General features: G+C 37.5%; 4 protein-coding genes across 5 annotated transcripts; 2 read left to right on the top strand and 2 right to left on the bottom strand.

Moving 5' to 3' along the window:
* The first annotated feature begins 15,135 nt into the window (after window positions 1-15,135).
* On the top strand, window positions 15,136-21,092 carry LOC126785418 (uncharacterized). Of its 2 annotated transcripts, none has more exons than XM_050511105.1 (5): window positions 15,136-15,219; window positions 19,486-19,615; window positions 19,761-19,875; window positions 19,965-20,117; window positions 20,764-21,092. In XM_050511105.1, exons 2-5 carry the CDS (start codon window positions 19,608-19,610, stop codon window positions 20,923-20,925), a joined length of 438 nt encoding a protein of 145 aa, XP_050367062.1. In that variant the 5' UTR covers window positions 15,136-15,219; window positions 19,486-19,607; the 3' UTR covers window positions 20,926-21,092. The 2 variants fall into 2 exon arrangements, with proteins under 2 accessions (XP_050367062.1, XP_050367063.1); XM_050511106.1 differs by having other exon boundaries at window positions 15,145-15,215; window positions 19,542-19,615.
* Window positions 21,093-29,783: 8,691 nt separating this feature from the next.
* Window positions 29,784-30,538, top strand: LOC126785416 (embryogenesis-like protein). Its single transcript, XM_050511104.1, has one exon. It carries the CDS (start codon window positions 29,793-29,795, stop codon window positions 30,243-30,245), a length of 453 nt encoding a protein of 150 aa, XP_050367061.1. The 5' UTR covers window positions 29,784-29,792; the 3' UTR covers window positions 30,246-30,538.
* Window positions 30,539-35,887: 5,349 nt separating this feature from the next.
* LOC126785397 (protein PIGMENT DEFECTIVE 338, chloroplastic) lies at window positions 35,888-41,535 on the bottom strand. Its single transcript, XM_050511076.1, has 8 exons — window positions 40,593-41,535; window positions 40,352-40,426; window positions 40,206-40,277; window positions 39,214-39,294; window positions 38,993-39,090; window positions 37,999-38,124; window positions 36,571-36,619; window positions 35,888-36,493 (listed from the first exon to the last, which is right to left on the bottom strand). Exons 1-8 carry the CDS (start codon window positions 41,442-41,444, stop codon window positions 36,335-36,337), a joined length of 1,512 nt encoding a protein of 503 aa, XP_050367033.1. The 5' UTR covers window positions 41,445-41,535; the 3' UTR covers window positions 35,888-36,334.
* Window positions 41,536-66,346: 24,811 nt separating this feature from the next.
* On the bottom strand, window positions 66,347-67,843 carry LOC126783957 (3-ketoacyl-CoA synthase 1-like). The gene has a single exon (XM_050509480.1). It carries the CDS (start codon window positions 67,841-67,843, stop codon window positions 66,461-66,463), a length of 1,383 nt encoding a protein of 460 aa, XP_050365437.1. The 3' UTR covers window positions 66,347-66,460.
* Window positions 67,844-72,089: the final 4,246 nt, after the last annotated feature.

Consider the following 72,089-nt stretch of genomic DNA (forward strand, 5'->3'; position numbering starts at 1 on the left):
TTCGTCAATTCATTATTTATGTATTTATTTAAGAAAAACTCCAATTCAGAATAATAAATTGAATAAGATAATTTAATTAGTTTCATTTTTTATTGTTAAAAATATAATAAATAACATTATTAATCTTCATGTATTAATTGAAAAGCTACATAGAATTTTTGATAAAACGTCAGTGAGAACCTGAGAGAAAACATTGTTCAATAGTGCTGTGTTTGGATGGAGTAATCTTACTTTGATGGAATTTCATTTTCATGGGAATTCTAAGAATTGAGAATTCTTTAATTTGGTTACTATTCCCTAGAATTTAAAAAATAGTTTGAATTGTACGGTAAAGATTGAGAATTGAAGAATGACATCTTTTTTTTTCATGGAAAATAAACAGGGAAAACATGCTTCAAATTCCCTTTATTTTTTCCTATAGAATATGTACTTTTCTAGAAATTTCACCCAAACATGATAAGAACTATTAAATTTCTGAAATTTAATTAAATTCCTCCTTATTTTTCTCTATCCAAACACAACATAGATGTTAGAAATTTTTCGTCTTCATTTTACTATTTGGTGAGTTTCAAATCAATTAACGAAAAAATGATATTATTAATTATGAATTTATGAGTAAATGAGAAAATTAATTTGAGAAGATGAATTATGTAATTATTAAGAATTGTTTGAGTTTTTTATAATAATTGAATAAGAGTAGAAATTGAAATATATTAATGGATAGTATATTGATTTGATATCTAATAATGTTATATTGATTATTAGCATTTTCTGAAAAGTATGGAGGTCTAAATAGCATTTTAAGTATTTGTAAAAGTAAAAGAGAGATCTACTAAGTGAGAAGGTTCAAATATTATTTTAGCGGTATGAATAGAACTCTTATAATAAAAACCCATTTTTACAAAAGAAAAAAAAAGGAAAGAAGAAAAAAAAACATTAGCTACCGCCTAACGTTAAAACTGTTTGATTTATAACAATTTACTATATATTAGACGCGTTATAGGTGGTACTGTTCTTAGGGAAATGGGTCGGGTTTTGCAATTGGTCGGGCTGCCCGGTGTTGGGTATTTGTTTGTTGACTGCCAACTGTTGAGTTATGTGGCTGTGCCTTTTCTTCCTTTCCTTTTCTTTTGAATCAGTACACAGTACATAGAGAGGAAAGGGATAACAAAATTTTGGCCGATCGGCCTGGCATCTGAGATGAAGGCATCTTTTCCCACCAAAATTAGTTTCTATTATAATTAGCTCCAGGCATTGGGTCTGCAAGAGATGAAGGAGTTCGGTCTGCAAGAGAAGAGAAGAGGAGAGAGATCGTTCGGCAAAGAACTGCTGGTTTTTGGTTGTGTCGCCTTCCTTCTTCTTTGCCAATACATAAAGGTAATTAGGTTTAGTTTTGTGATCTCTGGGTTTGGTTCAAATCGCAATTTCAGCTGGGGTGGGTTTTTGTGGAAGATTGTTCATTGGTTTTTTCTGAATCTGAATTTGCTATGGATTTGGTTTCCATTCCTTAATTGGTTTCTTCTGGCTTCGTAGGAGATAGATAACAAAATATTGTTGGAGTTCATGATTGGGAGTGATACGGAGCTACGATACTAATGTTGGAGAGGAGAGATCTCACATCTAAGAAGTGACAAAGAAAATAAAGCTTATAAGTGAGTGGATAATAACCAATTGTACCGAGGCCTTTTGTGATTAAAACCCAACACCTGTGAGGTGGCTAAGTTGGGACAATATCGGTACAGTTGGTCCATGGGCCACGTTTGTCGCTGTTTAACATGGTATCAGAGCGGGTCCCTCTCCAGTCGCGCCTCCAATATTTCGTGGGCCCGAGTTGGGTGCCACTTTGTCATGCCATCGGAGGATTTCCGATTGGATGGCCACTAAGTGTCGTTGGTTACTGGACCTTAGTTTCTTTCATCCCAGTATGTGGGTGTTAATCTATCACGTGCAGACCTAAAAAATTAGGTTGCACGTGAGGGGGCGTGTTGGAGAGGAGAGATCTCACATCTAAGAAGTGACAAAGAAAATAAAGCTTATAAGTGAGTGGATAATAACCAATTGTACCGAGGCCTTTTGTGATTAAAATCCAACACCTGTGAGGTGGCTAAGTTGGGACAATATCGGTACAGTTGGTCCACGGGCCACGCTTGTCGCTGTTTAACAACTAATTGGTAATTCTGTTTAATTATCAGGGGGTTCATCAAGCCGGCGAGACTGTTGTGAAAATAGCTGAATTTTAAAGCAGAGAGAGAGAGAAACATAAGTGATAGAGGGGAGAGTTTGGTCTGCAATCAAAGATAAGAGATGAGCAATTCTAATGATTTCGTTGGTGATCTCATAGGGCAAGAGAACAAGTGAGGTGTGCTTACTTTTGTTAAGTTTCTGATTTGATATCATGGGACTAACTATTTTTCTTTATTATAAACCTCTGCCGCCTGCTTAGTCTGCTCCATTGCAACACGAAGTAGCGCTTCAGCAGCAGCAACTCGGCGCTGGATCTCAGAGCTTCAACAGTAACATGTCTAAAGAGGATGAGGAGATGTCTAGGTCAGCTCTCTTTACTTTCAAGGCCAAGGAGGAAGAGATCCAGTGGAAGAAGTTAGAGGTGAGAGAGAAGGTTCGGACTCAGTTGTGTCATGTTGAAGAAGAGACCAAGCACTTGGCTACCATTCGTGAGGTTTGTCTTTCCTCATTTGTCTTCTACTTCAACAATAACAGGTCCTACCACTTTGAACTGACATAGATATATATATATATATATATATATACCATATCCAGAGTGAAGCTTCACTCTGAAATTACAGAGTGAAGTTTCAATTTTGACACACTTTTCGGTCAAAATTTTTCACTATAAGCGATTCAATATTTAGGTATGGTATTCAAGATCATCTTTACAAAGTTTCATCCAATTTGACAATGGTTTGAGCTTTTAAAATTGAGATTTACATGAATGGTTCACGTTGAACAGTTTTAATTCATTCATTGATTTAATCTAATTTCAATACCTTAACAATGTCCGAATTAGATGAAATTTTGTAGAGATGATCTTGAATAGCATACCTCAATATTGAATCGCTTATGGTGAAAAATTTTGACCGAAAAGTGTGTTAAAATTGGAACTTCACTCTGTAATTTCAGAGTGAAGCTTCACTCTGGATATGGACTGTATATATATATATATATATATACATAAGGCTTTTCACATAAGGAAGTCCTTATCTTAGCTTAAGATACGGATTTTCATTTTAGCCCAACTGTCCGATGTAGTTTTCACATCTCCACCGTCCAATATCTAGGTTATAACGTATAGATCATCTCCACAAAATTTCAGCCGATTTCATGATTGTTAAGGTATTGAACTAATCAAAAACAATGGACGTATTGAATTTGCCGAACCTGAAACGTTCATATTTTGAGTGGAAAATTTAAGTTATGAGTACCTTAGAGGTTATGAAATCGGCTGAAATTTTGTGGAGATGATCTATACGTTATTACCTAGATATGTAACGGTGGAGATGTGAAAACTCTATCGAAAAGTTGGTCAAAAATGAAAATCCGTACCTTAAGCTAAGATAAAGATCTCCTTATTTGAAAAGCCATATATATATATATATATATATATATATATATATATATTAGGTTTCAAGTGTTTGAGCTTAGATTTTGAGGTTTTTGTAAACAGAGCTAAACACTTGACTGTCACTATTTTCTTGGCAATTTTCTTGATAAATTTCTAGAACTTTTTGGTTAACAATCTTTCATGAAAAAACCAGACCTCGAATGTTTTATCCAATTAAGTCACCTTTTTGTTATTTCCGTTTTCAAATCAAGGTCAAAGATTAACTATGGTATGAAGAAATATTGTAGAACACTCTGATTCTTGGGTATTAATTTATGTTACAATTTTTATTCTCTACCATTTTTATTCTTGGTTGTTGATAATTGGTTAGCTTCCTCTGAAAATGATATTTATTTTTCCTGTTTGAAAGTTAATTATATCTTTCATCTATATTTTACTCAGTGTGTGCCTTCTTGACAGATTGGTAGCACCAGATACATGGAGTATAGTAGCTAGAAAAAGCCAACATGACAAAGACTTGGAAGCTCATTGAGATTATTGAAACTGATTGGACTTTGGTCTTTTAGGGTGTTTGCATGCTAGGAACGAAATTTTTAAGGTTAGATTTATGTTTTGCACGCATTAGGAACACATAATAACTCATCATCCATATCACACAAGAATACATTGATGTTGTACCACTTCATATAAATGGTATCCATGTGTCTAAAAAATTAATATAGAGGTCAATCTTTTTTTCCACCTCCACTGTACAAGTGTCATAAAAGTAAACAAATTTTCTTGCCTCAACCGACTTCTTTCATTGGTTTGCCAGATTTCCCTTTATAATTACACTTCTGGTTCAAAACATTGTCTAAAGTGGTCATTGTTTGTTTCATCAAGATTTAAAATTTCTACTCTAAGGTGCATATCATTCCATGAGTTAGGCATTATCGAGTTTGATGTTCAAATGGTCGTTTATTGTATTTTCTATGATGTGTCTGCAACTTCAATCATTTTATCTTGCATCTGTTAAACGATCATTCATTTTAATCTTATTTTACTCTTATTAACTCATAATCACATAGACGATTCTCCGATCTCATACTTGGGCATTTCATTCACTCAATTGTAAATTCCCTGCAAGCACAAGAATTATGTTTCATTCAGGTGAGGCGGATTTTATAGTTTCAGTATCTATATGTGTATGTGCCTATGTGGGTATAGATATAATTAATTGAGGTTCTAATCAAGCAGAGGTTGGATATCGTTTTGTTTGGTTATAATCTGAACCCTGTGGCGCAGTTTTCTTTTTTCCCTTTTATTTATTTTATTTTTCTACTAGAATGGTTGTTGTGTTGTTGTTTCAATGTTTCATTTACAATTCGTACTCTTGATTGGCCATAATGACAGTACATCATTGTAATCCATGTAGATTATAGGTTTGTCCCAGAGCCCTGTAAATCTTCATTAAAACACGCATAGTCGAACTCATACATGAATGTATGCATGATAGGAGCTAACTTAGTTAGTATTATTCTTTGTGAAAAAATATGAACATTAGATATTATGGAGGAGTTTAAGACGAATAGCTCTGGTGAAAATGCTAGGGTAGATACCACATATTTCACTATATCATAGTCAAAGTTAATCTTATGAGGCTAGCAGCCCCGGTATTTTTTTTTTTTAAAAAGCAATCATATATCAATATTCATGTAACTGCATTGACATCTAATTCTCAGCCTCATGCCAACTAAAAAATTTATCACCTACTCGATTCATCCTTAATAATTTTTACACCACCGACAATAGCAATCATATGTAGTTATAGATAACGTTTTTTATTTGTTTTCACCTAAAAAAAAACATAGATCAATGCGAAATATGCCTCTATATTCTGGAACCATTTTCACTCTTCTTTTTATGTTTCTCTGTGAAACTTATATTAAGTTGGGACTTGCTATTTTATCAAATGTTGCTATTACAGCACACAACAAAGAAGTCGACTGGACAGTTACAAGCAGACCGGACAGCCCTGTTATATTACAAATGAATTAAATTGAAGATGTAAATGATTTTGTTAACCTAGAATGAATCAAATAATCAGTGTAAATAGCCAAGCTTGGCTCTTATATACCTGTTTTTTTTTTTTTGAATTCTGAATGATTAATAATCATTTAAGAGCCCATATAAGAAGTTAAGAACGATAGATACAAAGAAGTAATTTTTTACCATGATCAAAGTACACAGACCCGCAACAATGCACGGACCATCTATCGGTGGATCGTATTAATGTTAATTCTTAATTTATCAATATAAAACATAACATTTAGATTAAAGAAAATAACAACTCAAATCCAAAAACTACCGTCTTTCGTAGCACTCATGGGCGCAAAGCCAGTAGCCAAATGTACCACTAAATTTTGAACTTGTCGAAAATACTTTTCATATTAAATAAAAATAATTTGAAACGATTTCTTATAGGTTAGAAGTATGATTTGTTGTAAGAGAACTATCTCTGTAATCTTCGAATGTATCTTGTCCTAATTAGTATATGTTAGTCTAGATAAAGAACAATATATAATCTCTTATTCAACGAGATACTCAATATAATGCATATATATAAAACATCCTTATCAATGAATAAAAATGATGGTTCTCCCTATTTTGATGTGTATTACATTCTTCAGTAACACGTTATCAGCACATAGTTCTAGCCATGTGCTTGATAGCCAATACCCTAATTTCTGAGAAACAATTACTTCTGTCATGAAAATAATTCGACGGAAGATGACAAAAAATTCCTTCTGCCATAAAAAAAATTCGGCAAAGGATGACTGAAAAAAAAATTATTCTTTCATGAAAAAAAATTCTGCCAAAAACAAATTACAGAAATCAATTTTGACTTCGGGCACCCAGAATTTTGCTATGGGCACCCTCGTCTTCTCCGATCCGCATCGGCGCTGTTCTCCAGCCCAGGCGATGACCCAGCGATGCCTCTAAGCAGCCAGACGACGCTGTCGTGCACCCATGAAGGTCGAATCTGATCTGGGCAACGAAAGAAAGCACCGCCACCGTGCACCCAGCAAGCCGGAGCTCCTCTTGGAAATCTCGAAGCCGAAATTGGAATCTCCGAGCACTGCGCCACAGTCCTATCCCCGCGGTCTTGCGATTCAGAACAACAACACATCTCAACGACCAAACCGTCGAGCCTCCGGCGCTGATGCGCATGCTCGACCCGGATCTGCTAGGATCTTCTCCGATCTAACCCGACCCGGTTTGAGATGAATTTTCACCTCTGAGTAAATGGTAAAATGGTAATAAGGGCATGGTAATTTTGCACAAGGTAAAATGTTTTTTTACCAGTCACAGTAATTTTCAATTCAATTTTACTGATTTTGTAATGTGATGAATTTAAACTAACCATATGTATTTATTTTGGTGAAATTTAGTACATTAAGATACAAAATCGAATGGTAAGAGTCACTTCGCGACACATTCGTGGATTCAAGTATAACTGTGGAATTAAGCAAAATGAACTATTATGCTGTTTATTTAGCAAACAAACAAGTATGTTTTAATTAACATTGCCGCTTTTATGCAAATTTAAATTCCTCTTAATTTTATCTTTTATCGGGGACTTTCAACCTCCCTATCTTTTTCAACCCGATTCTTTAATTTCTCGGGTGGTATACAGGGATATGATTCCCCTAGTACCGAGTTTTTGGAGCGGCTGGGAGTGCCACTGTTACCATTCGTAGCCGTTGTGTGTAGCGACAATGTTAAAAAAAAAAAGGACAAACATCGGTTTGCAACAGAAATTATCGCTTATACCATTGGTTTATGACGGAATTGTCACTTATACCATTGTGACGGAATTTGTCACGGTTTATTGAATTGAGTTACCATACTTGGAAGTTGGAAGTTGTATCATATTGATACTAATGAATCTTCCCTCTTGTTGACCGCAACATGCACCTTAAATTTATCATTTTAATATTGGATGTGTTTATGCACCTAGTCCGGATTAATTTCCTTTGATGCAACATTGTTTCATTGACATAAACATTATGGTCAAAATATACAAGAGTTAGATTTGAGAAGTTCTTGAAACAAGACACTCATTACATGGAAGAACATGAGAATATCTTCTCACAATTACAGATTTTTAAAGCAATTATACATTGTGGTTATAAAATGAAAATAATGAAGCATAAATACTTTGCTAATAGTCTGAATGACTATATATCCGTATATTTTCCCAAGTTTTTGTGAATGCATTCACCGCACAAGTGTAAATATAATTACTTAGTCATTACACTTTGAGTTGATTTCATGGTCAAGATCTCAATATAATTGTTGGCTATAAAATTCTCATGTAGTTCAGGTAAACGAACATACGAGAATGTCTCGATGTTTTTGTGGTTTCATTACCAAAAAAAACATGTTAATGCAATGTAACGCATTACATACTACATGACACTACCTACATAAGTCTACGATTTTAACTGTGGCATAAGTCAGGCTTACACGAACTTTGTGTGGCGCAATGCACACTTATATGATCTCTGATGTTGTTATTATACATTTGTTTTGGTTCTCCATAATCTTTGGCAGATTAGGTCATCATCTATTTGATTTTGATCAACATTTTGCAAATTGGCATTGCAAAACGCCAAAGGACTCCGTGCCATGAGCGTTTGCTCTCGGCTTTATTTTGAATCGACAATGCTTGTTGTAGCATGTTGACTCAAAGGTCACCTTCACGTATAAGGGTCAAGTTATAGTGTAGTGGGATTGTGAGTAGGGGATTCGTACCCAAGGAATTGGAAAAACCCTCTCTAGCTAGGAGAAACTAAGGGATGCTAGAAGAATATATAAATGTACAAGTCACAAATCAAGGCTCACAAGTGAACTCAAATTCATAGTGGATATATGCAAAATGGTGCAATGATTTAAATTTGTTTCGGATGTGGAATTACTTTTAAAAACTAAATCACTACATAAAATGTAAATTAGGCTATACTAAACTAGATGATGAAATTGATAGAAGTTAGAACTTAAGGTTTCCACCTCTAGTTTCTCTTGTGAACAATGATGCTACTAAATTGAATGATGCCACTCTAAATAGCAAATTTCTCTCCTTGTATACCTCTCGAGTATGACAAGGGACAATCACCTTTGTTGGTATCAAGCAATCCCTCTCGGGTGTAGTACTTAACTACTCAAGTCATGCATATGAATCCAGTTAAGTATCAAATACATTACCCTAAGTGCATAAAGTTTGGAGATGAAGAAATCATGCAAACCAACCATGCTTATCTCTAAGTGATTGTAGTTCATAACTCTAACATGCACATATGATATGCTATCATGCTTCAAACAACTAAGAGTAATCAAGCCTTAATCATTCATTATGTCATGGCAAACAATCATACACAAATTGATTAAGTTTAAGCATAAATATTCAACTTTTGAACTAGCATATTAGAGTGCTAATGAAAAGTGCATCAAACAAAATATTTATATCAATGTCATACAAGATTGGCTAGGGCTTTCACCCTAGCCCCAACAAATTAACTACTCACTCATAACCAAATACACAAGCTTCAACATGTTTATGAATATCAAAGTAAAAAAAGAGTAGAGAGGTGACTAGTGAATCTCAAGTTGAGGATGATGTGGATGAACTCATAGAGATCTTGACATGGTGGTGATGGAGATCCTCAAATGATGCTAGACTCCTCTTCTTCCTCTTTGCTTGATGATGTTGTATGAAAAATAGTGTATGATGAGGTGATGAAAACTTGGCGTTTGGGTAGATAGAAATGTTCTCTTCCTCTCTTTCTCTTGCTTTTGGTGGTGGAAATGGTGTGTTTGGAGATGGTGGTGATGGATGTTTTTATAGAGGAGAATGGTGGTAGAAAAAATAGAAAAAGTGAGAGATAATGGTGTAGTGAGTGGGGTGATAAAGAAAGAAGTGGGTGATCATGGAGGAAGTAGGTGATCATGGAAGGAACATGGAAGAAGTGGGTAATAAAGGAAGGAAGTGGATGATAAAGAAGTAGGTGATCATGGATGGAAGTGTGTGATAAAGGAAGAAACATGGAAGAAGTGGGTAATAAAGGAAGAAAGTGATTGATAAAGAAGTGAGTAATCATGGAAGGAACATGGAAGAAGTTAGTGATAAAGGAAGGAAGTGGATGATAAAGAAGTGAGTAATCATGGAAGAAGTAAGTGGATGGCTAGGTAATGATGGACTTAGAGGTGATGATTATATCCATAATTAAATCAGATTTTTGCATGTAATATATGTGTGGATTTTTGGACAATGGGGAACCATGATTTTTGTGAGAAAGAGAGAAAAGTGGTGTAGTTAAATCCCAACTAAAAAGATGAGATCTAGTTGAGATAGAATAATGTGTTGCTCCTCCATAAAATTAGCTGGAAAATGCATGACACCACCAAAAGTAGTGGTGCTCCGCCATAATAGTGCCGCTAAAAATGGTGGTGCTCGAAAAATTGCCGGGACTTGTCGTTTTTCTCTTCTTGTCAATATATTTTTACAAAAACTTGGAAATGAATTAGTCTAAATTAAATTAAGCACATAGAATAAGTAAATTTTATGTTTTAGGGCATTAGAATATATGAGAAGCATAACATATTTATGCCTCATTGGCATGACGAAGCCTTGATTGATGTCTTGTTACGACATGTTTCCACCTTATTTTTGGTGATGATTTGTAGTGTTACACGCCATGTAATGCACTTTATATCCCACCGTTTCAAAATATGGTAATGTTTTTCACAAAGTTCGAATTGAACTAACACTCGTACAAGATTAAGGGAGTGGAACACTATAACAAGTTCGCGAGTTACGTCCTTTGCAGTATCGCCAAGATGTTATCCGCCGCCAAATTTTACCCCTAATGGCATCAAAAATTGGTCGAGCTCTTGGCTCGACCCCTAGGTCATTGGCAGCCCCCTCGACAGCTCCCCCCTGCTAAGACTCCTACCGCCCCCTAGCGAGGCCCCCCGTAGGTCCCTGCACGCCCCCCGCAGCACCCCGCATGGCCTTTACAGCCCATCGCACGACCTCCTCATGAACTCTTAGCCTTTTTGGCTCTATTTTGTTTACGCTGGCAACCATTTTTTGGTATGCCTAAGCAACACCAATCTTTGTATTTGAATCTATGGTGTATATGCATGATATTTGCATGTCAAAATCACTCTTAAATGACGTTTGAGGGTCTAAAACCCTTAAGTAACGTTACACGGCCATTTTGGGATTATATCAATGCACTTGCTGAGCTTTATTTTGTGATATTTATGTCTTAACATAAGACTACTTATCTCTATATTCTTGTTTATGAATATGTTCAAGAGACTTTGAGTGCATAGCTAGAAGAAATTAAATATATTAATGAATTTAGTTTTTAATCTATTGTGACTAGATGACTACTTCATCATAAAAGAATCAAAGAGTGGTTTAGTGCTCAAGTTTAAATGCCTTATGACATTATGATTCAAGTCACATGCTTTTATGAATCAAGAGAGCAATTGAACCTATGAAATGGTTTTTGTCATAGTAGTTGTATACGTTGATGAATTCACAATGATACCATACATAAAAATTGGTGAGACGATAAGCTACTTGAAGGCAATCCTTGTGCCAACACTATTTATCACCTACAAACTCATTATGAAAAAGTTCTTATGTATCGCTTCTAATGACGGAGCACATCTCGAGAGTCGATATAGTGTGAATTGTATTCTTTCACGATACTATGATTCAGAATAATGAATCGATGACTCGTTTAGCCTATTCTTTTGAGCAACGAAGTTAAACGGATTAATAAAATTCTCTAAAGTAATGAAGGTGTAATCTATGTGTTAATAAGTGCATAAATCCCTTATATGATCCTTCATTGAATATGCTCAATCTCAATGCCTATTCTTTAGTAAAATTTAGGAGTGACATACACCCTCCTACGCTAAAGAGAATGTGGCATAAGATGGAAGCTAAAATTGGCTTATCATGATTTACTTTGAGAATAAAATATATTATGGTGATACATATATCATGATTAAACTCAAACCATAATACTTAGATGTTATGGAGCACCCAAAACAATGACAAAAGTTGAAAAAGCCTAATATATCAGGATTTACATATTGCAGACTTGTCATTGTACGGACCAGTTCACCTACTTTTAGTGGGCTATTGAGGTTCTAGTTGCGTCAACTGATCCCTAACATCCAAGGCTACCTACGCACAACATTTGAGGGCATTTGAAGATATGGAACATGGTGAACCGCTCGACATAAGTGGTCACTAACCTCCACAAGTGTTCTAGCCGGTTCGGTACTTTTCCGACCAGTTCCGGAAGTGAGGTCAGTTGAATTGTATTCCTAACACCCATATGTACTTGTTCTTAAAGTTTCGTCACATTTGGGGTTCGGAAAGTCAGTGAACCATTTAAAGAAGTGTAAAACAAAGGTTCGGTATTAGTTGTTGATGTGCCTATGCTTGCAACGAACCAACAATTCAAACCATAAGCTACGGCTTGTAGCATGTCTTGTTTTAGGGTATCCATCTATATCACCATCATTGACGTTACGGTTGTAACGATTCACATGTTAGTGTTTCAAGTCTAACAATATGCATGTTTGTTAACGGATTATGTTAATGGTTTATCGTCCACATATTTTGTGTGTCAAATTGTGCCTCTACAAATTGCGCCTCCACAAGCGCATAATAATGGGTTATTTGATGTTAAATTTTGTCTTTGAATAAGACATGAACTTCCACCTACGTCCACTTATATAAAATCTTAACATGCGATCTCGTTTAGTCACTTTTGATGAGCCAGTCTCCCCATCGTTAGGGGGAGAGAAGAACAAGTTTGTTCAACTTCAATGACTTGGTTTTGTCGTGGTTTGTCTCATTGTGCCTCATCATGTTATTAAAAGTCCTATAAATGGAAGTGACGAAATTAGAGATACATGCTGCAACTATGCCTGTAAGGATTGATGTCCGACAGATGGACATGTAGTCACTATTTGTTAGTGACGTGGTGACTCCACAAATGTGGTAGATAGTGTCACTCGGTCGTGGCTCTTACGAAAGTGTAGAGATACCACTTAGTTCGATAATACTTGTTGACTGCAAGTTAAGGCATAACTTGATCTATAATCAATGATACTCACTCGTGTGTTTTATTGGATAATGGTTATCATTGGGGGACGCCTCAATGTCAATATTAATCTAAATGAGAGATTTCGAAGAATGACAATGTTGAATGAGTTTGATGTCGAACCATACATATTCTGTTGAAGCAAAATTCCAACATTGTAGATTGGCCTACATGGAAAGTGTTATCCGGCATGAAGTGATGGTGATAATCGACCCATGTCACCGCTACAGCTTGCTGGAAAGCCGTATGATCCAGTTTTAACAAAGAGATAGGTCATTGGTCAGGTAACATGCGAATATGAGAAATAGAAGAGTTTAGACTCACCATATGGTGCAAACTCTCTGACAAAACGCCATATAATCAAATATGAGACGGTTTGTTCTCGTAATACCTGGTTAGTTAGGTAATTTCCAAAACAACTAAATTTGCAGCTTGTGATCACATATCATCTCTGTTAAGACTAAGTTAAGAGATGTTGATAAAGATCCTGAATGAATTGGTTTTAACCTAATTTAAGTGCCTCCAGACCACGAAGTGCGTTAACTTAATTAAGGTAGGGATATTAAAATGAAGTGTGATGGAATCTTGATGAACTAAGAGCCAAATGTTGTAATTCCGAAGCTCCTTGCTTAAAACTCAGGGCTCACCACCTTGACCATCCAATCAAGTCTATTAGACTAGATAATGCAGGAGAATTCACTTCGAAGACTTTTTATTGCATAACCGCGATAGATGTTGAACATCCTGTAACCCCATGTTCATTTTGTAGAATGGATGAACATGAGCGACAATTAAGCGGTTATAGCTTATAGCTAGGGCCTTTGTTACACATAAGTAATTTACCCATAACTGTCTAGGGATATGCAATATTGCATGCAGTTGTACTTAAAATGAAATGATTTTGAGAATACTAGGTCTTGAAAGTGATGACCATTATTGATAATGTTATTCATCGGTTGACTAAAGGCAGTAAAGACGTTAAACCAATATCTACAAGTATTCTATGAATCAGTCGAAGTCAGGAAAAGACGTGTTTCTGCCGTTTGAGTGATGATAAGTCTTAAGAGATAAAAATCCTAATATTTAAGTATAATATGTGTATGCATGTACTTGTTGTAATATATCTAACTCGACACATTCGGTTTAAACTCGTAAGACCAAGATGATGGCTGAGTGCACCCACACATATGTCAATGCTTGATCATAGCATGTTACGACATTAAATCCTATATCCCAAAACAAAAGACACTTTAATGAAGCGATGTCAGAATCTGCACCGATTCGTATGTCAATTTCCACGGGACCTATATGGTAGTTCACGTGTTGAAAAATGGTGAATTTGGTACCATTAGAAAGCTCTATGTGTCTACTTCCCAGGGACACTAACCATTAGATAATATTTATTATATTGAGTGAGTTATAGCGGTTTTAGTAAAATATGACGGATATATCCGGAAACTGCAACTGAGTTAACTTCGACAGAGCTTTATGATCCGCTTAGAACAAACTAAGTTGTGAACCATATATTACTGGAAAGCCACGAGTATCTATCTTCCAGAACCTTTGACGGTTTGTTTATACCTATTACATTGAAGACGTTATGACTCTTTAAGTGCATGAAGGTCAGACCACGCGTGAATCTGTTTTTCATTACAAACTCTTGTTTTGAGTCGTTATGCAATTCTCTTTTCTTTTGATCCATGTACTAGATAAGTGTACATGTTTGATTTAAGAATGTATGGTGAGATTTGATATTAAAATCATTGACCCATTGCTACTTTTGAAGAATGTGAAAAACGTTTGTATACGCTATCTGTCTAAGCTCAAAGATTGAGTTACCGATCATGGGGAGTTGTTTTGCAGACTTCAGGAGAAGTCTATTCCACATGTTATCTTCAATTGTAGTTGGTGCGTTGTCCTCTTTTTCCCTTTGACCAAGTTTGTATTTTACCTAAGAGGTTTTTGTTTTGCTTTGTAAGATTTTTACCGAGGCAACAGTATTGCACCATGACACATTAGGATCGCGATGCAAGGAGGAGTGTTGTAGGAGAATTATATATGTAATCTTCTAGTGTATCTTGTCCTAATTAGTATATGTTAGTATAGATAAGGAATAATATATAATCCCTTATTCAACGGGATACTCAATGTAATGCTTATATATAAGACCTACTTATCAATTAATAAAGATAATGGGTAACATGATTACATTTATAAATCTCAACATCTCGGTTATTTTAGATTTGTATGTATCCGTATTATCATAGACCCGTCAGCAAGGTCAAAATACGTCCAAATACGCGTATCATAATTTAGACACGGTCGGACACGCGGGGTTACTTTGATCATTCCGTTGATTCCCACATTGGTACTCTCTTCTCTTGTTCTCTGCGTCATCCCACCTCTTCATAAATTCTTGAATTTCAAGGCCACCCGGTCGATTGGATTGTAGATTTGGCGCGGGTACATTCTTCTTCTTCTTGATTAAACTACGAATTTTACATGGTTCTGATTTTATTGTAAGATGAACTGCGTGTTGGGTTTGATTGAATTGATATTGAACTGGGTTTTGGGTTAATTGAATGGAGTTGTGTCATGGGTTTACTTGAATTCTTGTTCTTAGCTTTAACTTTTAAGCAATTTAGTTCATACAGATTATAAAATCTGATATTGAGGACTAAGGAGGGGGTTGCAATCTGGCTTTTGCATGTGAAATTAGCACAAGTTTTAGGAAATTATGGCTAGGTAAGAAGCAGGGAATCGTACTACACTTGTTGGTTCTCCTGTTTCTTAAATTGGGAAATAGTTCTATTAAGTGAATAAGATTTATGCATTAGCTATAATTAATGAAGTTTATGAATCAGGAGTCTGAAAAGCAAGACTGAAGATAGAATCTTTTCTCTTAATGCATGATGTACCTCATTCTTATAGCAGTTTTCGGGGGTGATGGGAACTCATATAAGGAACTATGAGGAACTATAAGCGCCTTTAGATCTTAATAGTTATTCGCGATATAAGCAAAGAAGAGTAAACATAAACATACCAAAGTTATAGTGGTTCAGCTGAAGCCTACCTCCACTGTGATCTCTCTTGAGAGATTTACTAGTACTGAAGAATTTAGGTACAAGTACTTATTGCAGACCTTAACCCATCCTTATCTAGCTCTTATCTCTCTATCACCCTTAGCTCTCTTTAGGATTTTTGTCTCTCTGTCTAAAAACTCTCATGCAGCCATATTTATATCAATAGGGGCTGCCAATACAATATGGACTAGGATTACTAAACCTAACACAAATCCTAATAGAATATTAGAAGATATACTCTTTTAAAACATATAGAAAAGCTGTGCTAACTTCTTTCCTTTCTAAACCTGGATTTGATTACTGAATCCTAACCAGGGGCGGAACCAGGAATTCGAAATAGGTAGGGTTGGTTTTTAGACATATAATTTTTTTTTGTAATAGAAAACTTAATAGCTAAAGAATTTATATCAAAAAATGTTATGACTAAAGAAAAAGATGGAGAAAATGGAGAGAGAATAGATATATTTCTTTCTAATAAAAAATATTGTAAGATTTTTTTAAATACTGAGAAACTATTGCGATATAAAAGTAGAGTGAGCAAAGAAAAGAATGAGTGAAGAAAATTAAAAAAAAAGAAGAGAGATTTTATTCATACCTCCTAAATTGACAATTAAACTTCTATATTTTCTAGATTATAGTTGACTTTATCAACTGATTTTGAAGGTATGAGTAGTGGACATTTTTGGGAAAATTAGAGAGGTGTAAGTATCATTTTAGTTTAGTATATAAATAAGTTGGAGGTCCATTGAGTAGAGATGTGTGAATAACATTTTCGGAGATACGAATAAAAACTCCAAAGAAGACTTGGAAAGAGAGATAGAAAAAAGGAAAAAATGGAAACATAATAAGTAGAGTAATAGGTTGAAAAAATGGGCAACACGGGATTCGAACCCAAGAACATAACCCCACCCACTAATTGAGACACTCAGCCAACTAAACTAACTTCATTTAATGTGTGTAAAGTACATATAGTTTTTGAAATACCCTGTTTTTCGGTGGGGCTATAGCCGGACTAGCCCGCTACGTAGTTCCGCCGTTGATCCTAACTCTCCAACATGCATCGACGAGCCAAAAACACAGCAGCAATGTCATCGCATTTTCAGTTCTCAATTAGCTTTGCAAGTATTAGCAGTTCCCACTTGAATAATAAAACAAGCAAAAATGCACTTCTCACGCGCGTGCGCGGAGGCTAGTTTGCTATATACAAAAACTGCTACAACAGTTCACGGAGCCAAATTATGTCTTCGGTCCCCTATTGGGTCTTATTACAGTCATGCCGAAGATGATTCAAAGCAGTTTGTACTGTCCTTGTCGTCTTATTCAGTTTTGCCCGATTTCTTCTCAGTTTCTTTTTCCATCATTGTCTTTCAAACATAGAAAGGCTGAAACTATGTAATAGACATCAGCTGCTTCAAGTCCTAATCAAACTATTTAACTCACTTCAGGTAATTCATGAGCTGCTTTTATCATATTGATCTCTTTGCTTGCTCTTTTAATCAACTTTTGATGGACTAAATTTGATGGTTCAATGGGTTTGAGTCACTGCCAAACATGCATCACAATATTTCCAAAGTAAAGTTTCTAATTCAGACCCATTTGGTTAAAGAAAACTGCATAATAACTCCAACACTTCCTAATTTCTGAAAAGTAGAAAGCTTGCCTCAGCTTGACCAAGTAATTGTATTAGATGTATCGACTATGCTTCACCTTTTAACCTAATGGCTGATATGTTTGCATCAATTGAATGAGATGCTAGGTAGCTATTCCTTTATCGTTTATTTATCTGTTCATTTGGTAAGCACATAAAATGCAATTGGAAATAGACATCAGGATAACATTCTATTCATTTCTACCTTATTGCATCATCAGGCTAACTATTTCATATACAAGTAGTTTTCTTTGTAGCTTGCTTTGTTGTGTTTCTGTTTTTCTTTTTTTGAAATAAAGTTTGTTGTGTCTCTGTTGTAGACCACTTGTGATTTTCGGTTTAATAATTCAAAATTAGTTCAAAACAAAGCAACAGAAGCAATAAAATAAGCTTCTTCATGACTTATACACCCTTTCTTTTATTTTTGGCTACTAGGTATTTGTAGGATTCCACTTGCTACTGGCTAATATCTTGGTTGAGCTATGTGAATCTTGCTTTATAATTGTAAATGTTACCGATACTAATCAGTATTTGCCTTCAATGAGTTAATGGAACGAAAATGGAAAACATGAGGAAACAGGTGACATCTGCATGAATGCAAGGTATGATCTCCTTCATGAGGTCTTGTCTGCTTAAAAGAAATTATGCAGATGTATACCTGTAGTTTCCTCATACAGTGAACCTGTGGAGAAGACTGAGCAGAGATGTGAATAAATGGCATATCAAGACAAATTTTCACTATTATTTTTCGTTATACGAGTTTTGTTATTGTATAATCTGCGAGAGCAGAGCACACTAGCATCAGATATTGATTATATAGAAATTTAGAGTCTTCCAGGTCTCCAGATAAATTGACCAAGGATCGACCATCTCTTGATGTATTACAATGTGAAATTCGCATGTACTAGTGTTTTGTAAGATCACCTACAACTTCTACTTTTAATATGATCATGAAACGACATTTTTATCTTCCGTAACCTATGACTACTATTATGAATGCTACCAAGTTTCTGTACTGGAATGTCCTTTTGTTGCAATGTCTTTTATAACCTACAAAATCATCACCATCACCATCACCATCACTGATACGGTTACTTCCAAGTTATATTAATGCCTGCATTTATCCATTTTAAAACTTTTTTGTTTAATCACTTGGTTGGGGTGTTGGCACCATTCCTAGTTGTAAGCAAGTAGGGAACAAGAGGGTCTCTGGGGTGAAAAGCCTCAGAACACTTAGTGCCCTAGTCTGTTTCTTGCTATTAAATATGCATTTGTAGACCAACATAGTGTGTGTGATCTGTGTTAAAGCCTTACCTGGTGATTTTGATCTTAGTGGGTGTTGTAGATGAGGTGTCTCAAGTGTATTCTCACATATAAATGTCTGATGTTCCAGAAGTATGTTACCTTTGCACTGGTATCTATGATACCTTTGACCACAAGGAGTGGTGTGTTACATTTATTTGATGTGAACCTATGGAGGGTTGTAACTCTGGATCTTACGGAGTTGTCTTATTCTTTGCTCCATGTAGAATGTTCATTTATGGTATGTCAACAATAAATGAACTTGTGACTTTGGTTCAGTCTTTTGTTTTGGACTTGTGATTTTGGTCATACAAGCATCACAGCTTTTATGCATCCTGGAATACCATTCAATGTTTTTTAATTGAATTTGATTTGTATTCTCACCGTAATATTCTAAGATTTGAATTTTATACTTTTACAAACGTTGCAAGGATTTGGTTTGATTTTATTTTCTGGTATTTAAGCACCGATATTTGTTCTTTTGCATCTGAATGGTTCCAATTCCCACTAGAAAATTTATGTCCTATTGATAATTTCAAAGGGATAATCACGGTGGACACCTATCAGTTTCTGTAAAATGAAAAGCTTAGTCATGGTTTGGTCTTTATGGTTTCATTTATTTTTGTCAAGATACACATTTATGTTTAGCTTTTCCTTTAGTACAGAGTATGGTATCTGATTACTTTACTTTTTCAGTTGATTTTACTGCTCAAACAGATCATAAGAACAAACCATGTGGGTTCTGACTCATTGCGGATATCAGAACCACCCTGTTATGCTAGAATCAGTTATTGGTCTCAAGCTCTGGACTTGGAAAAATGAAGATGTATGTACTAGTTTTATTACTATTGGTTTTATTACTTCCAAGTTATATTAATGCCTGCATTTATCCATTTTAAAACTTTTTTGTTTAATCACTTGGTGGTGGGACCGTTTCTTAGATTCAATTTTTTTTTTTTTACTTCTTGCAGCCTAAAGGCTGATGTTGGAGCACTTAGCAATTTTGAAGTGCTTGAATTCCTAAGATCTAGAGGGGCTTCAAACAATGATATAGGACAGCTGAAAGTAAAACCATCTGAGTATAAGGTTGTGGAACTTAATATTTATCTTTTATCTTCAATTATTGATTCCTTGATTTAGTGAGAATAAGTGTATCGTTGATTTTCCTTGTTTAGGTTTTTGAATATTTGGATAATACTCCTGCTGGCACTCAAACAAAAGAGAGCGTGGAAGAGTTCAAGGAAAAGTGTAAACAATATGACCTTGGGAATGACAAGATCCTCAATATTATTAACACTATGCCAGCTTCAGTGGTTGAAATATTTGCGGTGTGTTATTAGTCCTTTTTATCCCCACTTTTGCTGTTTATCATTATATGATATTTCTCTGTGTTTTTGTTTTTCCTTAAATTTATAATCATTAATTGGGTTTTAGCTTGCCGTACGTGCTTTTTTCCCTTCTCGTTAAATATGTTTGTGTCTGTACCCTGTATTGTGGGTGGAATAGGATCTGTGTTAGACTGAGATTTGGGAGTTTTTATGATTTTATAACACCCTTGAATGTCTTTTATTTCTTGATCCTGGCTTGGCCTATTAAATTACTCTCAGAAATTGTATAACTCATTGATATTAGATCATGATGAACCCTGTGTGCTGCGGCCAGTGTAATTTTCTACTTTATTTTTTAAGAGGGTTTGATGTTCCACTTACCAGCATGATATTCAGTGAAGTCTATGGCTGTCAGTCCAGTGTCTATGATAAATAGATGATTTCTCAAAAAGAACCATAGAATGACGTAGTGTGGCATCCTTCTTGCCAGATGTTAAGGCCATCTTTTCACAAGGACCTGGTTGAGGGAACCTTGCATACTTTCAAAAATTATGAAAACCTAATGTTGTCTGTGTGCAACTTAAGAGAGTACTTTGTAGAACCTGTGAACTTATTTGCAAAATTTGTTTATCTTGATGTTTCACAGATTGTAGAGGATAATGCAGATGAGCTAGTAGAGCTGGTTGCAGAGGTATTGACTCCTGCAGCAGCATCCCCTAAACCTGAAGCAGGTAATGGTGAGATAGGTGGAGAGGCCATGAATGTGGAACAAATTGAACTAAACGATGACAATATAGAAACTACCTGAATGAGGGAAAGGATCAATGGAGACTAGTTGATGCGCAGCGTTGTTTGTCTTATATGTTGACAGATGCATTCATGTTCCCAACGATTGTCACATGTATGTGATTGTTAGTAGAAATGATACTAGAATTACCATCCCTTATGTCTACAGTTTTAACTCTGTTTAGTGAAAAAAAAAAAAGAAAAAAAAAGGGGAACAATTCAATTGATCATCTCAAATTGGATTGTAATATGTTTCCCGCAGCAGTAGTTTTGTTGAATCCATCTTTGTTTGGTTTTCTCAAATTGCTAGTCTAGTCTGGGTAAACATTGTTTCAAGGGCTTTTATTTAACTGCTATCTTTTCTTCTTCTTTTAATCAATCAAACAGTTGGCAATAAGTATGCCTGATAAATTTAATATTAAGTAAGAAGTACTTTCGGAGTTATAAGCTCCACTCTGGTGAAACTCTTCCGGGTTCCGCTGTTAACTCAGAAAAAATTGAGAGTAGCATTGCTCCTCCACTGTTGAGCTCTCTCGCCTTTGGAAATCTGGAATTTACCTCTCATTTTTCAGCGAATGATCAGGATATATGATTTTGTTAGAAGTGGAAGCATTGAAGATTTTGTTGTGCTTAACAAGTTGTTCAACAAGCTACCTCGTACTGAGAGGGGTTGGGGATACATTGTTCCTAATGATTTGTACGAGGCATTGGGAAAATTGGTTTCTCGCTGGTCTCTCCTACTTTGCATTTGAAGTGGCCTCGTATGCACCCGTTTCATCCAATTCGTCTAAGTTGAGAGAGCTTATTTAGTTTTGCAGTCTGCTCGTAATCTGTTCAAATCATTTGACACGGCTAAGCAAGGGAGAGTGACTCTTGATCTCATCCAATTCGTCTATTGCACTGCCATTACACTATGAACTGCGACAATGATTGCGGACGCTATGGAATTCCAACATACTGTATATTTTTACCTAAAAGTTTCTTTGTGAATCTGTTATTAGCAGAGTATGCATCTTATTCGAAAATGTGATCAGAAAAACATCTTAAAGGAAAGTGGATCTTATTCGAAAATAAAAAGGAAACATAATCCCGCTAGGAATCAATCTCTATCTCCTTTACCGCAGAAACCCAACAATACATATTTATCTGTAATTATGTTTGTAGTATCCTGATTTGAAATCCATGATATGTTAGGTCTAGTTTTACGTTTTCAATAAGGATTAGTTTTATGTTCTGTTTCTGTATCAAAACTGTAGATAACTTCTTCTCTTCCTACAATGCATGTATTAGAACTGCCCGGGTTAGGAAACCTGCCTGGTGTTACCAAACTATTCCACTCTGAAGCTTAAGTCAGTCGATCGGTAAAGGATATGATGTTATAGTAAGTGGTGAGTCAGAATGACATTACCTTCCTCCAAACGCGCTAGCGGTTCCTTTATAGCCCCTGACACGGCCATTCTTTGGGCTGTCCTTGATGTAGGATCAATGCCCAGCTAATATGTCACTCTTGGGCCTCTTTCCCACTGCCATAATACCGCCTCCACAAAATGTTCTGCTTAGGCATATGGGTTGGACAAGCAGTCGGTTTCGCGTGTGGCCGGTCGGTCAAGCCCAGATGATCTAGTAGCTGCAGTTATGCTACTGTCAACAAGTCCCCCAAGTTTCCGGTCAAAAACATTCTTGAGCGGGAACTTGATATGTTCAAAGATCATCTCGCAACTGACCTGTTGGCCTATCCCCCGGTATAGTCCCCCAAGTTCTTGCTTAAGAGTGGAATTGACCGCACTACAATTTCTTGAAATGTTCTTGATGTTTGCTGATATTTCCTGACATTTGTTGTTAGTGTACGACACAAATTAAGGTAGCGAGTTTTATTATGGTCGGTCTGATACTTTATGTGTTAGCCTGGAGTAGCAAGGTATTAGACTTGCGGTGCCTCCGCCGGTAAGGAGCTATTGTGGGATTGGATAATTGGGATCAGCCTGAAATCATTGACTGGTACATGTGCTATACCGGTCAGTGTTTCTGATATGTAGAATTTCTAGAGCATAGTTGGGTTTGATAAGTGCTACCGCTCGATGTTGCCGAGCATTGGGTGTCATGCCTGTTGATTTTATCAACGTTACTGTTCGGTGAAATGCCTTATATCTGTGGATCTTATCAATGTTACCGCTCGGTGAAATGCCTTATATCTGTGGATCTAATCAATTGTTGGGTCTGTGCATGTGGGCCACATGGCTCACCTACCTCTGAGCAGTCAAAAATGAGGTAGTCAAATTGCCCAGATGTGAGAACAGAGAACAAGATAGTGGGACTAGTGGCGAGATCTAACGGTGGGATTGAACAACCAGGGGTTTCTCGAGTAACCCACGATGTGACGACGGTTTTGAGAGAGAAATTGAAAAAGTCTCGTTTCTCAGCTCCCCCACCTATAAAAAGGAGCCTTCTCTCCCTGTCCCCACTTTCGCCCAAATGTGAAAATAGCCAGAGAGAAAACCAAAGAGAACTAGAGAGAACCCAGATCTTTGTTGCTCTTCTACCCTGAATATGCTTTTCTTTATATCCTCAACTTCTAATCTGATTGTGAGGTGTTTCCCTCTCTTGGCGTTTGGCTTCTCAACGTTCTGCTTATTGAAGGCGGCGAAGGTGAAATCGGCGAGATTAACTGGTATGTGTCTATCTCTCTTTCTCCCTTTATTCTTATACCATTTGGTGTTTTTGTTGCTGTATGCTTTGTTATTGCCTTGGGTTTCTGATTTGTTGCTGGGAGTGGGAATGGTCGCAGTGCAAAAGGCCACAGTCCATGGTAAATGCGGTATGCTCCTCATCCTTGGGATCCATCCTGATTTGGTTATAACCAGCAAACGTATCCATGAAGCTCAACATCTTGTCCTTGGGGCAAGTCCGATTTATATTTGTATAGTCTACGCACATACGTCATTGCCCGGTTTTCTTCTTAGGCACCATGAAAACATTAGTAAGCTACAAAGGGTATTGTACTTCCCGAATAAATTTAATTTTTAATAGCTTCTGAACTTCTCCTCTTATGGCCTCATACTTTTCTACGGAAAAAAGATCTCATATTCTACCTGACCGAGGCGCTTCCCTTCTCGATCTTGGGGCAGTGGGTCACAACATATGTCGATATACCAAGCATGTCTTCATAGGTCCAAGTAAAAATCGCTTTGTGTTCCCTCAGGTAGTGGATCAGACGACTTTCCCTCACACCGCTGGGCCCATCTACATACTAATGAAAACAATTTGGTTTGTCCTACCCTCCGAGATTTGTATCTCCTCCTTCTCATCTACCACTCCATTATTTGGGATTGACTTTTTATCCTCTTTCTTCGAGTCTAAATCGTCTCTAGGGTCCATGATTGGGTCTGAAGGATAAGTTGGCGACCCTGCAACAACAAATACCTCTGCTCTAGAAGTTCCCTTTTCCAGAATTTGTGAATAACGTTTCTTGGCGGCTGTTTGATCTCCTTGGATTATTACTATACCACCAGAGGCTAGGTTTTCCCAATATACCGTTATAAGAGGATAGACAATCTACAATGATGAAGTTCATGTGGGCCTTCTTCACACAATCTCCGGTACCAAATACGACCGGCAAATAATCGGAGCCTAGTGTTGAACTTTCTCTCCAGTGAAACTGATTAGTGGTTCATTATCTTGTCCTAACTTGTTTCTTCCCTATTTTAACCCAGCATAAGCATCTTGAAATAGCACATTGTCTGATGCCCCAGTATCCACTAACATCCGGGATACCATATAATGGTCGATTTGTGATGAAAAAGGGATCATTATGCGGTTGGATTATTTCATCAGTTTCTTCCTCTTCCTCAAATGCTACTGATTTTCATCCGATCTTGTGCCCCTATCCACTGCTGCCCCCAAAGGCATACACTTCTTTGTTACCGATCGCCCGCAGGCATTGTTTCTTCGCTTTGTTGGACAAATTACCCTTATGGCCACCGCCATGTATTACACTAATCGATCTGTACACCTCAACATTGTCTTAGTCGTCTGGATAATACCGATTCACATTTTCCACTTCCCTCCAACATATTGCTGCAATTGGCACTTCTTGATAAGGTCTTCTACCGCGCTCCTCAACGCGATGTAGTTGTTCGTGTGATAAGATGACTCATCATGATATGAATAGTACTTACCGGTATCTGCTCTCGTAAGGTTGGACTTGGGAAACCTTTTAGCCGCAGGTCTCAGAGTCATGTTCCTGTTCTCGTTCCATATACCCTCTTACGAAGCGGTAAGGATTGTGAACATGTTGTACCACAACCTATTTGAAGCTGCCTGGGTGTTGTCGCCTTGCTGATGACTTTTCCCCTTGTTTTGCTAACTCATACCGCTCCCTCGATCATTTTTACGGTTTCCCCATTCTCTTGGCTTCTGGTATGGTGAGTATCCCTGCTCACGCCCTTGGCTCCAGGTCCTGGCATCTTTTTGTTGGTGCCCTGGCGACCGTTGCTACACTTCTTCAATATTTCTCTTCCGAGTCCATACACCGTAAGTGTCATGGTCCGCCTAGGCGTGCCGCACAACCATGGCCATCAAGTTGTCGTAACCTTGAGGATCCCCCACATTTAACATGTACAAGAACTTCCCCGGGCGCACTCCCTACAGGAATGTCATCTCAGCAGTCCATTTTTTCAAGTTCATCACTTGGGCTGTCGTGGTTTGCCATCGGTTCACAAAGGAGCTCAGCCTTTCAGTTTCCCCTTGCATACACTCAAACAACACCAAAGAAAATCATGCTGCATTAGTTCTCAGGATGAATCTGCTCATGAACTGATCAGCTAACTGCTCAAATGACGTTATTGAAGAGTATGTAGCTCATAGAACCAGCGTAACTCTTCTCTGGTACGCATGGCTTGGAATACATTACAGATAACCGAACTGGTCTGTGATCTGAAACTGTCAAGGTGCTCAAAGGGGCAACTGTTCTCGTTATAGGTCATCTTCAACGATTTCGCCAAGTTGGATCGTACAGCTTCAATTACTAGTTTGGAAAACAGACCGGTCCTTTCGTTGAACTTCGCATTTACCGGCGGTCTGATCGGTGCTCGATCCTTTTCTTCCATCTTGGCAAGTATATCTGATATTGTAATAACCCGAATTTCATCCTTTTTTCTTGTACATTCTTGTAATTTATCAAAATGGTGTTTTGAGTAAATTCACATTCTACGCCTTGTCATTAGTTGACAATGCGAAACGGAAGTGTTTTCGGAATTTCAAATTCGAAAAACGTTAAGTTCCTTTAACTCAGGAGTTGACTTTTAATCCATTCCTCATCTCTGAAAATGTCCTTCATGAAAGTTGTAGAGCTCATCAATATGAGTTTGTAGTCACGTGGCACGCTTAAGTCGGGTATCGTATGCGAAAGTTGTTATCATTTAAAGATTGTTTCCGATTTGAGAGGGGTATAACGAGAGAAAGGGAAATTTTTGGGGTAAAACATAAAATTAGAAAATTTCAGAGAGAGAGCCGTGTGTTCGTGCGACTATTTGTTCCACTGTTTCCCTTTCGTCATCCGATCTTCTCGACCGCTGTTCTCCTTCGTCTCGCGACTTCAGTACTTAAGCCACCCAGCAAAATAATCAGCCCGACGTTCCCCTTCTTTTTAGCCAAGACCCGAGGTTAGTCGGTGACCGTTCTTGACGCTACGAAACCCAGAAGTTCTTGCAGAAGCCATGCCGTCGTGCCAAGATTTCTGAAAACTCTAAGACTCGGGACTACATCCATTCCACTAATTCCTCATCTCTGAGGTCGATTCCAAGAGTTATAGGGATCGAATCGACCTGCAAATCCGAGTTGAAAACCCAACACACCGTCGGCTTTCCACCCATTTTTCGGCGAGTTCTCTGCCGATTAAGGTTGGAGTGCAGGTATGAAAAATCTTCATCTCATTGTGATTTATAACTTTTGTGTTGGGGTCATGATTGAGCGACTTTGTGTTAGTGATTGTCCTAACGCTCATGGGTCCCACGCGCGTCAGTTTGGGCGGCGCTTGGCGACGTGTTGAAGTTGGCATTTAGAGTAGTTGGTGTGGTGCCATGTGGCTATGTGCTTGTCATTACGAGCACTGTTGTATGTAATTGTGATGTTGGTTAAGTTGTTAGGTGTGAAGTGGGTAGAGTTTCAATGTTAGGCACCGCATAACATGCTAAAGTTTGATTTTAAGGATGTTGGTGTGTTGGAGAGAGGGCGCCATGTTCCTTAAGCTAGTTTTGAGTTTCAGGTTAGGTTGTTTTTACCATTAGTGTCTTGGTACTAAGTGAAGGCTATGTTATATCACTAGGTGTTGACGGAGCGAGTGAGTGAGCCTCACTTGACGTTGTAGAAGTCGCAAGTGGGAGATAAAGGTGAGTAAATCTCACTACGTCATTGTTACCCTTGGTGGTGACTCTTTTTAAATGCATAACCGTTTTTTTATACTTAAGTAAAATATTTTATGTGATAATAAGTAACTTGTGTTAGTATATATATATAGTGATTTATATATGTGTATTGAATGGTAATTGTAATACATATATATACGTCATTATATTATATGATGTTATAGTTATTTTATTCGGTTTTGAATTATGTTGATGTTGTTGTGATTGTAGTTATTGTGGCAGAAGAGAAGAAAATGTACCTTCTGGTAAATTGGTTTATTGAGTGATTATTTGTTATTGTGGCGGAAGGGACCGGAAGGAAAGAAAATGTACCTTCCAATAAGATAGCTTTATTGATATGATTTGTGAATATTCTATTGATGTGAGTCACTTGGTTTTTAAGTACAATATTATCATGGTTGGATTGATATGTTATAAGTGTGGTTTTAACATTGGAGTCTTTCAAAACGTTTTCTGGTCTTCAGACCTGGTGATGGCAATTAAATTGGGAACCAAGCATTTAGCCGGGTGATTGGTTACGATTAGTTAGAACTCTAGTCTGTTTGTCGTGCACGGCTTGAAGGGTAACCAGGTGGGGTTACCTGGAACTCATAAGTGTACTTAATTTTAAAAAAAAAGAGTGGTTTGTTATCTTTTCTTATACACTTGTGGAAATGGAATTCAACTTCACATTTGAATTGAATATGACTCTTGTTGATGTGATTAACAATGAATTTATATAATTGTTTATTTTACTCATACGGGCTGCAAAGCTTACCGGGTTTGTTTTTTACAATCCCGGTGCACCAACCAATGGTGTAGGGAATAGACCTGTAGGTGGGAATTAGCGGGTTGTAGGAGCTTCTCGTTGGAGGTTCGCCAAGTAGTTCTCCCATTTTGTTTTTAGTGAGGATTTGAGTGAATTTACATTATCCAGATTATGTTACTATGTCCGAATTGGATGAAATTTTAAAATGGTCACCAAATATATATACCGATTATAATGGATGTTGTCGATCGATTCCGAGAAGTTTCCTTCATATAATCGCTTCATAATGCGATAGTTTTATTCTAAACCTAATATAAAGGTTATAATACACTAGTGGCCACTTAGGCGATGACCAACTCCAGTTCAAAATATGAGTGATCGACACCAGTAGATGTGATCGATATATATATTTAGGGACCCCGTAAAAAATTTGTCCGTTTTGGACATGATTTGACCGTTCGTACCAATGGTCAACTCAAAAAAGGCGTTTTGACATATTGAAACCCCATTAACCGAGGCTTTACCAAATGAGTTTCTTCAGTGCGACCGTGCACGATAGGTAAAAAAAATTAGGTGATTTCAGATATGCAAACGGCTTTCAGCGTTCGCATTTTTGTAATAGGTCCTTCATTAGGGCATATTAGTGGTGTTTTCGATTTACCGAAAATTTCGACGGTCAAACGAGGTCTGAATTGGAAATTTTTACAGGGTCACTAAATATATATACTGATCACATCGGCTGGTGTTGATTGATCTCGAGAAGTTTCCTTCATATAGTCGCTTCATAATGCGATAGTTTTATTATAAACCTAATATAAAGGTTATAATATATTAGTGGACACTTAGGCGATCGCCAACTCCAGTTTGAAATATGGTCGATCGACACTAGCAAATGTGATCGGTATATATATTTAGGGACCCCATAAAAATTTCGTCCGTTTTGGACATGGTTTAACCGTTCATACATACGGTTAAGAAAAAAAAAAGGCGTTTTGACATATTGAAACCTCATTGACCGGGACTTTACTAAATGGATTTCCTCAATGCGACCATGCACGATAGGTAACAAAAATTAGATGATTTCGAATATGCAAACGGTTTTCGGTGTTCGCATTTTTGTAATGGGTTCTCCCTTCGAGCATATTAGTGGTGTTTTCGGTTGACCAGAAATTCCGATGGTCAAACGAGGTCTGAATTGGATAAAACTTTTACATAGTCACTAAAAATATATACCGATCAAATCGGCTGGTGTCGATCGATCCCGAGAAGTTTATTTTATATAGTCGCTTCATAATGCAATAGTTTTATTATAAACCTAATATAAAAGATAATGATAGATTAGTGGACACTTCGGCGATTGATAACTGCAGTTCCACATATGACCGATCGACACCAGCAGATTTGATCAGTATATATATTTAGAAAACCCGTAATAATTGCGTCCGTTTTGGACATTGTTTGACCGTCCGTACTTACGGGATTTCGGCTGATCAGGCCGGGTTTCACCCCTCTAATCTAAGCCCGGCCCTCTACTAACAGAAACGGGTTTTAGCAGGCTTTCTTACGGACAGACTGGATAAAAACTCATCGGGCTTGCGGGCCTCGTAGACTTTTCGGATCCACGAACTAAAAGACGAAGCCTAAATTTATCTCGTTTTTACTTAATTCATCTCACATTTCAAAAGAAAATAACAACCTACATTGCTTCTACTGCGCAAAATGCATCACCGATCGATTTGCAAATTGCTTCTGAGACATGACCGCCTCTCCAGCCTCTCTTCCCTCAACTCCTCCGCTCACGGCATCTTCCACTCCACCCCATTTCCGAAACCCACCACAAATTTCCACCGGACACTCCCAAACTCACGGACCCAGTTCATAACTCGCCGCCATTTCAGTGGCTCAGGTGACTTCGATCGGAACAAAGAGGTGGACATGATCAATCTCAAGTTTGCAGAGGCCAGGGAGGAAATAGAGATGGCCATGGAGTCTAAAGAGACCGTTTATTTCGATGAAGAGGCTGAGTGTGCTCGGATTGCTGTCAATCAAGTGCTTGATAGCTATGCCGCTTTGTTGGCCAAGCTGCCGGAGGACAAAAGGGCTGCATTGCAGAGGTCCATGGGGTTAAAGATTGAGCAGTTGAAGGCGGAAATCGAACAGCTCAATGAGTGATAATGAGGTTGGTTTCAGTTTGTATTTCTAAGTTTTGAACTATGAAATAGATTATTACACATCTTGCTAATTCTGGGAACTGCTGTATTGCGTCCCTTGTGTTCTCAGTTGGATTTGTTGGGATAAAAACTTGCTGATGTCCATGTTATGGTTTTTAAATTCTAGGATTTGGGTACATGTCTATGATGTTTTTTTCTTTTTGGTGAATGCTATTTTGTCTAGATGTACATGAATTCTTTGAGTGAGTGATTATTATTGCTATTGGACTCAGTAGTGGTATGGTGGATAATTGTGTGGGTTTGTCAGTTTCATATATGGAAGTGAAATCGATGACAGGTGACCTTTCGATGAAATCTACCGGTAAGTTTAGGTTCTGTCAGTCTTATTTAAGCAGCAAAAATGTAATTTATGTATGATTGTACAAAACTAACGTTCGACAGAATCAGCATAAAACGAACAATAGAGGAAAAATTAATGAGCTTTTTATAGCTATAACGGAAAGATGATATATCTATAGATAGTACTTGCCATATCTGCTGTATGAAATTTAATTCAGAAGTGACCTTGTGCAGGGAAGGGAGACCCTAAAGCTCTGCAACCTCACAGGGTCACAATTATATCACTGTTTAAGTTGCCACACTCTGTGGAATTAAATTGTGATAGAATAAGCGACTACATTTGTTGGTAAATGTTTTCATGTAATTCCGGATAACAGCTAAGTTCTTGTATCTGTTTTCATAGATCAAAGGCCAAACCGATGTGGTAGATAAGTGTATTCAACAATCATTAAGTGCTCGATGGATCTTGAGGATTGTGATCTAAGACTCTTAAGTTATGCTTCCTTCATTTTTGAGGATCTGTTGTCTTTATTAGCTAAATTAGATGCTATTGTGCTGCTCTCTTCTAGGCTAGATAGGAGAAGTGGTTTGTGGAATCTTCCCGGCTTTCATTGCACCTCTCATTCTATATACTTAATGAAATTAAATTTATCCTCTCTGCTGCAGTCTGGAAAGCCACAGTACCCACATTGGTGTGTGATGTGAGCTTCAGCCAAGAGTACCTATTATTAAATTACTCAGTTGCTTTAAATCTGTTAGCAAGATTGTTTCAGGAAGGAATGGTGAAATGGTGAATTCGCAAAATCCAGCTTCTCATGTAACTCCTTTAGATTAGAAGGCATAAGATTTATTTGTGGGAGGAAGAGGAGAAAAGAATAAGAAAGATCTGCTATTCTGGCCATTGTTTTGGGTGTTTGTGGATGGGGGGTGGACGCTGAGGAGGTGGATAGGCTGTGGGAAGGGGTTCACTTTTTTAGCCTCTGTGCACTCCAGTTTTTTCAGAAAAAAAGTGTTATCTTTTTTTTTGGGGGTCCTTTTTCACTTTATATCTTCATGTCTGAGAGGACGGGTGTTGTGTTTTCTTAAGAGTATAGGCAGTTTAGGTTTCCACTATTTTTTCCTGCATAATGGAATTCTTATCCACTGTTATGCTATCATGTTAAGGAGGATGACTATATTACATTATTGTGGACCTGTAGCTGACAAAACTTGTCAATAAGATCGTATTCATTTGCTAGTGGATCTTAATAACCAGGTAGCCATAAAATTTGGAAGAAAGAAATTCAGGAACTAATTATTTTGTACAGAGACGGATAAAAAAATTGTTCAGTAAGAATAGGAGTAGCTAAACCTGACAAACATATGAGTGAATATGACGGAAAAATGTTGCCAGAAATGATACAATGTTGGAAGTGCAGGTCACAGCTTACTTTTATTTTTTTATCATCATTTCTCCAGAAGCCTGTTTTCAGATTCTTGATTCATATTGGGCTTTAGATTCTGAGTTGTTATTCTTAGTTGCCCGAAGCTCCACTGCATAGGTCTGTAGGCCTGAAGATTGAGCAGTAGAAGGCGGAAATTGAACAGCTGAATGAGTAATGAGGTTGGTGCTTATCGGCAATGATGAAGTTTCAGCTTGTGTTTGTCAATTTATTCAGTCTAGCCAGGAGCTTAGGGATGAAGGTTTCGAACTATGATATATGTGTATTTCCTGTTTTCATTGAAATAGATGAATCTTGCTGATTCTGGAAATTGTTGATTCTGTAGCTTAGATTCATTTGCATTTGTTGGCATTAAGAATTGCTGATTGCCCTGTGATTTTTTCTGAAATTCTAGTTGCAAAAACATGTCTATGATGGTTTCCTTTTTCTTTGGTGGGTGATTGGCATTTCATCTAGAAATACATGAAACCTACGAATGAATGGTGATTTGTTGGGACTTAATTTTTGGGGTTTGTCAGCATCATATGTAGAAGTTAAACTGATGGCATGTGACCTATCAGTGAAATCCTACCGGTATGTTTAGTTTCTGTCAGTCTTATTTGAGCAGTAAAAAAAATTCCTAAGTAATTAAGGGTAGAAGGAGACCTATCTCTTCCTTCAAGTTCATCTGATATCTTTATTTGCCAAATTAGATGGTTTGGTGCTGGTCTCTCGACTCTTCTAGGCTAGAAAGGATGTTTGTGGAATCTTTCGTAAAACCTTTTTGTTGACCTGTTTTACTAAACTCATCCTCTCTACTGTACTCGGAAAAAGCATGGTACCTCTCTTAGTTTGTGATGTGAGCTTTAATGAGAGTAGACCTGTTTTTACACACTCGATTGCTTTCAATCTTTGAACAGACTACTTCAGGAACTGATGGTGAATGGACATAATCCTGCTTCTCTTGTGGCTCTTTAGATAAGAAGGCATAAGGCTTGTTTATGGGAGGAAGTAGAGAATGGTATAGCAAAGATCTGCCATTACAGCCATTGTTTTGGGGCTTTGAGGATGGGAGGGTAGAGGAGCTATGAGGGTTCGCTTCTAGGCCTCTATGTACATCAGGATTATGTTTTGTTTTGTTTTTTTCTTCAGGTCCGGTAGGAAGAGCTGCTGTTGTTTCTTATAGAATATGTTGTTTAGCTTTCCATTGTTTTTTTGTTTGATTGATTTCTTCTCCACTGCTATGCTACCTATCATCTTAGGGAGGATGGTTATATACATAACTTGATAACTATGGACGTCCAGCTGACATAATGCATCACAAGTGTGACACAACATTTGCTCCAAAAAGTTGCTGCTTATGCCAAAACTCAATTTCAAACTCAGATTTAACAAATATGTTCTGATAACAGGTTTTTTCCTCTTGAACTGGGGTTTGTTTTTTGTGCCAAAAAGTTTGCGATTTTTGGAGTCACCTCAGTCTAGATTTCTAATTAATGTGTTATAAACCAATTTGGAATCTGGAGAAAATAGGAGTTGTTTCAGATTTCTAAAAGGAAGCCGTGCTGCATGCAGCAGTTGGCTTTGGTCATCTCTATCCCCCCCCCCCCCCCCCCCCCCCCCCCCCCCCCCCCCCCCCCACCGGAAGCCTAGAATGGTCTTGGTAGGTAAGAAGTCTCTGATATAGCAGCTGTCCTAGGAAGCCTTCACTGTGAAAGAAGAATTTGACAGTAATCTTGTGTGTGTATCCAAGAGTGATTCTCTTTTTTCCTCTAGTAATATAAAGAGATTGGTAACTGTGATCCCATTTTCATAGCGTTAATTCTGTGGAGTTTGACCCTGGTTTGTCCCTTCACATTGAGGGTTTCCACGTTATAAATGAATAAATCTGTTATTGCTCTGTTCTATTAGGCCTGCTTTCATTTCTGGATTTCTATATATTCACTGAGCTTCTATAATTTAGAAACTTGAACTTTTTTTTTTTACCAAACCAAGGAATGTTTATTTTCTTGAAATCATTTTCATTTCTTTCCGAAACTCTCCATTCTTCCTCCGATCTCGTGTCCGAGACAGACGGTTCACTCTCGACATCCTTTGCGTCTTAATACGTCTGTATAATAACGTCTGCTGCAAGTGATTCTTATATCCCTCTTATTGGCAAGGCTGAGGAGCCCTCTTGTGATGCAGATGGTAGCAAGAACTTGCCAACAACACTTGTTTTCACTCTCTGCCTCTTCTTCCTGACAATTATTCTCATGGTTCCTTTTGAGACGTATAAATCTCGCATTGGTACCAAGGGTTTCACTCTAGCTATTGGGATTGATTATCATGATACTTTTCCACCCCTAGCAAAGATGATTACTCTCCCTGCTTCCTTGTCGTTCTTGCATCTTGAGGCTCGTCTCTTTACCAGCCTGACGATGTTGATAGTGCTTTTCAAATTTTGCACGTAATATATTCATATATGTGCCGCCTTAATATATTCATATATGAAGTGAAACAAGCTTCTCACATCGTTTTCCATAAATTCTGACTGCATGATTCTCTCTATCAAAAGCTGACTGACTATTCTTATTTTGGTTCAGAATGTTGGTAACTCTCGCTGTATTGATTTGGGGAGTGGGGAGAACCTTAATTCTGAAAGCTCTCAAACAATTTCTTCATACCCATTTTCACATCAAACATTTGGGTGCCTAAAATGCTTCCTTGAACTTGATATTGCTTGTTTTGAGAAAAGGGCAGTTATATATCCCAACGCAAAGTATGCTCTATAAATTATCAAGGACACCGGATTTGGGTGCGAAATTGATTTACATTGAGCAGATTGACAACTATCATCAGAACTCGATCACAACCTTGAACCTGATATTCACTAGCGATAACAAATTCGAGTACACATGCAAATTTGCGTCGGACATCCTTTTCGGTAAGAGATTTGAACAGGGAATTCAATTAGATTGTAGATCACTAGTCAGAGTTTTTTTTTTCTTGTTATATGCTGGGTGCATCCTGTTCAATATGATCTTTGTAGCTCCCACTCATCCTATGGTTGATAATTCTCCCTAATCACTTGCAGGCGTTTACCGGGGATGTTATTATGTTATAGTCTCAAGATTTTATAAAGCAAGGAACTTGTTGGAGCAAAGTTTGTGCCAGATTCAGGGTTCGGTTCTAGAGATTTGTCAAATCCCTACTCAGAAATGTAGATACCCTCTGAAATATAATAGAGCAGAAGAAAAGGAAAAGACGTAGAAGAAAGTAGAATACAGTATAAGAAAGGAGGACAAATTCGGTAATGAACAGTGTCCCTGCTTTTTGAAAAACAACTTATCGGTTAATTGGATAACCTCTATGGATTGACCGTCCCTTGCTTTTCCGGATTCGCACTCTCTCTCTCTCATCGCAATAGAAACTAATTTCGTCGAAAAGATGAAGTGGCCTTCGTCTCAGCTGCCAACCCGATCAAGTTCTCCCTCTCCTCTCTCTGTCAGTGTACTCTATTTTCAAAAGAAAAAAAATTGGAAGCGAGACATGTAGAAAGGAAAAACACACGCGTCATTAACAAATTGAAGCATGCCAGAGCCCAAACAAAAAGCCGTGTAAATAGTAAATTAATTAATAGGTAAACACTGTTCGGTATTGTTTCTAATTGTAGCTGCGTCACTGTTTCGAACTGTAGCACGACACTGTTTCTATACTGTTCCAAACCTACAGGCCGAGTAATATATAGTGAAATGTAGTTTGAGTTTTGAGTTACACCTGCTGATGGCAAATGACTAATCACAAGTAAACGACTAAATCACCAAGTAGCAAATAAGAGTTGAAGTTCCAACTTCCTAATGAAAATACTTCTATAAAGCTTCAGAAAGGAATTTCATTTAGGATTGGTCTAGTGCTGAAATCTGGTATTTAAATAACCCCAAACACTTCTACTTCTCGTTAAGAATCCTTGGGACGAGTAAACGAATATGACCAGTTCAACAGGTGATAACATACAAGAAGAAATCAATGCTAGAAGCTCATACAAAAAGAAAGGGACAGAATAATTTGTTTTTTGCTTATAAAAAGGAGCTTACATGATTTACAAAATTCATTAGATTGGCCCAAGTGATGATCACGTATCATGCTGTGAATCTTAAGCATTGCTTTAGCTTCATCAGTACGTCAGAGGTAAATGAAGTAAATGGACCTTTTCAAGACTAATTTACAACAAATATTTTTTCTTTTCCCTGTCAAGGGATGTGTGAGAAGTATGATGGGTAGTCGAACAGCACTCTTCATTTTTCATATATGCTTGGGACTTGGGAGACCTTAAGCCATGGCTTTGTTTTCATTGCTTTTCAAATTTGAACCACGTCCAATTTGCATACATGTTTAGACTATCAAACGGCAGAGAATCAGCTTGAGGAGCTTCTGACCTACGGGATAGAACAGCAGGCAGCTTTTGCCTATACTTCTTCACCATCATTTCAGCCTCTGAAAATAATTTCTGCCAAAAGGAGCCCATTATGGAAACAATGCTAAAACCAACTGAGTAATTTCAATTGAGGAAGAGATCATACATACCTCTTTGTTTGATACAAAGAGGCCAGGCTCACTTTCAAGTTCTGCAATGCTGTTTAAAGAAACATATTAAATCTGATTAGTCCGGGTTCTACGGTCAAAACGAATTTCATTAAAATAAATAAATTAGTAAAGACAATAAGTCAATGAGTAGCTCACTAGAATCTGATTCAATTGAATACTCTAAATATAATATTGCAAAAGACAAAAAAACTAAAAAAGTAATTATCAAAACCATCAGGACCTAACAAATTGAGTGTATTCAATATAAGTCAAATAACTATCTTATTGTCATTTGAAATCCATGTTTTCTTCTTTTCCCCTATATTACCTAAGGGGGCGATTGTTATAGTCTAGTCAGGCAATTGAACTAATAGCTGCACTAAATCTTGGGTCTGAAATTGCTTCCTGAATGACCTAAATCCGTGTCTGAGATAAAGTTCAATTAATAAAACCTCTGAAATTGCTCGTCTACAGATAATTTCTAGCGTAGGAGCAATCTAAACAAGCGTTACAGTGGTTTCATTATAGCAAGGGCAGAAATAACCCCAAGTGTCATACAAAAGACTGCCAACCGAAGCAATTATAAGTCATAGTTTTAATCGAAAAAAATTGTAAGTGTAATTCAGAGGCCTACGACTCAAGGACAACCAATTGTTGTGTAATTCAGACAACACTAACAAAACAAAACAAAAAACAAATATAATTGTTTGTGGCCAAAATATGAAGGCCAGAAACAATTGAATACTATGAATCTCTTGGCAGTGAACATGCAATACTAAAGAATGTTTATCTCACGAGACAGGCTTGCATGATGACCCGTGGGCCGGCTCATAAATTACATCCTTCGGAGAACTCCTTTATCAAATTCCTAATATAGGCTCTTTGTCAAATATGATTTTATAGACCACTCTAAAGCTGGAAAATCTTGTAAAGTGATCCCTGCCAATGTTGTATACCTTTTATAGGGACCACAACATGTATAAACTATGATATGTCCATCATGAGATAACATATATTACTGTTTGGATCAATTGAAACTAAATGTTGTCTAACGGACTCTAACCTATGGGGTATGCAGTTCAAAAGTGAGGCAATCGTCCAGAGACCTTTTTCTTAACCATTAACCGGAAAAAACAAAATCCTTTCAGAACATTTCTTTTTCAAATACAAGAAATTGTTAGAAAAAGAGAAATGGGGTCCACCAATAATTAGAACAGACACCAATCTAACGGTCATATGTTGCTCAGTGCACTAGACCAAAAAGTCATAGACTTGGACCAGAAGTGTGATGAGTACTAAGTATAATAGATTGGACCAGAATTATGCCTCGGTTATATATTTATTCAATCAAGCATTGCAAGAACAAATATGACTTCACTTGGTCTGAAAAAAAAAACAATAGTATTAGTAAGGCCAATTATCACATACCTAAGAGATATTTTATCAGGAAACATCGACTTCACAACCAGAACTTTGATCTTCTCATCAACAGAGAGTAGGTCGCCAACAGAAGTGATTCGAGCACGAGTGATATTTGAGATATGCAGCAAGCCACTGAGAAGAGATAAGAAGGGTTTAATGCATTTATCCATCTAAAGTGCTTGATGCAAAATAACGGGATCAGGAGCCCAAGATATAGAAAAATCAGAAGAATATAACAAAGAACAAGTGCAGCATCATTATAGATGTATGATAAGATGAAGGCAAAATAATGTGAGTTATAGGATTCTATTTGTTGTTTATTTTCATTCTATTATGTATATCCTCAACTTGGGTAAACAACGTGAAAGGAGGATGTATATTTCACTCCATTTTCTTTTTGAATCACTTTGATGTCTAAATAAATTTTTTTTATTTTCATTTTCAAATAAGTTTTAAATAAAACTAATTATAACTTCTATACTGAAATTTAAAAATATAAAAAACAATTTGTACCAATTTTTTTTTTAAATCCTAAGCAAAAAGGTGAACTAGCAGGTGCTTCAAACATAATGAACGAGATATTATCCATTTTAATCATAAAATGTCCTAGATATGTTCTATCATATCACAGGACCTTAAAAATCATAACCAATAATTCTGATAAAACAATTGATACATTATTAGAAGATAATTTATCATTTTCAGCATTCAGGAATATTCAGGGATTTTCAGAAGGACACAGTAGTAATCTTGCTAGGTTTAAATTGCACAATACATGCCTTCCTCCGTTTGGAGACTTGAAAAATACAGATTCATTGGGCTTATTGTCACTTTTTCATGTATTACAGCTCCTTGGAGCATCAATAAATTTAAATATTCCTTCTGGGGTCCTAATTTTGGGGGAGTACTCCAAATTTGCAGCATTGACTTCTTTGCAAAGAGGGAAAATCAAGGAAACTACGTCCCCCTAGACTAATAACAACATATGCAAGTTTTTTACCTTCTATTAGTTTCACCTATCCTGACTTGGGCTCCATATGGAAATATTTTCTTAACAGTCCCTTCCAGGAGTGTCCCCTCTCTAAGGTTCAACATTTCCTTCAAAATTATATGGCAGAATGAGGTTAGACACTAATGAAAAAGAAATGGTACAAACTACAATTAAGCAGATTCCATGAAACAAAAGAGCAGGAATCTCATGAAAGTCAGTATAGAACTCACCCAGGCCTCCCTTTCACTCAGTACCAAGTCATTCTTGGCTTCATCTATCCGAGTGATCTGCACATACATCTGGCAACCCACCTACACCGAGAAATATAATTTGTAACAAACATGCTGACAGTAAAACCTCTTCAATGTAAAGAATATCCATGACACCAATTATTAGTATAGTCAAAGTATCACACAGTAGTGACACTTGAAACTCACAGCCTTCTCTACCCGGAAAAGAAGAGGATAGAAAATTGTGAAACAATAGCATTAATCTTTCAAAGGGATAACAGTTAATTTATAAGGATCAGAATGGGAAAATGGACCCAACTGCTTATTACCATTCCTAACCACATTACTAGTACCAATTGTCTACATAAGAAGCTAAAAAAAAAACTAAAATTAGTTGAATCATACTTGTACCAACAAAAACTGGTGGTGGTAGCCTATTGAACTGGAAGGATATGAAAGAAAACTTAGTTATTCATTTTGCATGGGGAGAATATGATATGTAAATGAATTCTAATAACAGGGAAGTTTCATTAATATTACTTGAATTATACACTAAATTGCAAAAGGCCAGGTCTAAAATTCTGTTTAAGGCCTCAATCTGTACGAGGACACCTCCGAATTTGGAATTTCAAGCATCCTCAATGCCCCAGACCATAACTTTTTATGAAAACACTTTTTATGAAAAAAAAAAACAAAGAATATTTGCACGAGTCTGTAACTACATGTGTTTCCGGTAAGACCTGAGTGTCCCCCATATGCCATATATATACTTATAGAACATATTTTAAATACGAATATGAAACTTTTGTTAAGTCTAGTGATCCACATTTCACTATCTAAATTGCTGTAGCTAGAAATATACCAGAACATGATATCAGAATTAATAAAGGTATAAAATGCGTCACCATAAAGAAGTTCAATCAGTCTTGAGTAGCTAAATGAAAACTCGGAAAAAAAAAACATGGAAAATAAACTTAAAATATCCAACATACATTTTCCTTCAGCTCCGTAAAGTTGTTCACTCTGCTCATTAATTCGGCTTTTGGTAGAAAAGCTCGCAAACCCTGAAAATAAAAGTCATCACAACATCATTTCTAAGACAACTGCATGACCCTATGAACTAAAGTCAGACACAAACCTCAATTCTTGTAAGAAGGCCTCCAGTATTCCATTCTGTAATTGTAACTCTTATAGGTTCATTGAGTTGTTTTATCTGTACAACACACATTAAAAGCTTCAAATAAAGTGTGGATTTCATTCAAATGAAACATCATCAAGTACTGTTGATAAGTTAAATGGTTATGCAATTCATAAAGCGAAGCATCTTTCTGAACAAGTCACAAAGCAAGCAAAGAACAAGCAAAAAGCAAGATAAGAACCTGCCTCACTCGGTGCCAAGCAATCCTTCGGAAGAGCCGCCTAGTCGAAAGCAAAGGCCGGCCACTGAGCGTTCTACCAAGAACCTCAGCAAACAAAATTGTCCCAGGTTCCACAACAGGTTTCCCCGGCATTGCTGCCCCGCTCACCGCTTCACTCTTAACGATTCCCATCTTCCCTTGAACCATAAATTCCTCGGCACCATAATCCGTATCACAGAGCAAGTATTCCATCTCTTTGTGATACAAAGGTAACACCTCCTTAGTCAACATTGTCCCCAACACATCCGCCCCTACATTCACATCAAGCTTATTCTCATTGCCCGAAACAACAACACCAACCACAAAATCTCCCGGTTTAGGCTCATAGTACTCAACCTTAACCTTCTCAACCTCCTCATTCTCATCATCCACATCACTACTCTCCTCAAACACCTCTACTTCTTCCCCTCCATTCTCTTCTACTTCCTCCACAGAATCTCTTGGAGTAAAAAACTTCAAAAAAGGCGCTAAAGCCTCGTGTTTCTCAGAGTCTTTATCTACTTCTGAAGCAGAAGCATCCTCTATAGGAACTGGGGATGGCTTGTTCAGCAACTCAAGCTCTTCATTCTCATCCATCTCAACTCCAATAGACTTAGTCGGCAAATGGGTACTCGGGAAAACATCAAAAACATCATTCCTAGAGCAAAAGGAGATGGCTTTCTTGGAAAGTAAGAGTCTTTTAGGAAACGAAGGTTTAGGAATTGGGTGAGTTGGGAAGGTTGGTCTTAGTGTGTTGGAAGTGTAAAGGGGCTGTAGTGAGTCGGGGAAAGAGAGAGACTTACAGGGGTGAACAAGGAGGAGCATAGCTTTCATTTTTTATGTTGGGCACCTCATTAGCTCTAGCCTGCCATGGAATCCACCAGTTTTTGCAGCGTGGCCTCTTCCCTATCTCTTCAGTTCCTCAGTGTGATATTTTGCGTCTACACGGTTTTAAGTTTTAACTCGAGGCTTTACGGGAAATCGATTTTTATAAATAAACAAATAGAGTTTCTGGTCGTACCTCCGAGAACGGAATTTAGATCACTTTATTCAGATACTTTTATTTTACTTTTATAAATATCTAAAATATTATTTACACCTCTATAATTTTTCTAAAATGTCCAATATCTAATTTGGTATATTAAATCAAATTACTATCAATTAATTTATTTTCTACTCTAACGTGGGCAAATGAATGGTGGTCGGCAAATTTACTTTCACAAACAGACATGGGTCGGGAAACAAAATCAACAATGGTGTCATTGGGTTACTTGCTAAGTAGCACGGACACAGACATGAGTGTCCGTATTGGACACGATTCGATACGTAGACACGACATATATAATTTTTTTTGGACACGGACATGTGGTGGACACGTTAATTAAATATTATTTTTAATATATAAATATTTATTTAAAAAATTATTTTATAAATTTGAAAGTATTTAGAATTTTAGATGTATATATATGTCAAAATGTGCATTAAAATGACGAAAACATAATTTGTTAGAATGGCTAAGGACTTGATAAGTACCTTAGATAACTAAAGTTCGAATCTCACCACAAACATTCTTATTTTTATCACAAGTTTCTCTCCTTATATATATATATTAAAGTGTGCATAAATATAACAAAAATTAAATCTGTTGGAATGGTTGAGGAGTTGTTGAGTGCCTTGGATGACCAAGTTTCGATTCTCACCATAAGCACTTTCACTTTTATTATGAGTTGGTGCGTGTCCGCGTGTCCGATTCGGATTCTCGCGTGTCCGGGCTGTGTCCAAAGTCAGTTCGCATGTCCGAGCATGTCCGTGTCCGTATCGGACAAGCAATACGGTGCTCATAGCACGTGTCCGTGCTTCATAGGTTACTGGCAATGTAGAACATGGTCAACATTTTTAATTTCTATTGCAGCATGGCCAAGTGTTTTTTACCATGGCCAAGTGTTTAGTGTCCCGGTTGCATCTAAATGTCGCATTTTCATTCGTGAAGTATCAGTCACATTAATTTATCACATTTAATGTATTATAATTTGTGTCTCATGTTATATGCAAATGTATTCATTTCAAGTTTCAACACCAACTGTATTGACAAAATATTAATTTGAAAAACCGACCGTAGGATGTCATCATTATAGTGAAATATGACTACTATTGAAAATTCACGTACTTCAATAATGTATGAGTCTCGATTGACGCGGTAAACCCTACATAAAACAATATCACCCTATAATGAGAAAGACCATATTTCAATGGCGCAGTCACATCCAACTGCCGCATTTTCAATCGTTGGATATCATTTACATGAATCACAACATGCCTACAAATGTGATATAACTTGTGTTACATGTTATATCCAAATGTGTTCATTTCAACATCAAATGTACAGAGGGAATATTAATTTGAAAAACTAACCGTATGTCTTCACTATAGTAAAATGTGACTTTTATTGTGTTAATTATTTCTTTTACTTAGCTATTTTGTAATGTTTTTATATTTTTGATTAACTTTATTTATTTTTAGGTATTTTGAAGTGGAATAAAGAAGAAGAGAGAAGAAAGAGAGAGCAATCCAATTCCTAACTCAAATATCAGAAAATTGTGAAATTCCGGCAATTTTTCGAGCACCACCACTTTTGGTGGTGTCATGCATTTTCGGGCTAATTTTATGGAGGAACAAGGAAGGAGCAACACATTGTTGTATCACAACTAGATCCCATATTTGTAGTTGAGATTTAACCACACCATTTTTCTCTCTTTCTCACAAATCATGGCTTTCCATTGTCCAAAAATCCACACATATATTATGCAAAAATCTGATTTGATTTTGGGTATAATCATCACCTCTAGGTCCATCATTACCTAGTCATCACTCACTTCTTCCATAATCATTCACTTCCTCCATGATCACCCACTTCCTTCCATGATCACCCACTCTCTCCTTTATCACTCACTTATTTCATAACCAACCACCCCACTCACTACACCATTATCTCTCACTTTTCTCTACTTTTTCCACCACAATTCTCCTCTATAAAAACCTCTATCACCACCACCTCCAGACACACCATTTTCTACAACTAACCAAGAGAAAGAGAAGGAGAGAGGAAGAAAAAATAGAGAGAATAAAGAGAGCGAAAGGGGAAGAAAAAATAGAGAGAAGAAAGGAAGAGAAATGGGAGAACACGGACAGGGAGAGCCGAAGCGAAGTCACCTTCAATTTTCTCAAGTTACAACCCACATCTCCTCAAGGTGCTAATCTCATCAAGCCTCCACAAGAAAAAGGAAGTTCGGTCTCTTCTCCTTTAATTCATCTCTCATGTATTCTTTGATGCTTTTATTCAAGATTATGTGTAACTAAAGCTCTAGATATGTCTTCGATTTCAAACTCCAATTGATTTATATAATTTTAGATGAGAATTTCTTCACTGATTATTCATTGATAATTCTATTGCATGTCTCATTGGGTCGATACTTTGATGCATATTTTAGGGTTTTATTATCTTGAATATGTATATGACCGACATATCATTACATATTCTATAAGAGATAAAAAGTTCTTTGCAGGTACTTGTGTGAAGTGATTTCTTAGTAATATAAGACTACCGACATTGACCTTAGATTCTTTGTTGTTACTCAAACGTTCTTTGACTTTCATGATTTTAATTATTTTAGTCTAGATACCAACATTTCATAGATCAATTAATTGAGAATATAGTTAAGTCGATATCGACATATCGCTTAACATGACAAGTAAGAGAACGTAATACGGTTAATGACCTAACGACATTGGCTTAACTGTGAGTGCATTCATATATAATTATTGACATTGTTTTGGGGTGATTGAAGCATATCTAGGGGTGGAGAGAAGTTATTACCTATTGTTTTTCTCATATATACATCCATATTTACTTTTTAATATTATGTTTTTAGCAGTACTTCTATCTTATTTATTTTGTTTCACCAATCAAACTAATTCCGAATACCCTCAAAATATGTGTGGTAGTCCGCCACTGTGTCTAGTTAGTTTTTATTTAATTTCGTAAATTTTGGTTGAGTCTAGATTAGCTAATTAATAAGGTTTCCGCTCCTGGGTCGAGTCTGCCAGATTTCTGGTTTATGCGTCTGTTTGTGTTTTTAAATCTTAGTTTCACCAATTATCTGCGGGTAATGACCCCTATTTTTCATTTACTACATTGATATCATTTATTTGATAATAGGGTATCTTTGTTGGTGCTTTTACGCTTATCAGTAGAAAATTCATAAATACGTGTAATCCAAAGCCAGTCTTGAAACGTTAACCGGGATGAGACAAAATCGAAATTTACTTGTAATATCGTCCTTGTTATATTTCTATCTTATTTAATTACAGTGGGATGAGACGCTAAAAGCAACCAAATTTCATTCGGTGCTACCAGTAAGTTAGTCTTCTAAGATGCGTTACATCTACAGGTACATGTTATATGTAAATCACAATGTGCCTAGTAAAGCGGTATAACCTTTGTATTAGGTTATATATAAATCTATTAGTTTATAAACCAACTATACTGAGAGAATAAAATTTGGAGAAACCGACCGTAGGCTGTCGTTAGTGTAGTGTACTTTGTCCGTGGTAGAGAGTTTACTAAGTTTTAATAATGTTTAGTGCTCGATCCACATTGTTAACTCTATATGCCTCATACCCTTCTAAAGGGTGGCTATGTTACCGAGATATGATTATGTAAAACTATTAACTCAAGTAGATAGCGCATATCAACATGAGTATAGCAATTTATGCGGAAATGTTCAGGCATTGTAGCTATTTTAACGAATTTTTAAAATTGCCAAATAATTTAAAAGACAAATAACGGTTGAAAATGAACCATGTGTCACTTTTTAACTTTTTATTAATTTCAAATGTTCCAAAATATTGAAAATGATCGAGTATGATAGATACAAGAATAATAACAATGTAAAAGAATATAACTCAACATTTTATTGATTGATAATGAGGCCTATATATAGGCATTACATACAGAGTATCCCGAAGAATCAAGGATTCATATATATTACATTAAAACATAATCTACTCCAATAAGTAAACCTAAATAGGCTAAGACACATACAAAAGTAGAATAATAATTCTCCCGGAACACTCATCCTTGTGTTGCATGCTTAGGTTGCATGGTGCATATAACGTTGCCTCAGTAAAAACTTTGTCAAGTAAAATAAAAACATCTTGGGTGAAAAATAAAAGTTTGATGGAAGGAGAAAAAGAGCACAACATACCATCTACATTTGATAGCAACATGTGAGGTAGTCTCCTCCTGATGTCTACAAAACAACTCCTCCTGATTAGTGCAATAATCATGGAGTACAAAGAACAATGTATACAACATTCATTACATGCTTCTCAAAAGTAGTCTTGGGCTAATGATTAATCATTAGTCTCGCCACACATCCTTAGATCTACATGCTATACTTAACCAAACTTAGATCTTAGGAAACAAGATTGCATAACAACTCAAAATAAGAGTTTGCAATGAAAATCAGATTTATGCGTGGAATGACCTTCACGAACTTAGACATCCATAACTACTTCATCATAATAGGTAGAGTGAACCGTAAAATGTTCTGGAAAGTATGTGTCCGTAGCTTTTCAGTGACATAAAGTTAACAACCTAATTCGACCGGAGCAGTTCACAGTACTCTGTCGAAGTTAACTAACTTGCAAATTTCCGAACAAAACTGTCATACTTTGCTAAAACGTACATAACTCACTCAATATAATAGATATAATCAAATGGTTGGTGTCCCTAGAAAGTAGATACATAGAGCAACGGTACCAAATTCATAATTTTTCATCTAGTGAGCTGTCCTATAGTCCCGTTGAAGTTGACCTACGAAACTGAACAGTTTTTTATTTTCCACTTTCAATGTGTCTTTCACAATGAAATGAGGGAATGGACCAATGAACGACTGATTTTGGTCTGAGATGTGTCACATCCCGGAATGGAAAATAACGGTATTAAATTTAAAAAATTTGAATTAACAAGCGAACAAACGAACAGAGTTTGTTTGAACACTTGCTAGCTTGGAAACTTGTACAAATTATTCGCAACAAAACTAGGTTCACAAGTACAACTTTAAAATGAAAGAAAGTTTTCAGATGAACAATTTCGTTTGGAAAGAATGCGCGAGATTTACAATATATTTAAACAACATAAGGTGATCAAAGAGTCACCGGCCCAAAACAAATACTACTATGGCAACCCAAAATATACAACAAAGGTGACATGATTTATAATACAACCTCACAACCTATATCTCAATAAGAACAAGATACAAGAGAGAGCTAATAAACTAAAAATGACTTCAAAGAGCTCAAAGGATGTGTACTCCTATATTCCACATTTCCTAAACTCTTGTTGGCTCCTAACCTGCACAGAAACTATAGTAGGGGTGAGTTTCGTCCTCGCTCACCCAGTAGGGGGTCAGCCCACCTATGTGGTTTGAAAGTGAGGTAGGCTAAGTTTTATGAAAACTTAAATAGTTTTAGATGTGAGCTAGCTCGATAAAACCTTTTATCACAAAATGATTAAGTTATCTTTCAGGGAAATCAATGCAAACATGTGTAAGGGCAAGGAAATCCCTTAAACCCTTTGCATGTCACTTAAACTATTCCGACTGGTAGATCCTTCCATTTACTCTGGGTATTATGTGTCGTACACCAATTGAAGTCTCTAGGTGATGTGTAATATATGTAATAGGGGTTATTTAGAATACTTGTTTTATCCTCGAGTAGTTGTAGGTTTATTTTGTGCTCATTCTATAACGAGGGTTACTTGTCGTAGATTGCATTGTACCAGGTGATCTTAGATCACTACTGGATGTTATAGAGTAATATAATTCATGATGTATGTAGCCTGCTGAGCCTTGGTTATGATAACTATGATTTTCTATAAAAAAATCAATTTTTTATGTAAATGATCAGTTAAAAAGTATAATGTGGAAGAAGGCCGTTTAAAAAAAAAACAATCTGTAAGAGGGTGATGACTTATTAGTATAACCAATCTTTGTTAAGCAATATACTTATCTTGTAGGATATGTTTGTTGCTGGCATTGATACCATCTTTGCAACCCTAGAGTGGGTGATGTCTGAACTCTTAAGACATCCAAGAGTCATGAATAAATTGCAAGATGAGGTCAGAAAATAGCTGGAAACAAGAAAGTGATAACAGAGGATGACTTGGTGGGCATGGACTATTTAAAGGCAGTGATCAAGGAAACTCTCCGCTTACATCCTCCAGATCCATTACTAGCTCCTAGGGTGTCGACACAAGATGTGAAAATAAATGGTTACTGTTATAAAATAAGTTAACTTGCTTATTAGAAAGTAGAACATGAAGAGAAATTGAGAGAAGAATAGATGGGGAATGAGGCGTGTTATTCCATTCATCACTAGCCCTTTTATATAGGGGTGGGTGTACATACTTGGTAACCACTCAAACTACTTGGTGAGCACTCACAAGTTACTTGATCATCACTCACAAGTTTACTTGGTGATCACACTTACAAAGCTTGCTTGATACTTACAAGTCACAAGCTTACATACAATATGTAGATAATTAACTTGTAATAACCCTATTTTTCAAAAAAATATTTGGTTTGATTTGAATTTTATAAAATTTCGAAATTTATTTAGAATGAATGTGATTGGTGGTGACGTTATGAAACGAAAAACGGAAACGTTCTCGGAACGTTTAATTAGAAAAACGTTACGTTTCCGCAACGTATATATCGACTTTTATTCCGTCGCTCGGTTGAGAAAACTTCCTTCACGAAAGTTGTAGGGCTCGTCGATACGAGTTCGTGGATATGTGACGCGTTCTAATCGGACTATGTACGTAAAAGTTATTAATGATAGAAGTTAGTTTCCGATTTGCAAAAAGGGTATAAAAGGAAATTAATCATAATAGGGTTTCCATTTTCAGAAACCCTATTCTCTCTCCCTCACCCCCGCGCCTCCCTCCTTCCTTCTCTCTCCCGAGTCACTCTCCCTCCCCGATCTCCGTCCTCAGCCCTTCGTGGCTAGCACCGCCGCTCCCTACGGCCTCGCAAGTTCCCATGCAAGCGACCCCGAGCTTGCGGCGCTCTGCCTCGCCGCCGAGAGCTTTGCTCATTCCCCCGAGCCTCCCTCTGCCTCGCGCCTCGCTCTCTGCCTCCAAGCTGCAGTGACCTTCACCTCCATCCCCTAGGGCATCGCGAGACCCTCAACTGCCACCCGCAAGCACCCCGTGCCTCGTTTCGCCGCCAAGGAGCCGGATCGAGATTGAAGATCCTGCGAGAAGCTCGTCGACGATTCTATCATTTCCGACGCATTTTGAGCTCCGATCTAGGTAAGAATGCATTCAATTTGATGTTGTGATGTGTGTGAATGGATTGGTGATTGATTGATGGAGATTTGGGGAAGAATCGGGGGTTGAGGAGATTTGGAGATACCGCCGCCTTAGGCGGCGCGTGGGAAGGGTGTGAGGTAGCCTAGGGGCGGTTTGGAACCGTAGGTAGGTAGAGGAGGAGGAGAGAAAGAGATTGGGCACGGAGGTGGCGTGACACGCGCCGTGGTTAGCGTCGGCGCGTGGGCACCACGCGCGGTAGCCGGCGAGTGGCGCGTGTACCCCACGCGCCGCCACGTGCGGCGGCGTGAACAGTGTTTCTGGAAGGGTAATTTTGTAATTTATTTACGTACGGTAAATGTAAATGTAAATTTTATTTACGTACGGTAATTGTAAATGTAAATTACTTTTAGTAAAGGTAAAAAGTAATTTTGGAAGGGTAATTCGGTAATTATTATTTACTGAGACAGTATGTACATTTGAATAATATTTATACGTACAGAAATACGTAAACAGTATGTACTCATACAGAGATACGTATTGGATGTGTATTTGTACAGTAATACACAAATAGTAAATACGTGAACATTGAACAGTAAGTTCGTAAAACCGAAAATTGCTGAACAGTAACTGATTATTACTGTTTCGGCATTTAAAGGTTTACGAAACGTTTCTAAAATTTTTTTCTTATCTTTTCAAGGTGATCGATAAATCAAGGAAATGAATTATCTTCGGAAATTGTGGAATTACGCTCGAGTCGATAAGGTGAGTAAAATCTCACATATTTATGAATCTACCCTTGCGATGATTCCAAGATTTTTGCAAGAGTTTTAAATATTGAAATACGACATGTATACAATATAGTGGATTATATATATATTGTATAAATGGTAATATAGTGAATTGTCTTCGGACCTGATTTTTGGTACAATATGATGTGAGGTTATTGTACGTGTTTGGCAAATCGAAACCTAGCCTTTGGCCGGGCGAAAGTTACGATACAGTTAGAGCTCTAGTCTGTCTGCCTTAGTACTGCATGTGAGGTAACGGGTGGTTACCTGCTCATGGGTACTCAGTTTATTTTGGATGTTGGGTAGCGGGTGGCTATCCAATATCAACGGTGTATTACGAGAGGGGTAACAGATGTGTACCAGCGTTCTTGGTACCCGTATTATAAATGCATTGGGTAACCAGAAGGGTTACTTAATTTTCTCATGAGCGTTTAATTTCATATTTCTTTGGGACAACCAGATGGGCTGTCCATTGACTCATGAGGGCATTTATAGTTGTTGTTTTGTGATCTTTCGTATATTTTGATATGCGAAATATATTTTGATTTTACTCATACGAGCTATAAGCTTACCGGGTTTGTGTTTACAATCCCGGTGCACCAATTCGATGGTGTAGGGGATAATTCCGCAGGTGCTGATTAGTGGAGGTTGAGTGACGACTACAGAGGCTCGAAGTCGTTCGTATCCTACTTGTGGTGAGGTTTTAGCGTGGATTTGTGTGTGAGAATTTGTGTAATTTCATTTGTGAGATTTGTGAGTGATTGTGAGGATTATTACATTTCCATTTTATGTATGGATTATAAATTTGGGTTGTAATAATTGGTTGTCTGAGTTGTATTGAGAACTCAGAAATGATCCGCTGATACACTTAATGATTTCGATTTATTTGAGATTATTTTGTGTTTAACGACTTTAGAATTTTGAGTCTTTAAGCTCGAAATTTTGGGATCGTTACAGTTGGTATCAGAGCCTAAGTGCGTATTTGGCGATTATCAATATCATCCGGGAGCGATGATCCGACTGCAGGCGGGCACCCATCACATGCTCCTCGGTATTGATTTGTCGTCGGGTACGCGAGAGTGTTTTAGGAGCCATACCTAATGGTTTGGTCCTCTGAGAAGTATCGTGATGATACTTCGATGATTCATCTTATCCTGAAATTTCATGTTAATACCTATTGAATCTGTTTTAGTTGAATTCGAGATTTCACAAGTATTGACAAAGTGTTTCGTTGTTTGAAGGTGATGAACGCTGATAAGGGCCGAGGACAGGGCCGAGGACAGGCGAGAGGCCGAGGTCGAGGTAGGACCACAGGCCGAGTCCGCAACGTGGAGAACCTTTATGAGGAGGCTGCTCCACAGGAAGAGTAGGTTGAGCCTGCTGCTGCGGTTAGAGATGATGGACGAGTGTTGAAGCTGATCAAGGATATCAGTGCACTGTCAGCGCCTACTTTTCATGGTGGACTAGATCATATGGTAGCTAACCATTGGATCGAGGGCATGGAGACATATTTTGAGATGATAGAGTGCACATCGATTGAGAAGAGAAAGATAGCTACTTTCTTTCTAAGAGATGATGCTCTAGACTGGTGGAAGAGCATGAGACAGACAGTGGATGTGGCTACATTCACATGGGAGGGTTTCACTGCTCTTTTCCGAGAGAAGTACTTTCCAGCCTCCGTACAGGAGAACATGGAGCTTGAGTTTCTGGCACTGGTACAGGGAGACATGACCGTTAGAGAGTATGATGCTCGATTTTCGCAGCTGTACCGGTATGTCAGGCCTATGATTGCGATCTCTTTGGCTCAGAAGTATCTACGTGGGCTGAAACAAGAGTACAAGACCATGATATCAGTCCTTTGCTTGACTACCAGGGAGCAGATATTTGAGAGTGCTATGAGTTTGGAGCAAGCAGAGAAGACTCAAGCAGGTGATGTGGGGAGCAGAGATGCAAAGGGAAAAGGCAAGGCAATCTATACAAGCAGCGAGCACTCAGGGCCGAAGGATAGGTCATGGAAGAGGCCAAGCACCACTATCAGGCCCCGACAAGGGCACCACCCCTAGCTATCAGGGCAGCACCAGTCAGACCATTGGCAGCGGTGAGGTGTTATGGCTGCAACGAGATGGGACATTACGCCTCAGCATGTCCGAAGCCGAAGAGAGCAGGCTGCCACCGGTGCGGGCAGGTGGGACACATAGCTCGAGATTGTACCCAACCACTTCCGGGTAGACAGGAACGGCCGCAGAGACAGCTACCAGCGGGCCAAGCTAGAGTGTTCGCAGTGGGTCAGCGAGACACAGGGGTGGAAGGTACATTATCACTGTTTGACTACCTTGCTAGAGTATTGTTTGATACGGGAGCATCGCATTCATTCATTGCAAGTTCAGTAGTGGAGATGCTAGGATTGATTCCTACACCTCTCGGGGACGCCTTATGTGTCACTTAACCCCTTGGAGTGTCACTTGAGTTAGAGACAATCTGCAAAGCTTGTCCTATTTTGATTGGAGGTAGAGAGTTCTCTGCTTCGTTGATTGTGATTCCGGACCACACTTACGATGTGATCTTGGGGATTGATTGGTTGAGACCACAGCATGCTGTGATTGATTGTTTTGACATGGTGGTGTCCTTTCATAGACCCGGAGAGCCAGTGTTTCGTTATCGTTGCCTCAAGTCTGATAACGCCATGAGATCAGGAGTTTTGGCACATGTGGAGTCAGTGGATCAGAAAGTATCTATCGCAGACATTGTGGTAGTATCTGAGTTTGGTGAAGTGTTCCAAGAGATACCGGGGCTACCTCCTCGAAGAGTGGTAGATTTCTGCATTGATGTAGTACCCGGTACAGCACCTGTGTCAAAGGCGCCATATAGAATGGGATAGAATGAACTTAAGGAGCTGAAGGTGCAGATCGATGAGCTATTAGACCAAGGGTTCATTAGACCTAGCGTTTCACCTTGGGGAGCACCTGTTTTGTTCGTGAAGAAGAAAGATGGTTCTCTACGGTTATGTGTGGACTACAGAGAACTGAACAAGGTGACCATCAAGAACAGGTACCCCTTACCTAGGATTGATGACTTGTTCGATCAGCTCAAAGGTGCTACGGTGTTCTCTAAGATTGATTTGAGATCGGTGATCATGTATTCTTGAAAGTCTCACCTATGAGGGGTGTTGTGAGATTCGGCAAGAAGGGAAAGTTGGCACCGAGGTACGTTGGGCCCTTCGAGATACTGGAGAAGGTGGGCGAACTAGCATATCGACTAGCCTTGCCTACTAGCATGTCGGGCGTTCACAACGTCTTCCACATTTCCATGCTGAGGAAGTATGTATCAGATGAGTCACATGTGATCGATCATAGTACCATTGAAGTGAAGGAAAATGCCACTTTTGTTGTTGAGCCGGTTCGTATTCTGGATAGATCCACAAAGAAGTTTCGGAGGAGAGAAGTTGAGCTGGTCAAGGTGCTGTGGAGTCACCATGATGAGGGTGATGCATCGTGGGAGCTGGAGTCGGATATGAGGATCAGATATCCACAGTTGTTTGTTGAGTGAGTTTGAATTTCGGGACGAAATTCCTTTAAGGGGGGTAGAATGTAATAACCCGATTTTTTCGGGACAAGTTAATAGACTACTTCTAAGTTTTTTTTAAGTTCTCGAAAATATTAAATTGTGTTCGTTCCGTGTTGTGACGTCAGAAGTCGAAAACTAAAACGTTATTAGAATGTTTAATTCGAAAAACGTTACGTTTCCGAACGTATTTTTCGACTTTTATTTCGTCGCTCGGTTGCGAAAACTTTCTTCACGAAAGTTGTAGAGCTCGTCAATACGAGTTCGTGGATATGTGACGCGTTCTAATCGGACGACATACGTAGAAGTTATTAACGATGGAAGTTAGTTTCCGATTTTGGGAGGGGGTATAAAAGGAATGTTTTTCAGCTAGGGTTCCCATAATTGGAAACCCTTTCGTTCCTCTCTCACCCCGCCTCCCTCAGTTCTCTCTCTCTCCCCGAAACCTTCCTCTCTCCCTTCCGATCGCTCTCCCTCCCCGATCTCCGCCCTCAGCCCTTCGTGGCCAGCACCGCCACTCCCTACGGCCTCGCAAGCTTCGCCACAAGCAACCCTGAGCTTGCGGCGCTCTACCTCACCGCCGAGAGCATCGCTCGTTCCCCGAGCTCCTTCGCCGACACCGTCCTCCTCTTACCTCCGGAGCCTCCACGATAAGGGTTGAACCCCGATTCGCCACACGGCCTCACCTCCACTCGCATCGACTGCGCCGGCCTCCCTAACATCACCACCGACGAATCGAAACCTCCACTGTTGAGCTAGGTATGAATCGATGATTTTGATGTTGTGTGTGTGCTTGTATGGTGATTTGGGGGTGATTGGGAGAATTTGGATTCGAATTGGGGAAGAATCGGCAGTGAAGGAGGGTGGGAGATACCGCCGCCTCTAGGCGGCGCGTGAGGGTGCTAGGGATAGCCTAGGGGTAGTCGGAGGCCGTAGGAAGGAAGAGGGGGAGGAGGGGGAGAGTTTGGGCACGGTGGTGACATCACACGCGCCGGTTTTGGGCTCGGCGCGTGGGCCCCACGCGCTGCCTGCCGGAGGTGGCGCGTGTACCCCACGCGCCGCCACGTGCGGTGGTGTGACAGTGTTTTCCGATATGGGTATTTTGGTAATTTGCTTAAATGTAAATGTAAATTTTATTTACTACGGTAAATGTAATTAAATTTTACCTTCGGTAAATGTAAATATAAATTACTTTCAGTAATTGTAAAAAGTAATTGTAAAAAGGTAATTTAGTAAATTTTATTTACTGAGATTGTATTTACATTTAAACAGTACGTATATACTATTTATACGTACAGAAATACGTATACAATATTTATACGTACAGAAATACGTATATAATATTTATACGTACAGAAATACGTATATAATATTTATACGTACAGAAATATGTATATAATATTTATACGTACATAAATACGTATATAATATTTATACGTACAGAAATACGTATTAATTGTATATCGGTACAGTAACCGTGAATAGTAACAGTGAACAGTAACTTCGTAAAACCGAAAATTGCTGAACAGTAACCGATTATTACTGTTTCGGCATTTAAAGGTTTACGAAACGATTCTAAATTCTTTTCTTATCTTTTCAAGGTGATCGTTAAATCAAGGAAATGAATTATCTTCGGGAATTGTGGAATTACGCTCAAGTCAATAAGGTGAGTAAAATCTCACATATTTACGAATCTACCCTCGCGGTGATTCAAGATTTTGCAAGAGTATTTAATAATGATTTATAACATGTATACAATTTAGTGGATTACATATATAATGTATAATGGTAATAAGTACATATATATATATATATAGTTCATTATATTATATACTGTAATGATTCATTAGAAATGGTTATTTCGATGACGGAAGTTTGTGTATTGAGCATGTGTGGTGAAATATGACATGTATAAGATATAGTGGACTATATATGTGTTGTATAAATGGTAAATAAGTGCGAATATATATAGTTTGCTATATAATATACTGTTATGATTTTATTGAGATTATATTGAGCATGTGATTTGAATTGTACAATATGATGTGAGATTATTGTACGTGATTTTTAACATTGAGATTGTTAAAATGTGAATTGTCTTCGGACCTGATTTTTGGTACAATATGATGTGAGGTTATTGTACGTGTTTGGCAAATCGAAACCTAGCCTTTGGCCGGGCGAAAGTTACGATACAGTTAGAGCTCTAGTCTGTCTGCCTTAGTACTGCATGTGAGGTAACGGGTGGTTACCTGCTCATGGGTACTCAGTTTATTTTGGATGTTGGGTAGCGGGTGGCTATCCAATATCAACGGTGTATTACGAGAGGGGTAACAGATGTGTACCAGCGTTCTTGGTACCTATATTATAAATGCATTGGGTAACCAGAAGGGTTACTTAATTTTCTCATGAGCGTTTCATTTCATATTTCTTTGGGACAACCAGATGGGCTGTCCATTGACTCATGAGGGCATTTATATTTGTTGTTTTGTGATCTTTCGTATATTTTGATATGCGAATTATATTTTGATTTTACTCATACGGGCTATAAGCTTACCGGGTTTGTGGTTACAATCCCGGTGCACCAATTCGATGGTGTAGAGGATAATTCCGCAGGTGCTGATTAGTGGAGGTTGAGTGACGACTACAGAGGCTCGAAGTCGTTCGTATCCTACTTGTGGTGAGGTTTTAGCGTGGATTTGTGTGTGAGAATTTGTGTAATTTCATTTGTGAGATTTGTGAGTGATTGTGAGGATTATTACATTTCCATTTTATGTATGGATTATAAATTTGGGTTGTAATAATTGGTTGTCTGAGTTGTATTGAGAACTCAGAAATGATCCGCTGATACACTTAATGATTTCGATTTATTTGAGATTATTTTGTGTTTAACGACTTTAGAATTTTGAGTCTTTAAGCTCGAAATTTTGGGGTCGTTACACTTCCGCAGGTGTTGACTAGTGGGGATTGAGAGACGACCCCGGTGACTCGAAGTTGTTCGTTACCCTGCTTGTGGTGAGATTTCTAGAGTGGATTTGTGAGTAAGAATTTGTGAGGTTTTATTTGTGAGTTTTGTGAGAGATTGTAAGGATTATTACATTTCCAGTTTTATGTATGGATTATAAATTTGGGTTGTAATAATTGGTTTGTCTGAGTTGTATTGAGAACTCAGTAATGATCCGCTGTGACATTTTAAATGATTTCGATTTCTTTGAGATTATTTTGTGTTTAACGACTTTAAAATTTTGATTTTTTAAGCTCGAAATTTTGGGGTCGTTACATAACTAGTTAATATTGCCTAGTGATGCCAAATAATTATGTGGACAACCACACAATTATAGGATTTATAACACTCCCCTTTGGATGTCCACCAAATAATTTTGGTGTTGGATGCGCTTAATATTGCCTTGTTAAAAACCTTGCCAGGTAATAAAAACCCAGTATGACAAAACAACCCTGGTTAAGGAGAAAAAGAGTGCAACACACATATGTCCATTGAGCATGGATTGAATACTCCCCCTGATAGTTTGCAAGCTTCAATAATATTTTTGATGAAGCACATTGATTGAGCGCCAATATGTATACTTGGACTTGATTTGGATGATATGAGCTTTCTCCTCCTTGAGTCACGGGGGTCACAAAACTTTCATGCATGGTGATCTTGATGTCTCATCTAATGATGACTAGTACGCAGTGCATAACTGCTTGAGTCACATAAGATGCAATATCTTCACATTTGGTGATTTCGATGTGATTCGCTTGTATGTTGCGTATAAGTACTTATCGCTTATTTTTGTACCTGTAAGGGTTAGAGCAACACGAGATACTATAGGCTATCTAAAGCCTTTATTGCATAAAAGCAAGTAGTGATAAAATATATATTCTTTTGGTTGTGTTAAATAACCATGATATGCATATTGATAAATTTTACCTTTGTAAATAGGGAAAATTTCAAGAATAGTACATGAAGTTAAGTCCACTATTAATTTATATACACTAAATTTCAAAACATAAATTTTCATACATCGAATTTCAAGTCCGTCCTAACATAAGTACACGACGTCAATTACACCGTTAACTCAATGTGAATATTCACTTGTCAAATGATAGTTTAGTACTTTTCTTTCCTCATCTCTCGCACTTTCACTCACCCTCAGTTCCAGACCAACCAAAGCGCGCACCTCTCCTCTCTCCCCGTACAGAGACCAACACCATTTCCCCCTCAATAATCACAATTCACAACCACTACATCTCCACTTTCCAGATCCACCACACACCAAAGTATAATTGGAGTTAAACCTCACCTAACCCATCCCAACTACTGATAACTTGTGGTTTATGCTCTACAACCCGAAATCCATAAACTACAATTGTACAATGACCGTAACCCGGTCTAAAACAAATCAATGTCGCCGACCCAACAACATGAATTTCCAGGAGCTTGAGATCGAGGTTCTCTTATGGAAACAGTGGCCCCACTTGTAAAATCGATCTCTTTGTGAGGGTGAAGCAGATTAATTGAAGAGATAAGCCTCGGTCTCTGCCGCAACAACCTCCGCTGGTTGTGGCGGACGAGTAAGGGAGTGTGCGTTCATGTCATTGCCTCCTTGAGGGCAAAGATGGTGGTAGAGGGCTAGAGGGTGGTGGTGATGTTGGGGGCCGAGGTGTGTGAGTGTGGTGCTGGTTAAAGAGGTTGCAATAAGAAGCAAAATAGATGTAGAGGGTTTCTGACCATTTTACCCTAAAAAATAGGACGGTGTCATGCAATAACAAGTCGATGTCATGCACGTTTGTTTAGCTATTTATGTAATATGATGTATTAAAATTTATGTTTTAGAATTTGATGTATAAAAATTAAGAGTGGCCCAACCTTCATGTACATCTACTAAAAAAAATTCTTGTAAATATGCTTACCGCATAAAAGGATATATGTGGCTAAATAGGCCATTCACACGAATTTGTGAAATTAAGTAGGCTCTTTAGGAGCTCTAATGCACCCTTAATAGATAATGACATAAAAGCGTTGAGGTATATGAAATCTCCATAACACCATCATGTCATGGTATGGTACTGATACAAATATAGTTGTATGCATAAAATGAGATTAATTAAATTGATAATCATAACCCTTATGTCATTTGAGAAAACATGTGCCATATAGAACAATTTTATTTCACATTATCTACAACACCATCATTAACCTTCTAGCTAAGGACACATTTCATTTGGTGTTTGAATTGACTATAGGTTCAACCATATCACATTCACCATTACTTGGTGAAATGCCCTTTTATAGTTTGGCCAATAAAGATGTAGACATTTATATCAGAACGTGATTCAATGTCATCATAGCCTTTGATGATTTTGTAGCTACCATAAATTATATCGATAATCGATGATCATCAATTATGTGATCCCACTATTCTCATAAGCGTGCATTTAGCTATCAGCATATTGATATTGGGTACCCATGCCTATTCAGAGGCTTTCATCCTTTCTTTAGTAGACTTGTCTCTCTTCTAGGATAGTCATACCATATGGATGAACTTATTTGAGAATGCGGATCATTTACTCATAACCTCATGTAAAGCGTTAGAGCAATATATATAGGGCTTTATGACCTCCATTTCATAGGAGTTGAAATTTGGAACCTATAGATATGTCACGCTGAGGCGATCGACATTTTCAATGAAATGTCTAATCATGACATCATCTATAACAACTTTTACGAGCTTTATATATGTAGCCTCTATAAAAGCACTAACATTTGAGTAGTATGACAATCTCATGAGGAGAATCATGTCATATGGACCAACACGTGTTTTCCAATTCGAGTGTGGTCTAGACTGCTTGCACAATATTTTCTTGCTTTAAGGAACTTAATTAACACATGATCTTGCCACTTGTGAACTAATTTACTTCACAATTATTGATTAACAAATTCTTCGTACATGAGGTACGAGGTTTGATTTGAGATATAATGAATTTGCTAATTCATGCTCACACGTGGATAATTAATTATCTTAACATGAGATATATGTTGTACTTCAAGTATGCGAGTGAGCATATATATATGAGACATGATTAATTCATGCTGTTTATTATGGGCGTTATTTCCTCCCCTTGACAGCGGGAATACTGTCTCATTAAATGAAAAATCATGTGTAATATGTTCAATCCCTTGATGAAGTTCCTTATGAGCAAATTCGCAGTCACTATTACTTTAGACAATAGTGTTAAAACTCGGCAATGAATCGCATTAGAGTTTGTTAGTAATATTACACAACATGATGACCGATTTAGTCATGTCAAATCAATGCATTAGGCTTGGTGGACTTCTGGTTCATAATTAACGATATATGCCTTGCATTGTTGTGTAATAATATGATCCAACTGAGAGAGTGGATGTTTACTCATCACACACTTTAGTACTAAGATACTACCCATATAAATATCTCTCATTTTGGTAACATAACTATATGTTCTTCTAGAGTCATCCACCAAGATATGTAGGATCTGAGATAAACTTTTAGTCTAGGTATAGATAAATATAGAGAGCTACTTAGGATCTTTATAGATTATGCTCACAACTGTAGAACATATCTTTCATTCCTTTTATCACCAAATTATTTAAAACGAAATGATGTACATATGAGATCCATAAATGTTAGAATTTTATGTTCTTAACAAGGTGACATTTCGAGTTTCATGTCACTATATTTCACTCGAAAACATTTAGTTCGAGGCTAATAGTTATGCTCTTCATGAAATATGATTATACTCGAAGCCTCTTGCTTGAATCTACATAACTTTTGAAACATGAGGTTTCAAAAGAAGTAAGAACTGTAATTACTAAAATTAAGGAACTTGAGGCCCTTATTAAGAGGATCTGCATTAGCATGCATGCTTGAAGAAATGCAAGCTCTCATAATGAGGATCAAAAAACTGTAAGTTTCAATTTATTTTTGGTGATACCATTGAGTGACTTGTGGCCATATATGTGATTAAAGATATAGAAACAATAGGTTCTAATATCTTTTGATCATGAGATTCTCAACACCATATTACAATATTATGATGGTTGAGATTTAGGCCAAAATGAGATATAAAAACTAATCATAGCATCTTAATGCTATTTTCAACCACTTCTCTTTCAAAATGACTTGATTAAAACCCATTATAGTATGGAGTGCGAAACATGCATATGCCCAATGCTTAATACCATCATATGTGTGGAAAGCATTTCTAAGATTTTAGGATTTTTAGGGCACCACCTATATGGTCTTTTCATTTGTCATTTTTCCAATCCACTTGTGGTGGTTATGATTTAGCCATGTAAAACTTAGTTGTATGGTTGTATCATGCACAACCCATTAAATATGGCAAGCTCTTCCAATACATGTATTATATGGAGGTGCGTAATGCAACTAAACTTCACAAGATGAACTCATGCGAAGTCATCAATCAATTAGATATGCGAGATCTGAGATTATTGTTATTAATAGAGCTTTTATGACCAAGAGAATGATCGCATTATGTTGTTGAGACAACATTTCCATAGATGAGATATGTTTGGATTTAGAACTGAGGTTCTTTACATAATCTCATGTTGAAAGCAACTCACTCGAATTTTTAGGTTCGAGGGTGACACATGCTAGAATTCTTTATTCTACATTTACTCAAGACTACAGGTCCGAGTCTACACAATTACAAGCTACATGTTCTAATGGTGGGTGAACTTGAGGTTCACATGTTATTATTTAGCATAAATCAGACAATATGTCCGTTTTCATGTAATACCATGATGAGGAATTTATAGTCCTCTTACAATAGGGAAACATGATGTTTTAATCATCTAAAAATACTCGTAACATGTGGTTTGAGTCTATAAATTGGAACTGAGGTCCCAAATTATGGTATTTATATGTGATCATCTTGTTGTAGAATCAATTATCACCTATGGGTAGCCTTATCCCTGGAACGTAAAATTTTTGAAAATTTTACACTAGCTGCTACATCACATATATGTGAGAGTGTGTGCATGAAAAAATCCACCAAAACTAGTCAAGAAGGAGGGGGGGGGGTAAGAACAAATTCACTTAATTAGATGAAATTAAGTTAATGTTGACCACATCGATCGAGACCCAAATATTATCAACATTAGATGAATTTTTTACCATATCCTTATTTAAATATGCTGATCACATCTGACGGTCAAAATTTAATATTTTGAATTTTAGACATTGGAACCACAACATGTCTACTAATGTGGTATAACTTGTTTAATGGTCTTTTTGCAAATGTATGCATTTGTGAAGCAACTATATATTATAAATAGAATTTTGCAAATATGTCCGCATGATGCGTTACGTATTGTGAAATATGGTTATGGTAAAAAAATCACATCTTTTCGATAACGTTTGTGTCCCGATCGAGGCGGTCAACCATGTTTACGTTTATTACCCCATATGGGTAGCCTTATCCCTGGAACGTAAAATTTTTGAAAATTTTACACGAGCTGCTACATCACATATATGTGAGAGTGTGTGCATGAAAAAATCCACCAAAACTAGTCAAGAAGGAGGGGGTAAGAACAAAGTCACTTAATTAGATGAAATTAAGTTAATGTTAACCACATCGATCGAGACCCAAATATTATCAACATTAGATGAATTTTTTTACCATATCCTTATTTAAATATGCTGATCACATCTGACGGTCAAATTTTAATATTTTGAATTTTAGACATTGGAACCACAACATGCCTACTAATGTGGTATAACTTGTTTAGTGGCTTTTTGCAAATGTATGCATTTGTGAAGTAACTATATATTATAAATATAATTTTGCAAATATGTCCGCATGATGCGTTATGTATTGTGAAATATGGTTATGGTAAAAAAATCACATATTTTCGATAACGTTTGTGTCCCGATCGAGGCAGTCAACCCTTTTTACGCTTATTATCCCTTATGGGTAGCCTTATCCTTGGAACGTAAAATTTTTGAAAATTTTACACGAGCTGCTACATCACATATATGTGAGAGTGTGTGCATGAAAAAATCCACCAAAACTAGTCAAGAATGAGGGGGTAAGAACAAATTCACTTAATTAGATGAAATTAAGTTAATGTTGACCACATCGATCGAGACCCAAATATTATCATCATTAGATGAATTTTTTACCATAACTTTATTTAAATATGTTGATCACATCTGACGGTCAAAATTTAATATTTTGAATTTTAGACATTGGAACCACAACATGACTACTAATGTGGAATAACTTGTTTAGTGGCTTTTTGCAAATGTATGCATTTGTGAAGCAACTATATATTATAAATAGAATTTTGCAAATATGTCCGCATGATGCGTTACATATTGTGAAATATGGTTATGGTAAAAAAATCACATATTTTCGATAACGTTTGTGTCCCGATCGAGGCGGTCAACCATTTTTACGCTTATTATCCCTTATGGGCCTATGGGTAGCCCTATCCCTGGAAGGTAAAATTTTTGAAAATTTTACACGAGCTGCTACATCACATATATATGAGAGTATGTGCGTGAAAGAATCCACCAAAACTAGTCAAAAAGGAGGGGCTAAGAACGAATTCACACTTAATTAGATGAAATTAAGTTAATGTTGACCACATCGATCGAGACCCAAATTTTATCAAAATTAGATGAATTTTTTACCATATCCGTATTTAAATATGCTGATCACATCTGACGGTCAAAATTTAATATTTTGAATTTTAGACATTGGAACCACAACATGCCTACTAATGTGGTATAAGTTGTTTAGTTGCTTTTTGCAATTGTATGCATTTGTGAAGCAACTATATCTTGTAAATAGAATTTTGCAAATCTGTCCACATGTTCTTTTTATTTCTTTAAGAATCAAGTAGATAGACAAGGAAAGAAACTCCGATTTTCTTTACAAAATAATCGAAAGAAAAACCTATATAAACCAGAGAAAAACCAAACCGAACCAAACCGAACACAATTGGTTTTTGAAAAAAAAAGTGAAAAATCAAACCGAACCAAACCGAATAAATAGAACGGTTTGGTGTTCGGTATCACCTATAAACCGAACCATTCACACCGATTAACACCCCTACATTAGAGTAAAACTGTAAAATCAAGAATGAACGCCAAAATGTGTGTGTGTGTGGAGGCAAGCAAACATATACGAATTTAAGAATGATACACTTGCTTGTTTTTTTTTGGGTCAACTATACACTTGCTTGTTAATGCAATTACTTTCCATCGAACTTCATAATTTGTGATATCAAATAGTTGCATTCATATAGAAGTTTACAAGTGGTATGAACGTCAAACCGACTGCCCTTAAAAACCTTATCATGATGCTTTAAGGCCGCGGCCGGTATTATAAGAAGCATTAGGGTAGGAAACTAGTCATACCGACTCGGCCAAGAACACCCACCAACATCCAACGTAGATATTAATATATATGTCGTGGTTGAAGAAACTACTAAAGTGAAAATTTTAAGAACGGTACCTCACAAATTTTCCACTCCAATTTAAAGGTAATTTAGTTATGTTAATTTCAAATGGGTACATGACGTTTATAATCCCGCTCAAGACTTGTACATGCTGACAACCCCTTCTTTTCATTCAGAATTTTTTGTCTATCTTACGACGATAATTGTGTCATTTGAATAATTGAATCCAATCAATTCAATCACCGTTTCTCCAAGCTGCTTGGTGATGACTTAACAACTTCGTCTCAATTATATAAACATATCCCCAAGCCTCTCTCCCCAAATCATCTTGAAAGAATCACCATATATACTTCAACTCCAACTCATAGAAGTTGTTCATCACAACCCCAAAGCTCTTGTTTTCCAACTGCCCATACATCAACTCCAACTCATATACTTTGTCAATTCGACCCGATCAGAAATACCCAACACCAAGAATAAATCAAAATCGTAAGCAACTTTCTCATGTGGCCCAAATCGGCTGACGTTGTGCATGACAAAGCAGGAGAAGAACCGACCTTTGATGAAGACGATTCTTGGGATTTAGAAGGAGTCGATAATGTCATAAGCCCAGTGGTGGAACACGTCAATGATGATGCAATCGGGTGGGTGTTGGGAGAACAAGTGTTTTAGGGATTGTTGAAAGATGGAGGTGTCGGTGAAAGAGGCGGTATTGTATTGGAGGTCAATGGTGATGTGGTGGTTGGGGGTTTGGTTTGCGGAAAGGAGCTGAGGCATTAAAAGGAGTGTTGGAGATATAACAATTTGAAATTAACAAAATTAAATTATCTTTAAATTAGAATGGAGTATTTGTGAGGCACCGTTCTTAAAATTTTCATACCCATAAACCATGAGATTAAAGAGTAAAGACCATATGGATTGAAGATCATATATGGCCAGGCTATCTAGAAGCAATTTTATATACATATAATTTTTCTTTCGGGTTGGTGTCTGTATATACAGCAACATACGGTCGATCTGGGTCGTCAATATTTAGAACTAAATCGAAAGAATGATATACTTCTTTGTATGAAGCAATTGCTTTACCAAAATACCAGATCGACTGAGAGAAATCCCGGAACTTGGTCGTCTAGCACTCTAGCATGCATGGTGCATGAATATCAGACCAAACAACATGCAAATTAAATTGTGAGTATCTGCCACATTTAAAGCTTGACAACTACTTAACATAACAATTATATTTTCCAAACAATGCGTTAAGTTTAATCAATATGCTGAGACTGAATAGGTGGTGCTGGTTTCTTTCTCTTCATATTTTGATTAATTTTATTAACTTCTTCGGCTGGAAAATCATGAAAACCAGTACGGCTACGGACAAGCATCCCCCACATCCACAAAGAAAGTTATTGAGTTTTATCATCTCACAGCAACTACAACTGCTGTACTGCATCGCATTGTATTGCTCTGACAGTATGTCTATACATACGTATAGTCGCATTGATTAGACCGTACCCAAGCAAAAGAAGGAAAGAGAAATGACAAGGTTTACTCACTAGACACTGCGAAACGCGAAGTGACGATGAACCAAGACGAACCTGAGTCGAAGGATCTAGCATGGAATTCTGGCTAAAAAGATCAAGAACTTGGCTTATACATATACTGAATGGGAGCTAGCCGCCTGAAAAAGATAACATCCCCCGCCGATACCATAGTCAATGCCTCGCTCCATGAAGTACTGTGTACGGAATCGAAGTACTTCCCAGCATGCATGCTCATATAAATTTCCTCCCCGACATCAATATTGTAAATGACAAAGTTTGTGACAATTTGAATGAAACTCTCAAGCTGGCGGGCCAGGGTCGTCTATAGTATGAAAATATCTACCATACAGTCAATTTATAACTAATTGAACAAAATTATCACACTAATAACAATTTAATTGAATTAAATTATGACATTGACAATAAAATTATCATATTCATTTTACACATTTACATATCATTAAACAAAATTACCATGTTTACAATTTGTTCAAAAACTTATAAGATGTTGTAAGTGAAATAATTACTTATAATTAACTACAGTTACCTAAATAATGATTCGTTCTACCACAATGACCAAATTTGTTGTCATATTTATAAATATGAGTATCATATATATGTGAGTATCTACGAAAATTTCGGCCGGCTAAACCGTACCCTTACCCTAACTCCCTAACTCAAGAGAAGTCTAACCGATTTTTTTGATGACGTGCAATATCTATGAGGTCATTATTGTTCATTTCTGTTTCATCGCTTTTAGTTGAGCACCGGACTGTTTCCCTTCAATCTTTTCGTGCAGGATTGTTTTTACATATATAACCATACCTTTTGCGATTGCAATAGAGAAAAATTGGATCTCCAACTTATACCTAATTCTACTCTAATTCTCAAAGCTCTCTCACTAAAGATAGTAAGCTTTCTGACCTAACAAAAGCATATATAGCTAATAATAAACGTGACAAACTGTAATTTAGACAGATAAGTTTGCTCTTATAATTCATTGGCTGATCACTAAAAATCCGAACTACAACAGGTACGTGATCCTTTACTATAGTAACATATATATCACGAAAATCCCTACTTTTGGGAGCAAGGAAGTTCAAACTAAATTTACTATCACTTTATAGTGGGTAGTTTTGAATGCAATCATTCCATGGATTATCGCTCTGTTGACCTAAATCTGCAAGTGACTTCCAAACAAGACTCCCAACCTTAAACCCCGTTCCGAACGCTAACATCCACAGCCTGTCTCCTTCTTTGATTCTCTGTTTCGCTTCAAAATAGGCCAACTCATAGAACACTAGGCTACTAGAAGTGTTCCCAAATCGGTGCAAACTCATCCGAGCGGGCTCAGTCAACACGTCACCTAGTCGCAGAACCCGCCCAACCTGCTCGATCACAGCTTTTCCACCCGTATGGATACAAAAATGGTCAAAAGCTTTGGTGAAATCCGGGACAAATAGTGGTTTCAAATTGCTGGTCTTCCCCCATGTTGCTGCAGAACAAATGACCGAGTAAGCGTACATAGCAAGTTCATTGAGAGGTAGAACTCGGGGAGCCAGAACTTTGATGTGCTCACGTAAATAGGTTCCTGCAACTGGAATCAAATCTTTTGTCAAAGCAAAACCCAGGTTGCCCTTTTCATCTTCCTCTTGAAATGCAGCTTTATATGCTCGGTCGTTTGCTCCGTGGTGAGTTCGAAGAGACTGAATGAGTTCCATCTTAGAGACTCGGCGACTACTCGGGTCATTGGTAATCAACGCCGCAGCACAACCAACCCGAAATATGCAGTTGGTTACGAGCATGGGACGACTATCACCGAAATACCAATTCAAACTAATACTCTCGGTTATCACCACCAGGGTGTATCCAATCTCTTTGCTCTTCTTTAGTAAGTTAGCAGCTAAATCGATTGATATCACACCAGAGCTACACCCCATGCCGCTTAGATTGTAGGTTTTTACGTGTTTGAGCTGAAAACGGTTGACGACCAGAGACGACAGGGAAGGTGCCGGAGAGAAGCTTCCACTTGTCACGATCAGAGTGTTGATGAGAGATGGCTGGATGCCAGATTTGGAAAGGAGTGTGCTCACGGCTGAGAACATGCCTTGCTGAGCTTCATCCATGGCAGACTCTAACTTAGCTTCGGGGTTGGATTGGAAAACGAACTTTGGCGCATAGGTTTCTTCTCCTAGGCCGGATTTGAGGAAGATTTTACGCATGAATTCTTCGCTTTCATCCGTAAAGCGATTTGTGCTGCGCACGAAGGTTTCGGAGGATTGAAAGTTACATTTTTGGTTAGGGTCGGGTTTGAAGCAGGAGTAGTCGAGGAGGAAGATAGGGTTGGGACGAGAGGAATAGTAGTAAAGACTAGAAATGAAAAAAAGCCAAATGCAGGACAAAGAAAGGGTGGAATAGGAGAAGAACGAGTGAAGGAGAGTTAAGATTATTAAGACTCCCAAAATAGAAGCTTGGAGGGATTTGAAATGAGATGCGGGTTTCATCTTGAGATATTGGAAAGTTGTGAAAATAGTGAAGAGATCAGGTTACCTATATAGTGCGCATGCTGTGAACAACATGAAGGCTAGCTTATTGGCTTACAGCTTCTCATGTTTAATGACTTGTAGACAGAGATATGAGAACAGTTGGGACAATAGATGAATTTGTTGAAAACGAATTTATTGTCTGAGTTGAAGTGTTGAACTACCAGACATAAAGTCCACACGTTTATAACTTCATCATTCGGTTTCTACTTTGATAATTCGGCTTCGATTCTGTGTCTTGTGATAGGGTTTAAGATATTAAATTGTTCTGGTATGTGGATCGCTTGATCCTGGCGGATAATAAAAGCATGTTCTTAGTAACTATTCAATATTTATACAAAAAAAAAACAGAAAATCCGCCGGAGATTGGGCTGATTAGTGCCCTGAGGTGGTCGGTACGTACGGAGAGTCGATCTGGCATATATGTATTTATATTATACACTGTAGTGTGAAGGATTCGTCTATGGTGCAGTGCTGCATACCATACATACCGAATCGGACGGTAGATAGATAGTGTCTTGAAATACACGTGAGGTATGTGGAGTATATGAACGGTGGATTAGGGGCGCTGCACGCATGCAGCGCTGCACCGTAGAATTTTCAGTAGTGTGAATATCTACTCAAAGCTCATTGGTTTACAGCTCTTTCGGATGCATACCGACTTGTCTACATGCAGAGAAAGAGAAGATGGAATTTATTGCATATAAATGCAGTTGGAAAACCATGTCAGCAGAATGAATGTAGGGCGAGCTTTGGTTTCAATGTGGTGATGAGTATACCAGAAATTTTGGTACAATTCTTATTGAGTCCCAAACAAGTTGACACCCCTCTGGGGCACTGGCTTACTAATGCAAGATTTTCTGTAAGGCATGCGTGAATAATTATGGACTGTAGAAAAATTAAGCACACCAGAAAAAAAATTATCATACAATGTATTAATAGCATCAATTGTGGACCTGTCACGTATTATTCTCACTGTATATGATACTTGAGTTCAGTGACAACGCTACGAATGCAAATCGCAAACGATCGATCATGCAGGTATAACTCAATAAGACAATAGGGTTAGTAGTTCAATTTTGGTCTGCGAGAAATATATACTACATGCAGTTAGCTAGCCAAGTAGCCCTAGCTCTTATGAATTATGAACTAACTTGATGAGTGCTGGCCGATAACGTGTTAACTATAAATAGAAACCTATACTACGTACACAAGACATACTACACAAGAAAAAAAGGAATTAATATTCAATCTTACCAAACCACTCAAAGACATAGTTGGCGAAATAGTATGAGGCTCCGTCTTTTTCCATGACGGCTTGGCTCTTTGAAGGAGGGTGACCGTGTAGATATGGCGGAGTGGCAGAGGCATCTTGGCGACGACCGTTGGAGGAGGACTATGGAGATGCTCTCCGACTCGATGATGACCTCAGCGTTCTCGTGAAGATTAGATATATGCCTCCTAGAAATAGATTCGAGGTCGGGGTGGCTGATTGCAGTAGCAACAAGTGCCTATGTTTCAGGGCGGCGTGAAGTTTCCTCTTCCTCAGATCGCGTATGCAAGGGGGGAAGGTGGCATGCGTTGTAGTGGGCTGCACAGATCTCAGCCTTCAATGGACTCGTCGGGGATGACGTTGCCCTGTTGGGATCTAGATGGAGGTTTGCCAACGAACTCGGTGCCGGAAAGGAAGTTGGTGGTATGGAGGCTTGGTCGAAGGCCAAGAGCAGTTTAGTCTAGCTTGTAGCCTATTGTTATGCTTTGATAAGTCATAGAATATGTTTTTTTTTAATTTCTTGCTACAATTCAATGTAGTTTTTAAAAAACAAAAAAATAGACATATATTATATACTAAGTTAGGGTTTCAGCTCTAGACTTCTTGTCTGTTGCACAACAATAGTGAAGGAGTATGCAATGACACTAGGCCAAAATGTCAAATAGACAATGCAGGGCCAAAAAAACCATTGTCTGAAAAATCAGACAATGCTTTCAAAATAACCATTGTCTAAAGTGTTGAGCTGGACAATGGTTTTATAAGTACCATTGTCAGATCTCATGTAAGACAATGTTTAGTATCTTGCGACAAAATACATTGTCCTTGTTTCCGCTAGAGATAATGGTATTGTAACCGTATATTGTCTATACTCATATTGAGGACAATGGTTTTTCTTCTTTTCTGAAGCATTGTCTGAATTGCCTCAAACAATATTTGTTTTACAATGGTTGATTGAGAGGTTTAGATGCATTGTCTGAATGAATGACTAACAATGGTTTTTGAAAATAATTAAATTGTCTTAGAAACCCAAACTATTTTCTTCACTTAAGATTTTAATATAATTGTCTTTTCACACTTCAAAGATTTTCCCTAAATCTCTCATCATGAACTTTTCTTTCTATCTCCATCCTCCGATCCTCTTATAGTGGTGTCAAAAACACCAACTCCGGCCACCATCTCAGCTCGCCACCACAATTAATTAACTCATATTTTCTTTGCGACTGAAATCATTGTGTCACTATATTTCTAACTACCTTATTAAAGAATGTTAACAATTTAGATAAAGATGTTATCGATAAATTTTGATGAACACGTTTAATCGTAATGAAAATTGGAACTTATGATTATACTAAAAGTGTGAAGGATTGTTTCTCGACCATGAACGATTCATCGAAGTGAGTTCATCGATTTGAAGTTGTCGAATAGAAGAAAATCGTTGAAATAATAAGTTTGGACCCATTTGCCCATAATCGACAAAAATTAGAAAGCTATTATAAAATTGGTCGCAAGGGTAATTTTCTCTTTGCATTTTGGTGGTATAAATAGCGAAGAGATGAAACCCTTCAACCTTCATTTTTTCTTCTCTCCCTCTCGGCCACACTTATCGCTCTCTTCCGAGAGCTCTCTTTCTTCCTCTCTCTGCCAACATCAACTACGCCTTCTCTGGCCACCGATTGAGCTTGCCATCACTACCTATCGACTTAGCTTCTCTTCCGATTATCAAAATATACACATTCAAGATAATAAACCCTAAAACATGCATCAAAGTGTCGACCCAAAGAAACATGCAATAGAATTATGAATGAACAATCAGTAAAGAAATTCTCATATGAAATCATATAGATCAATTGGGGTTCAAAATCAAAGACATATCTAGGGCTTTGATCAGCCCCTAACTAATAAGGAGTTTAGTTATACATAATATTGAATAAGAGCATCAAATAATATATGAGAGATGAACTAAAGGAGGAGAAAGAATAATTTGATGATAGGTAGGAGATCTCCTGATGTATGGTTGCCTGAATCTCCCGTTTCTTCTTTTTCTCTTCTTCTCTTCTTCTCTTCTATGTTTTCTCTCTGTCTCCTTGCCTCCCTTCATTCTCTCTCCATTGTCTCCTCTGTTTTTCTGATATAAATAGGGCTAAGAAACCCTGGCAGTTCATCCATAGGCTTTTTGGACTGGTCTGGGCCTTAGAATAAAACTTTGATCCACAATAAGAAAATCACACATACCGACCCCCGCTCACTAAATCGATCATAACGTTCTCCAACAAATATATATTGCGGCGATTCCAATGGTTATAGAAATTAGACTCAGAGAGTTTTTCATCGATATATTATGCATAAATTTCCTCCATGTAGATTGCACGCTATGGTCCGGCGAAGTTGACTGTTCTGCAGAGGCAGAATCTTGATTTTAGGTTTTATTGCTCTGTTTGCTTCTTTAAACACATATTCCTCTTATTTTGCTTCAATGGACCTAAAAACAATAAACTAAGTTAAAATTGACATTACTAAGAGAATAATTAACTAAATGAGAGAGACAACATATTAAGAACGTCGCATTATATGCTTCTATCATTCACAAAAAGATATTATAGTTTGTTCTTTGACACATGCAGGCTACAAAATCAATAAACTACCAACAAAGCTTCAAACCCTATTCTACTACCCAACAACTAACTAATATAATACCTCATGAGGTACCTAGATCACTTTGTCCTTACTTTATCAATCTGCTTTTCGGCGTACTCCTGGGCTGGGGTGTTCTTGTACCTCAACTGAAATTAAAAAAGAGTAAATGGTTACAATGTTTAGATGATACATGCATGCTCCAAAACATCAATTAACCAAAAAAATAAACTTTACCTTTCGGGTCAGCATGCTCTTGAACTCCCATTTTTGGCAAGCTGAATCTAGAACCAACTTCTTTGT

Source organism: Argentina anserina, chromosome 2 (assembly GCF_933775445.1).
Source record: "Argentina anserina chromosome 2, drPotAnse1.1, whole genome shotgun sequence".
Taxonomy (NCBI): domain Eukaryota; kingdom Viridiplantae; phylum Streptophyta; class Magnoliopsida; order Rosales; family Rosaceae; genus Argentina; species Argentina anserina.

Bases quoted from the DNA above. Each gene is read 5' to 3' on its own strand.
- LOC126783957 (XM_050509480.1), bottom strand. From the start codon at position 67,843: ATGAAACCCGCATCTCATTTCAAATCCCTCCAAGCTTCTATTTTGGGA.
- LOC126785418 (XM_050511105.1), top strand. The intron at 19,876-19,964 runs GTTGTGGAACTT...TTCCTTGTTTAG, and splicing joins TAAAACCATCTGAGTATAAG to GTTTTTGAATATTTGGATAA. The intron at 20,118-20,763 runs GTGTGTTATTAG...GATGTTTCACAG, and splicing joins CAGTGGTTGAAATATTTGCG to ATTGTAGAGGATAATGCAGA.
- LOC126785397 (XM_050511076.1), bottom strand. From the start codon at position 41,444: ATGAAAGCTATGCTCCTCCTTGTTCACCCCTGTAAGTCTCTCTCTTTC. The intron at 36,620-37,998 runs GTATGTGATAAT...TTCTTTAAACAG, and splicing joins CCTGATAAAATATCTCTTAG to CATTGCAGAACTTGAAAGTG. The intron at 36,494-36,570 runs GTATGTATGATC...TCCTTTTGGCAG, and splicing joins TCTTTGTATCAAACAAAGAG to AAATTATTTTCAGAGGCTGA.
- LOC126785416 (XM_050511104.1), top strand. From the start codon at position 29,793: ATGCATCACCGATCGATTTGCAAATTGCTTCTGAGACATGACCGCCTC.